General features: G+C 43.7%; 1 protein-coding gene across 1 annotated transcript; it reads right to left on the bottom strand.

The window, feature by feature from the left end:
- Positions 1–47,682: 47,682 nt before the first annotated feature.
- On the bottom strand, positions 47,683–63,556 carry psmb1 (proteasome 20S subunit beta 1). The gene is made up of 6 exons (XM_048535429.2): positions 63,380–63,556; positions 58,255–58,362; positions 56,676–56,757; positions 52,936–53,065; positions 48,317–48,423; positions 47,683–48,034 (listed from the first exon to the last, which is right to left on the bottom strand). The coding sequence occupies exons 1-6, from the start codon at positions 63,472–63,474 to the stop codon at positions 47,849–47,851; spliced, it is 708 nt and encodes a 235-aa protein (XP_048391386.1). The 5' UTR covers positions 63,475–63,556; the 3' UTR covers positions 47,683–47,848.
- Positions 63,557–72,089: the final 8,533 nt, after the last annotated feature.

Genomic DNA, 72,089 nt, shown 5'->3' with positions numbered 1-72,089 from the left:
AAGGACCACAGCAAGAGAGGGTCAACACACATAGCAACAGTCACCAGAGAAAATAACCTATCAGGAGCAAGACACATGCACACGGTATACCCTGCCTTTTGCAATGACAGGAAGACATTATCTTGAGATAAGAATTAAATAAGATTAAACAAAGTACTTGACATTTAAGACAGTCCATGTTAGCACAGTAAGACTGAGGAAAAATGTTCTAGAAAGATCCAAGGTCCATGATAGGCTGCACAACAATATGTATTCAGACTTGATTGGCTGAGTAACTGTATGTATCCAGCTGTGATTGGCTGAGCAACTGTGTGTCTCAAGCTGTGATTGGCCGGGTAACTGTTTGCATCTAGCTGTGATTGGCTGAGTAACTATGTGTATCCAGCTTTGTTACGCTGTTTAACTGTATTTATCAGGCCTGATTTGCTGAGTAACTGAAAGAATCCAACTGACTGGGCAGAGTAAAAGTATCCATCAATCTTCAGAAAGAGCGAGTGCACAGAATTCAGCAGGGGCTGAGTGGAGGCTCAATTCTGTGCACACATTAAATATTCTGCTTGAATTTGATATTCAGTGGAGAGTGTCATGGTCTTTATTTGATCTCCAGTACAGTTGTTGCTCAGATTTCATTGAGCTTAGAATTGTAATGTGCTTGGCTCCCCAGTTGTCTAATGAAATTGTGGGTTGTATCGTTTGAGGTGAAGAGCAGAGGGGTCAGGTATCCCAGTGTATGAGTCTCGATTTGTTAGTATGCAGGTGGAGCGAGTATTGAGGAAAACTCATAGAATGTTAGAGATAATGGGAACTGCAGATGCTGGAGAATTCCAAGATAATAAAATGTGAGGCTGGATGAACACAGCAGGCCAAGCAGCATCTCAGGAGCACAAAAGCTGACGTTTCGGGCCTAGGCCCTTCATCAGACCCTCTGATGAAGGGTCTAGGCCCGAAACGTCAGCTTTTGTGCTCCTGAGATGCTGCTTGGCCTGCTGTGTTCATCCAGCCTCACATTTTATTATCATAGAATGTTAGCATTTGATATGAGGGGAGGGGAATATCTAAATAGGAAGCGATAACGAGGTGTAGAGCTGGATGAACGCAGCAGGCCAGGCAGCATCAGAGGAGCAGGAAAGCTGATGCTCTGCGGTTACTTGAAAGGAATTTGCTTCAACTATGACTTTATTGACTTGACCTGTTTTCAGCAATTAGACAGTGACACATGCAATTTCTAATGGAAATTGCCAGCACACTTTGGCGCATGGAGCTCAAACCTCAAGCTAGCCAACGAGCATTGCCGGCATTCAAGAACAAGGAATTAAGGTTGATTTTGCCCCCTGTTTTACCCTTTCAGGAATACACAAAAACACAAACATGTCTTTCACCCAAAACTGCTTTTCCTTCAACTCGTATCATACCCAATCTGGGGCACAACCACAGGAGATAGTTTTCTGCTGAGAGGAGCTAATCTGTCTCCCATTATCTCTGGAGCCACACTTCAGGTTCCCTTGATCCTCTTCAGGTAAGATATTTAATAGTTCTTCTCAGAACACAGGAATGTTCCAGGCAGCCGCTGAAAACACATCCTCAGCTACTTTTTGACTTGAATGGCTTTGATATAGAAGGCACCACTTGGCCACCATAATTAAACATTAATTATAAGCACAAACGATTCAGAGTTACAATGCAAAGACATTATGCTGCCTGCTCCTGGTTGAAGGGGCATGGATCAAAGGGACAGATCAAACAGGCGCTGACAGATAGCGAAGTGTTCCTAACAGCTCAGGAGGCCTTTACCTGTTCTTTGTATTTACTCTTTTCATGGAGTGTGGGGGTCGCTGGCTCACAACACTTGTTGGATGCAAACCTGCCGAGAGTTTCCATGGATGGTGAAGTCACTACGCACATGGACCTGGGAGGTTGTTGCAGAGGATAAATAATAATTGGGGGAACATGGCCCTTCAATAGATGTGATGCCCATTTCTAATGCACTTGATCTGAGTGGCTTGCTCGGCCATTTCAGAGGAGCAGTTACACATCGACCACTTTGCAGTGGGTCTGGAGTCACGTATAGTCCAGACCAGGTGAGGATGGCAGGTCTCCTTTCCTAAAGGGCATTAGTGAAGCAAATGGACTTTTCTGGCAAAATGGTAGTTTCATGGTCACCATGACTGAGACTAGCTTTTAGTTCCAGGCTTCACTTTAAATGACCTTAAATTCCACCAGGTCATGCCAGAGAATTAGCCTAAGCCAAGTCAGTGTCTCCCCTGCATTTAGCACGAAGAGGTTGTATGTTGTGTGCGGGTTCCTGCCAAGTGTAACCAGAAATGTTTGAAGGGGCACATTTTTAAACGGGAACTGAAAGATCATCCCACGTTTACAGGAGTTCCAGATGAGAGAATAATCGCACATATCTGCCCAGTCTCTGTACAGTCCACAAAAGTTACCATTTCTCTGTCAAAACTTTTCTCTTTCATTCTCACAGTGAGCAGGTCACGTATCCAAGTTCTTGGATCAGTGCATAATAGAGACAGCACGTTGAGAGATAATGCTCATTTATATTCATAAGTTAATTTGTAACTGAGAAACTCAGACAATGGATGAAAAACACAGACTAATCTGATTTTGAGGTACAGAAACTGGCAAGCAGTTAATAGTTTGTTTTTGCGAAAAGATTCCAGCCCTTTTAAATAGCTTCAAGAGAATTTTAGCCTCTTTCCAATATGCTTTGTGAAACACACTTAGATCGGATAGTTAAGAAGAGATGCTATGGGGAAATGCTGCTTTAATCTAAAGCCAAATTCTACAGAAATATCAGAGGAATCAGCATTTTTGTGACTAGGTTGTTCTGAGCTGATCAGAGAATCATATTCAAAATAGTTTTTTTAACCTTAATAGATCTGCAAACACAAATGACAGGTTTCCCTAAATTGAGGCACAGTCATGAGGAGGACATTGTGGACAGCATTTGTGCATGATCACAGAATCTCTACAGTGTGGAAACTGGACCTTCGGCCCAACAAGTTCACACCGACTGTCAGAGCACCCACCCAAACCCATTCCCCTATAACCCACCCAACCTAACCATCCCTGAACACTATGGGTAATTTAGCACGGCCAATCCACATACCCTGCACATCTTTAGAAAGTGGAAGGAAACCCACGCAGACCCAGGGAGAATGTGCAAACTCCACAAAGACAGTCACCCGACGCTGGGGTTGAAAATGTGTCCCTGGCGCTGTGAGGTGGCGGTGCTAACCACTAGGCCACACTGTCATCCAAATGAGCAGATTCATTCAGTTAATAAAATGTGAGGCTGGATGAACACAGCAGGCCCAGCAGCATCTCAGGAGCACAAAAGCTGACGTTTCGGGCCTAGACCCTTCATCAGAGAGGGGGATGGGGGGAGGGAACTGGAATAAATAGGGAGAGAGGGGGAGGCGGACTGAAGATGGAGAGAAAAGAAGATAGGTGGAGAGCGTGTAGGTGGGGAGGTAGGGAGGGGATAGGTCAGTCCAGGGAAGACGGACAGGTCAAGGAGGCGGGATGAGGTTAGTAGGTAGGAGATGGAGGTGCGGCTTGGGGTGGGAGGAAGGGATGGGTGAGAGGAAGAACAGGTTAGGGAGGCAGAGACAGGCTGGACTGGTTTTGGGATGCAGTGGGTGGAGGGGAAGAGCTGGGCTGGTTGTGTGGTGCAGTGGGTGGGGGGGACGAACTGGGCTGGTTTTGGGATGCGGTGGGGGAAGGGGAGATTTTGAAGCTGGTGAAGTCCACATTGATACCATTGGGATGCAGGGTTCCCAGGCGGAATATGAGTTGCTGTTCCTGCAACCTTCGGGTGGCATCATTGTGGCAGTGCAGGAGGCCCATGATGGACATGTCATCTAGAGAATGGGAGGGGGAGTGGAAATGGTTCGTGACTGGGAGGTGCAGTTGTTTATTGCGAACCGAGCGGAGTTGTTCTGCAAAGCGGTCCCCAAGCCTCCGCTTGGTTTCCCCAATGTAGAGGCAGCCACACCGGGTACAGTGGATGCAGTATACCACATTGGCAGATGTGCAGGTGAACCTCTGCTTAATATGGAACGTCATCTTGGGGCCTGGGATAGGGGTGAGGGAGGAGGTGTGGGGGCAAGTGTAGCACTTCCTGCGGTTGCAGGGGAAAGTGCCGGGTGTGGTGGGGTTGGAGGGCAGTGTGGAGCGAACAAGGGAGTCACGGAGAGAGTGGTCTCTCCAGAAAGCAGACAGGGGTGGGGATGACTCCCTTGTTCGCTCCACACTGCCCTCCAACCCCGCCACACCCGGCATCTTCCCCTGCAATCACAGGAAATGCTACACTTGCCTCCACACCTCCTCCCTCACCCCTATCCCAGGCCCCAAGATGACTTTCCACATTAAGCAGAGGCTCACCTGCACATCTGCCAATGTGGTATACTGTATCCATTGTACCCGGTGTGGCTTCCTCTACATTGGGGAAACCAAGCAGAGGCTTGGGGACTGCTTTGCAGAACACCTCCGCTCGGTTTGCAATAAACAACTGCACCTCCCAGGAGGTGTGGGGGCAAGTGTAGCATTTCCTGTGTTTGCAGGGGAAGGTGCCGGGTGTGGTGGGGTTGGAGGGCAGTGTGGAGCGAACAAGGGAGTCATCCCCACCCCTGTCTGCTTTCCGGAGAGACCACTCTCTCCGTGACTCCCTTGTTCGCTCCACACTGCCCTCCAACCCCACCACACCCGGCACCTTCCCCTGCAACCGCAGGAAGTGCTACACTTGCCCCCACACCTCCTCCCTCACCCCTATCCTAGGCCCCAAGATGACGTTCCAGATTAAGCAGAGGTTCACCTGCACATCTGCCAATGTGGTATACTGCATCCACTGTACCCGGTGTGGCTTCCTCTACATTGGGGAAACCAAGCGGAGGCTTGGTGACCGCTTTGCAGAACAACTCCGCTCGGTTCGCAATAAACAACTGCACCTCCCAATCGCAAGCCATTTCAACTCCCCCTCCCATTCTTTAGACGACATGTCCATCATTGGCCTCCTGCAGTTCCACAATGATGCCACCTGAAGATTGCAGAAACAGCAACTCATATTCTGCTTGGGAACCCTGCAGCCCAATGGTATCAATGTGGACTTCACCAGCTTCAAAATCTCCCCTTCCCCCACCGCATCCCAAAACCAGCCCAGCTCGTCCCCTTCACCCACTGCATCACACAACCAGCCCAGCTCTTCCCCTCCACCCACTGCATCCCAAAACCAGTCCAGCCTGTCTCTGCCTCCCTAACCTGTTCTTCCTCTCACCCATCCCTTCCTCCCACCCCAAGCCGCACCTCCATCTCCTACCTACTAACATCATCCCACCTCCTTGACCTGTCCGTCTTCCCTGGACTGACCTATTCCTTCCCTACGTCCCCACCCATACTCTCCTCTCCACCTATCTTCTTTTCTCTCCATCTTCAGTCCGCCTCCCCCTCTCTCCCTATTTATTCCTGAACCCTCATCCCATCCCCCTCTCTGATGAAGGGTCTAGGCCCGAAACGTCAGCTTTTGTGCTCCTGAGATGCTGCTGGGCCTGCTGTGTTCATCCAGCCTCACATTTTATTATCTTGCATTCTCCAGCATCTGCAGTTCCCATTATCACTGAGACTCTTTCAGTTGTTGGCTATGCTTTGGAATAGAAATGGGTGCTGTCTCAACTCAATGATTTCCATTTGACATGCCTGTGCGCATTCTAATCCAATTCTGTGTCCCCAACTTCAAATGCCCCACAATTGGCAGCCATGCCTTTAGCTTTTTGGCCCAGAAGCTCTGGAATTTTTTCCCATTCCTTCTCTTACTCTATGTCTCTCTCGTCCTTAAAATACGCCGCTGTTCCCCGATGTCTAATGTTGCTTTGCACCAAATGTTTGTTATGGGATTTTTTATTATGTCAAAGGTATTTGATGGATATGAGTTGTTGTCATCGTCTCAATGTTATTTTACATAGATGGCATTTTCATCACGCTAATCTGTTTGTTTTTTTGGAATTTTGGTTACAGATCTGTGATGAACATAGATGGGTGAACGTATGGATCTCACATAGGTAGTCCTGAGTCCAGAGGTGCAAATGCTGTAACCGTTCTCTTCTCAGGGTCAGGAGATGGGGAGCTTGAGACCTGACGGCAGCATCCAACAGGAAGATTGAGAGGCTGGAGAATGTTCTACGGATAGTGAGGTCGGAATGGGTGGCGAGACCGCAGAGGGGTTTTGAAAGAGGGGTAGGAATTTTAAAATTGAGTCAGCGATGCAAAGGATTTGAGCATTATTGCATCTGTTTTCCTTCTGGATTTGTCAGCTTGTTTTATTTTTACACAAGTCACTGGTATAACTATGAAGGACCAAACTTTCTGTCCAGTGGGAATTTATCTTGACTATATATAGGCATGTCAGTCCAAAGCAATGTCAAATTTGGTCTGCAAAGTGAATTCCTCCTCAACTGTTAAAGTGATATTAAGGTTTTTTTTTGGGAGCAGAGTAAATCTTGCTTTCTGAACGTTAGGAATTTTAACCAAAGAGTGAGCAGGGCACATCGCTGCATCCAAGCCTATAGATTGATGTTAAATGGATGCTAACTCTTTTCATATTTGTTGTAATTTCTGCCTGACTTCATCTGATTTGATATCACAGAACCTGCAATCCCGTTCATCACTCTCTGCTGGACAGGACCATTGGAGGTTGATTGTGAATGCCTGTCGTAGGGGTAGAATTCTCTGCGTAGTGGCCTCCCAATGGATCGGGGGGGGGGGAAAGGGTGGCCATACAAGGGTTTTTTTTTTCCCAGACCCTTTCTTCTTTGCCATTTAGACCGTGACTTCCTCGCAGAGATCTGAAAGCCACATGGTGGGGAGAGCTGGCCAGAAGACTTTCAGTGAACTGACTGTCTACTGGCCCCCAAACTGACTGCACAACTAGAGCACATCCTGCTGCAAAGGAAAGTTGCAAGTTGCACGCCATCTTGTCTCCTAATTGGTCCCTTTAAGAGCTTTCTGCCCAGCAGATACAAATGCCCACACCTACCTCTAATTGGGAATTACAATGATAAATGGATCTCAATTTGGGGTTGCAAGGAGCGAGTCCCGCCTGAATGCTGCACAGTTCAGGTTTGAGGGGTTCAGAGCTTACTTACTGCTCACAGAAGCACAGAATTTCCATGACACCAAAGGAATCCATTAGCCCATATTGTCTGCACCGGCTCTTTGAATCAGCAACGTGACCTTGTGCCAATTGTCCGCTTTCCGCCATACCCCTGTTCATTATTTCTTACGTGGACAATCATCCCGTGTCCTCTTGAGTGCCTTAGTTTCTACTGTGTCATTTTCAACACCTACGTGCCTGGTCAATAAAACAACCTGCAATTGGAAAATCACCACCATGGTATTTCAGGCAGGCTGGAGCTGAGCTACATGCACCGCGTCCCACACACATTACAGAGAATTACACAGAACATACAAGCCACATATACGCCATTTGGCCCAATGGGTCCCTGCCATCTCCACACAGGTCTCCTCCTATCCCTTGGCCCCTTCTTCGTCCAGTACCATTTTGCCCTCAAATTTAATCAGCTTCATTATATAAATACATTTCAGTATAATTAATGTATACATATTAAATGCACATACAGCTCAACCACTCCCTATAACAGTGAGTTATATATTATCACCATGCTCTGGAGAAGGCTGTCTCTCCCTGGCTTCCCAATTGGATTTATCAGCGACCGTCTTATATTTATGACTTTAGATTTTAGAGAAGTAGAAACCTCACCACATCTACTCCATCAATGCTCTTCAGGATCTTCAGAACCTCTGTTATATCTCTGCCTCTCTCTTCTAAAGGGAATGGGATCCAAGGCTTGTTCAGTTCTGATCTTGACCTCAATGTATCTCCCAACTGAAACTAGTTAAGGATCCAATGTCTGCACAGCAACTGCAATTGAAAATCAGACTTCACCTCAAACCAGTGAAGGCTCCAAATCAATGTGACCAGAGCTGGAGAGTGATTAATAACTTTGGATTTTCTTGAAAGTCAGTCAAACTCCCATTAAGGTCAAACTGAGAGAAGGCACTTTATGTAAATAAATGTGAGAGTGAAGTTGCTGTCTGGAATTCAGACAAACACAATTTAAAAAAAAAACAAAGTCCTGAAGGGATTGCAAAATGTAATTCTTTACATGTGATGATTTCAGCCCTGACTGCAGAACAGAAATTGATGCCTTTCAATGTTAGAGGAAGCTGCTGGAACAGTAGACTTCACCAAATACCAGGTGTAATACTATGATGTAAACATTTGCTTTGTTCTATGGTTAACTCTGCAGCTTCTAACCACAGACTACAATTGCTGAGTTATTTTTGTTCTAAAATGCAGAGCAATTTTTGTGGTTTTAATCTGAAACAATCTACCATTTTGGTCAAACGATCTTCAAAACTGTGTACAAAGATCCTATCTCTACTCAAACAATTGCTTTGTCATTTATCCAGTTCTTAAGGATATTTGATATTAGCTATTTGGTTTAATTCTTTAGGTCTTTGCTATATTCCAGAGATTGTGTGAATAAGACATCACTCAGTGTTAATGTTCTGTACAGGTCATCCTGTCATTGAGCATCTAAAGCAATCTTCAGGTCTGTGGGCCTGGATACTGACCTGTATTTCTCTGTTGAGCTGCTTCCCACCAAATGGGGTGGCACAGTGGCTCAGCAGTTAGCACTGCTGCCTCACAGCACCAGGGACCAGTGTTTGATTCCAGGTTTGGGTGACTGTCTGTGTGGAGTTTGCGCGTTCTCCCTGTGTCTGCGTGGGGTTTCTTCTGGTTTCCTCTCACAATCCAAAGATGTGCAGGCTAGACGGATTGGCCATGCTAAATTGCCTGTAGTGTACAGTGATGTATAGATTAGGTGGGTGAGAGGGGGATGGGTCAAGATGGGATGTCTGAGGTCGGTTTGGACTTGTTGGGCTGAAGGGTCAGTTTCCACATTGTGAGGATTCTATGATGTCTGATCTCACTCTTGTGTCACATTCACATGGGAGTGCATTTCACAGGATATGGCCATGGGCAGGGCTTGATTCCCAGCCCAGGGCTGCAGATAGTGGCAGTGTTGGGCATGGTCATCCTGTTACCGGTGCTAACTCTCTGCATGCCAACAAGAGCTGGGTGTACAAATCCTTTGCTGAGACAAAGCTTGACAGGGTGTTTGCCCTTGCTGGGGAAAGTAAAACTAGGCAGCATGGTTTCAGAATAAAGGGTCTCACATTTAAGATGGAATTTGGGAAGAATGTGTCAATATAATTGGTTCATTGTTGTAAAATCCCATCTGGCTCACTAATGCCCTTTAAGGAAGGAAATATGCTCTCCTTACCCGGTCTGGCCTGCATGTGACTACAGACTCACAGCAGTATGGCTGACTCTTGACCACCCTCTGGCAATAAATACTGGCCTAGCCACCCAAGCCCAAAACAAATGCAGATAAAAGTCCTTTTCGTTCCAGAGATGGATAAACCTTTGAACGTCTTTACCCCAGGGAACAGTGGAGACATTGAGTATATTCAAGGCTGAGTGAGATGGAGTTTTGACTGATGAGGGAGCCAAGAGTTCTTGGGCTAGGGAGGAAAGTTGGGTTTGAGATCATAGTCAGATCTGCTTCGTCCCATTTCCCAATGCCTTATGCATCATAGAGAAGGTGTGGAGAATTACAGATAATCCAGGGTCCATGTGATCACTTTCACTGGTTTTAGTGGTCTGGGCTTGGGAGATGGGCTTTGCAGAGTATCTTTTATTTCTCTAGTAGCCATAGACTTTTCTCTGTTTCTTTTTTGTTTTGTTTCTCTCAAGATGCGACACCTCTGTTACCCCAAGGAAAGAGAATCCTATTTCTTTGGGCTACTCTTTCCACTAATCTCCTGGAAGAATACCTGCACAGGTCTTGAAGATGTCATTGAGTGACTGAGCAGGGTGGGGATCACACCTCACTGCTACTAGTTGTGTGTCTGGAGTCAGTCAGCCAATTGGAGAATACCCTGACTCTACCCCAACTATAATCTCACTTTTCAGGTCGAATAGAACTTAGAACAGTGCAGCACAGTACAGGCCCTTCAGCCCACAATGTTGTACTGAACTTTTACCCTAAACCTAAGGTTTATCTAACCCCCACTCCGTCTTATACTAACGTCTATGTGCCCATCTAATAGCCACTTAAATGCCCCTAATGAGGCCGACTCCACTACCCTCTCCGGCAATGCATTCCACGCCCCTACCCCTCTCTGAGTAAAGAACCTACCTCTGATGTCTCCCCTATATCTACCTCCACTCACTTTAAAACTATGCCCCCTTGTGATAGCTATCTCCACCCTAGGAAAAAGTCTCTGGCTGTCACCTCAGAAATTGTCCCATTTTGTGCCCTGTTGACTTCAAACAACTGCAAATTTGGAGACAGAGAGAAGGTGCTCAACGAGTCACCTCACCCAAACTACCACCCACAGCACCCCATCTGTAGATGCTGCAAAGATTAACATCAGGTCCTACTTTGGGATCACAGCACATTATCCAATATGATAACTGTAAAGCAATGAGAGAGTGTTGCATTATAGCAAGTGCTATTTCTATCTGTTAGGTTAAGCACAGGAAGGATGTTCCCAATGACTGAGGAGCCCAGAGCAATGTTCAGAGCTTCTGGGATCAAAACAACAGAGGTCACAGTCTAAGGATATTGGCCATTTAGGACTGGGATGGTGAAGAATTCTTTCAGAGGGTGGGGACCCTGTGGAATTCTCAGCCACGGAAATTGAGGCTAACACATTGAATATTTTGAAGAAGGATTAGATATTGTCCTTAGTGCTAAAGAAATCAAGGACTCTGGGAGAAAGTGGGAACAGGGGACTGTGCTGGATGAACCATGATCATATTGAATGGGAGAGCAGGCTCTATGACCCACTCCTGCTCCGATCTTCTATGTTTTCATGGAATGATAAACTAAGGCCCCATCTGTCCATCCATTTGGATGTAAAAGTTCCCATGGATCTATTCCATAAAAGGATGGCTGCATGATCCTGTCTACTGTTTATCCCTCAAGCATCCATCTGATTGCTGCAAGTGGGAGCTGGCTGTGCACAATTCAAGAACCAGAGAACGGGGATGCGATGGCCTAGTGATGTTGTCACCAGATTATTAAACAAGAGACCCAGGTAATGCTCTGGGATCTAGGTTGGAATCCTGCCACAGCAGATGGTGGAATTTGAAATCAATAAAAATCTGAAATTAAGAATCGAATGGTGGCTGTGAACCATTGTCAACCATCAGGGGAAAAGCCTGTCTGGTTCACTAATCCTTTTTTTGATGAAGGGTCTGGGCCCGAAACGTCAGCTTTTGTGCTCCCAAGGTGCTGCTTGGCCTGCTGTGTTCATCCAGCTCCATACCCTGCTATCTCGGATTCTCCAGCATCTGCAGTTCCCATTATCTCTGGTTCACTAATCCCCTTTAGGGGAGGTAACTGGCCTACACGTGACTCCAGACCCACAGCAACGTGCCTGACTCTCGCTTGCCCTGTGGGCTATTAGGGCTGGGTAATAAATGCTGGAGTAGCCAACAGCATTCACATCCCACGAATTGAAATATAAAGAAAAACCCACGATATGAGAGAGTGGCCACGCTCCATTGGCCGTGAAGGAGGATGTGACAGGTACGCTATAAGTTCCAGTTCTTTCCAAAGCTGTGTCCATATTTCTGAGTTTGGAGCTTGTGAAAGCAGCACCAGGATAGCTCAGGGTGAATGTCCACCCCCTCACCCCCCACCCCGTTAACCCCCCTCCTCCCCTCCTAACCATCTCAAAACAGAATCGCCTCAGAACTGATGGCATTCCCAATGCTGTTTGTCACACGGCGGAGTGGAGTTGGGACTTCTGACTGTGGGAAGCCATCGGGGAAAGTAATAAAAGTTCCACAACCTTTGTCACCTGCTGCTTTCCCTGATTAAGTTAAAACTTGACGATTGCCTTTGGCACAGTGTCAGAGGGCCTACCAACCAGCCACCCTCTGCTGGCATTTCCATTCAAGTCACTATCACCATGAAATACACTTAAGAGAATTACTCACAGGGAAAAAGTTTTCACTCATTCCTGCCCAGGCAGCTTATTAAATAAATCTCGCTGTGCCCTTTTATCTTTCCCTAGTGGGGGTCTAGTCAATGGAACCATTTTATATGCGACACCATTTTCCTCCTGAACGTGGAGATCTTAACACTGTCAGCTTGAATCCCCCCTAATTGATTTAGATGGATCTCCCTGAATGTTTCTCACAGTCCAAGCTCGTCCCCTCTGTTCCCCTCCAACCACTGAACCTGGGTGTCGGAGACAACGTAGTCAATACACCCAGCTTCCGACCCGTCAGAGCACGACAGCCAAGAGACCAAACCTTTTCAAACATAATTAGATTTCTTTTCTACAAGCTTTGAAAAAGAATGGAGCTCCACGCACACACGAATAAGGGATGATTTCACGCATTCCCAAACTTCAATGTGAGACAACCGGTGATAAAATATAAACTTTGTCTCCTCACTCCCCTCCCCTCTGCAGGCAATAAACAGAATTTCACTTGGAATGGTGCCTTCAGCGATGGTAATATAGATTAGCCCAGCCCCTCACTCTCATTGTAAGATTGGTTAGATTGGTAAATTCACAGTTAAAAAGAACTGCAGAAGATTTATTTGGGGGGAAAAAGAAGTCACCATTTCTCAGAGTTCTTGGCAAATCATCTTAATAAAGAAAAATCCGGGTTTAACCTCAAAAGAAATTCTAAGCAAAACAAATTTGGATTGCAATCTGGTGGATCCCCTGGATTCCCACATTATGATAATGATTGCACTTTTAAAATCCTTCATTTGTTGCAAAGCACCATTGAAATGTCTCGAAGTTGTGAACGGTGCTATACAAATGCAAATCTTTCTATCTTTTCCCTGAAAATGTGCAAGAACAACACTTACCACGTGATGACTGTGCAAACTATCTCTCCCTGGGTTTGTTCCAGGCAGACCTTACTTCCAACTGTACAAACGCCTATTATTACTAATACACCAAGCTATCTTTCCATCGAGCAAAAACCAAAGGAACTGCAGACGCTGTGAATCAGGAACAAAAGCAGAAGTTGCTGGAAAAGCTCAGCAGGTCTGGCAGCATCTGTGAAGAAAAAAAAATCAGCGTTAACGAAGGGTCACCAGACCTGAAACATTAAGTCTGATTTTTTTTCTTTCGCAGATGCTGCCAAGCCTGCTGAGCTTTTCCAGCAACTTCTGTTTTTCTACCTTTCCATAGCACCTCTAAGGCTGTAAAATCTCACGGATAAGACAGAATCTGACACTGAGCCACCAGCACAACTATTCCTGTTCTTGCCCCACCGAACTCATCTCCACCTATCTGGACTCCATTTTCTCCCCTTTGGTCCAGGAACTCCCTACCTATGTCCGTGACACCACCCACGCCATCCACCTCCTCCAGGACTTCCAATTCCCTGGCCCCCAACACCTCATTTTCACCATGGACGTCCAGTCCCTACACACCTGTATTCCGCATGCAGATGACCTCAGGGCCCTCCGCTTCTTCCTGTCCCGCAGGCCCGACCAGTCCCCCTCCACTGACACCCTCATCTGCCTAGCCGAACTCGTCCTCACCCTCAACAACTTCTCTTTCAATTCCTCCCACTTCCTACAGACAAAGGGGGTGGCCATGGACACCCGCATGGGACCCAGCTATGCCTGCTTCTTTGTAGGTTACGTGGAACAGTCCCTCTTCCGCACCTACACAGGCCCCAAACCCCACCTCTTCCTCCGTTACATTGATGACTGTATCGGCGCCGCCTCTTGCTCCCCAGAGGAGCTCGAACAGTTCATCCACTTCACCAACACCTTCCACCCCAACCTTCAGTTCACCTGGGCCATCTCCAGCACATCCCTCACCTTCCTGGATCTCTCAGTCTCCATCTCAGGCAACCAGCTTGTAACTGATGTCCATTTCAAGCCTACCGACTCCCACAGCTACCTAGAATACACCTCCTCCCACCCACCCTCCTGCAAAAATTCCATCCCCTATTCCCAATTCCTCCGCCTCCGCCGCATCTGCTCCCACGATGAGGCATTCCACTCCCGCACATCCCAGATGTCTTCTTCAAGAACCGCAACTTTCCCCCCACAGTGGTCGAGAACGCCCATGACCGCGTCTCCTGCATTTCCCGCAACACATCCCTCACACCCCGCCCCCACCACAACCGCCCAAAGAGGATCCCCCTCATTCTCACACACCACCCCACCAACCTCCGGATACAACACATCATCCTCCGACACTTCCGCCATCTACAATCCAACCCCACCACCCAAGACATTTTTCCATCCCCACCCTTGTCTGCTTTCCGGAGAGACCACTCTCTCCATGACTCCCTTGTTCGCTCCACACTGCCCTCCAAACCCACCACACCTGGCACCTTCCCCTGCAACCACAGGAAATGCTACACTTGCCCCCACACCTCCTCCCTCACCCCTATCCCAGGCCCCAAGATGACGTTCCATATTGAGCAGAGGTTCACCTGCACATCTGCCAATGTGGTATATTGTATCCATTGTACCCGGTGTGGCTTCCTCTACATTGGGAAACCAAGCGGAGGCTTGGGGACCGCTTTGCAGAGCACACCTCCGCTTGGTTCGCAATAAACAACTGCACCTCCCAGTCGCAAACCATTTCCACTCCCCCTCCCATTCTTTAGATGACATGTCCATCATGGGCCTCCTGCAGTGCCACAATGATGCCACCCGAAGGTTGCAGGAACAGCAACTCATATTCCGCTTGGGAACCCTGCATCCCATGGTATCAATGTGGACTTCACCAGCTTCAAAATCTCCCCTTCCCCCACCGCATCCCAAAACCAGCCCAGCTCGTCCCCTCCCCCCACTGCACCACACAACCAGCCCAGCTCTTCCCCTCCACCCACTGCATCCCAAAACCAGTCCAACCTGTCTCTGCCTCCCTAACCTGTTCTTCCTCTCACCCATCCCTTCCTCCCACCCCAAGCCACACCTCCATCTCCTACCTACTAACCTCATCCCACCTCCTTGACCTGTCCGTCTTCCCTGGTCTGACCTATCCCCTCCCTACGTCCCCACCTACACTCTCCTCTCCACCTATCTTCTTTTCTCTCCATCTTCGGTCCGCCTCCCCCTCTCTCCCTATTTATTCCAGAACCCTCACCCCATCCCCCTCTCTGATGAAGGGTCTAGGCCCGAAACGTCAGCTTTTGTGCTCCTGAGATGCTGCTTGGCCTGCTGTGTTCATCCAGCTTCACACTTTGTTATCTTGGATTCTCCAGCATCTGCAGTTCCCATTATCACTCACACAGCAAAACTATGAGGCTGGGTGACCTTTCCTTCTCCCCCCAGCCCCGCACCAAATTCGGCCATGAGGCAGATTTTCAGGTGCCTCTGTAAAGAGGAATGAGAGGCTGCCACAGACTTCCACAGAGCAGGCCTCAAGCAGCTGACAGGAAGGGCATCAACTGTCCAGAAATAGGTGCCAAGAACTTGCAAGTGCGCCATTTGGCACAATTATTATTGATACAAGAGCTTTTAGCATAATACTGTAAATGGCAGAGCATAAATTGACCTCCTCTTTCTTTATGAGGGATCTTTCAAAGCCTCAAAGGGTCAGGCTATAAGACAACGGGTGCAGTGGAATTCTCCAAGGCAGTCCACAGGCATATTATTAAACAGAGTTTGCTATTGATTCCTGCGAGGAGATATTGGGACAAGGGTAGGAGGGGGGCAGAGATCCTGGAGTGTTGTGGGACTGGAGGAGGTTACAGAAAATCATCCTCACTTTAAGGGCTGTCCTACTGTTTAATTCATTCCTAGACTTTCTATCATAATACAAGACTGTTATATTAAGTGACCTTGAGAATTTTCCACATAGTTTAAGCAAGTATTTATTGAACCCAAAAGTATTTGAATAATTTAACTCCAGCGAAACATGTTTTCTTCCACTGGCTGAGATCTCTCTCTCCTGTATCCTGTGCCATCAACACATTTCTTCATTGTATATCTATGTCGTTGGTTAGCCAACAGATATTGCCCATCCCTAACTGCCCTGGAGGAGGCAGCGATGAGCTGCTTTCTCAAAGCACTGCAGTCATTGGGACACAGGGACAGCAAGAGTGATGATGGGCTGGGAATTCCAGGATTTTGACCCAGTGACAGTGAAGGAACAGCAATATAACTTCAAAACACAAAAGACAAATTACAGCACAGGAACAGGCCCTTCGGCCCTCCAAGCCTGTGCCAATACAAATCCTCTATCTAAACCTGTCGCCTATTTTCCAAGGATCCATATCCCTCTGCTCAATGCCCTTTCATGTATCTCTAGATACATCTTAAATGACTATCGTGCCCGCCTCCGCTGGCAACGCATTCCAGGCACCCACCACCCTCTGCATAAAGAACATTCCACGCATATCTCCCTTAAACTTTCCTCCTCTCACTTTGAACTCATGATCCCTAGTAATTGAGGCCCCCACCATGGGAAAAAGCTTCTTGCTATCCACCCTGTCTGTACCCCTCTTGATTTTGTAGACCTCAATCAGGTCCCCCCCTCAACATCCGTCTTTCTAATGTAAATAATCCTAATCTACTCAAACTCTCTTCATAGCTAACACCCTCCATACCAGGCATCGTCCTGGTGAACCTCCTCTGCGCCCTCTCCAAAGCATCCACATCCTTTTGGTAATGTGGCGACCAGAACTGTACACAGTACTCCAAATGTGGCCAAACCAAAGTCCTATATAGCTGTAACATGACCTGCCAACTCTTGTACTCAGTACCCCATCCGATGAAGGAAAGCATGCCGTATGCCTTCTTGCCCACTCTACCCACCTGTGTTGCCACCTTCAGGGAACAATGGACCTGAACACCCAGATCTCTCTGTGCATCAATTTTTCACAGGGCTTTTCCATTTACTGTATAGTTCACTCTTGAATTGGATCTCCCAAAATGCATCACCTTGCATTTGCCTGGGTTGAACTCATCTGCCATTTCTCTGCCCAACTCTCCAATCTATCTATATTCTGCTGCATTCTCCGACAGGCCCCTTCACTATCTGCTACTCCACCAATCTTACTGTCATCTGCAAACTCGCTAATCAGACTATCTATACCTTCCTCCAGATCATTTACATATATCACAAACAACAGTGGTCCCAACACCACTAGACACAGGTCTCCATTTTGAGAAACTCCCTTCCACTATACCTCGCTGTCTCCTATTGCCCAGCCAGTTCTCTATCCATCTAGCCAGTACACCCTGGACCCCTGCAGCTTCACTTTCTTCATCAGCCTACTATGGGGAACCTTATCAAACGTCTTACTGAAGTCCATATATATGATATCTATAGCCCTTCCTTCATCTACCAACTTTGTCACTTTCCAGTCGGAATGACTTGTGACTTAGAGAGGAACCTTCAGGGGGTGGTGCTCCCTTCATAGAGTCATCCACCACACTCATCCTTCGCATCTGTGCAGGGAAAAATGTTTCATGTCCGGTGATCCTAAAGGTCACCAGACCCAAAGCGTTAACTCTGTTTTCTCCTCCACAGATGCTGCCAGACCTGCTGAGCTTTTCCAGCAACTTTGTTTTTGTTCCTGATTTACAGCATCCGCAGTTCATCCTTAGTATGCTTTTTGTAATCAATTGGCCAGCTCTATCAGGCTCCAAGTGAATCTTGACCATAGAGGCACAGAGTCATACAGTATGACAGCAGAACCTTTAACCCAACTCGTCCATGTTGACAAAGTTTCCCAAACTAAAGTAGTCCCATTTGCCTGTGTTTGGCCCTTTTCCCTCTAAACCTTTCCTATTCAAGTACCTTTCAAATGTTGCGATTGTACATGCATCTACCACTTCCTTTAAAGCGTTCAAAACTCAAAGTTAGAACCTTAATCTATAATTTTTAAATGGTCTTTCACCAGGTTACACTAGATCTAATGCCATTAAGTCCAGCTCTTTGCTGCCCCTGGTCCCCAAAGTGCCCCGGCTCTTTGCTCTGCCTCGGTGGCTAAGAGATCTGTTCAGACGATTCTGGATGTTTTCCAAAACTCTGGCCCTTCCAGCTTCAGGTCAAATGGCGAACCGGAGCAGCTGATTGAACCTGGCAGCTGAGATGTTCCCCTAATCCATGCCCATAGTCCGGGCCAGAAGGAAACACAAAAAGCAATGGTCTATCTGACTTCCCTAACTTTCACAGGGCGCAATGCAGGGGTCAGTGATGCCTCCTTTAAACAACATAGTGATTCAGATCACTTTGTACAGGCCAGGATTGAACCCAGCCAAGACTATCCCAACTGATGACAGCTGTTAAGAAGATGGTGAATACTGTTGTGACATGATATTGATATAAATTGGAGATGTTGTGGAAGACAGGAGCTTAAGGGGACTGTCACTGGGCTGGTAAACCAGAGGCCCTGGTTAATGTTTTTGGGAACAGAGTTCAAATTGTATTACAACTCAATTAAGAAATCTGTAGTTGAAAGCTCATGGTGACCAAATAAAAAACTGCATGAAATTTGTCTGGTTAATGTCTTCCAGGGAGGGAAATCTGCTGTCCTTGTCTGGCCTACATGTGACTCCAGACCCACAGCAATGTGGTTGACTCTTTCCTGCCCTCTGAAATGGCCCAAGCAAGCAACCCAGCTCAAAGACAATTAGGGACAGCAGACCAAGTTATAGGAAGGATATTATTAAACTGAAGTGAGGTTAAGAAAAGATTTACTATGATGTTATCAGGTTCAGTCCGCTCAGCCTCAGAGTGGGCTCAACTCTCAGCCTCGAGATGAAGCCTGGTGCAGTCTGGTTGGAAGAAATATTATTCTGAGCTTGTTTCTTTATTTTCCTAATTTATTGCTGAGCTGTCTATTTCTTTATTTTCTTTTCCCTAAGAATTTGTACTTAAAAATCTGTACCTAGGTACATAAGATGTTGCCACAAGTGGGGATCTGTAAAATATTTACTGTACTCATACAAGTATGTGTGACAATAAAGCTAATGCTAATTCCAGTTCTAATTCTTATAAAAGGACAGACTGGATCGGCTGGGACTTTCTTTTCCACTGGAGCAAAGCAGGCTGAGGAGTGACCTTGTAGAGGTTTATTAAATCATGGGGGATGCAGATAAGGTAAGTGACAAGAGTGTTTTTCTCAGGGCACGGGAGTTCAAATCAGGGGTCTTTTTTTTAAGGTGAGAGGAAAAAGATTTCAAAAGGGCATGCAGGGCAACTTTATTTTACACAGTTTGGTTAGTGTGTGGAATGAACGGCCAGAGGGAGTGGTGGATGCAGGTACAGCTACGACATGTAAAAGATTTTTGGATAAGTGCACGATTAGGAGAAGTTTAGAGGGATATGGACCAAATGCAGGCAGGTGGGAATAGTTTAATTTGGGAACATGGTCAGCATGGACTGGTTGGACTGAAGGGTCTGTTCCTATGTTATCTGATTCTACGACTGTAATTGCTGGTCTGGCTTGAAATGCCCACATGGCACGAAGCAACAAAAATGTAAAGACATGTCACACAGTCACCAAGAGCATGACAAGCTTCGAATGGGACATGTTTCTTTAAGAAATAAACTACAAACTGAACTTGTAATTTCTTGTGAGTATCTCAGACTGAACTCAATGAGTAAAATCAGACACAGTCTGGGAGAGCGACATTGACATTTCTCTCCTTTTATGGATACACAGACCCGAGGGTTAAAAGCAAGCTGATGGTACAAGAATTAAGTGACACAGAGTTAAGATTCTGGGCAAGAGATACACGGGATACCATAAGGGAGGATTTTATTTTAAATCACAGCAAGTGGTAAGGACCTTAACGTACTACCCATGAGTGTGATGGAAGCAGAAATTGATGCTTTCAGTTGGGAATTAGGGGGGATAGTTGAGGGATAGAAATTTTCAGGGCTGCGAGCTAGAATGAGGGAACAGGACTGATGGGATAGTGGTGAGATAGACTCACTGTGCCTGAATGGCCTCCTTCTGTGCAGCAATGACACTGTGGCCTGTGACCCTCGGTAACATCAGTAATGGAGAGAGGAGTTTGGTCTCACTTTTCTAACACTGGCTGGACAGATTCCTGAAGGTGATGTTACCTCATTCCCACCTGCAGCACTGCCATCACACAATCCCCAAAGATTTCCACACCAATCAGGATGCCTTCCTTACCTCATGGGGTGATTCTTCACAGTCAGTCAAATAGCCCAGCAATCATTTTTTTTGAGGTGTTGTAAGTTATAACATTCTTAACTAATGCTCCTGGGACTTTTCTCCTGGAATTTCTCACATCCATATCTCAGAGATTTGCCTTCAATAATCTGGAGACTCCCAGGGCGACCCTGGACGATTTGGAAACCCAAGTGGGAGCCATTCATAAATCTCCGTTGCTCCCAAATACATGGTCTTTTCCATGTTTTGGAGAATCCAGGTCGGGTTCCAGCTCGGCCTGGCTCCTGAAAGAACAGACCACATTCCCAGGTGCCTTCCAACAGCCCCCTCAGGCAGTCTCACCCCCTCAACCTAAAGATGCTGGGTTCAGGCCTCAGTACCAAACTGAGGCACTAACATCTTGGCTAGCACCCAGTGTAGACTGTGCAGCTGTGAGCTGGTGCACCGCAAGATCCCACAAACAGAAACTTGCTGACAATCAAATCAATGGTCCATATGATGTTGACTGAGGGATTAGCCAGGGCACCAAAGAGAATGCTCCCGACACTCTCTGAAATAGCACCACAGGATCCTTCTCATCCAGCCGAGAGGGGCAGGGGCTGGCACCTCCTACAGGAGATGGGCACCTTCGATATTACAGCACACCCCTTGGTGCTGCACTGGGGGTGGCCCCCCTTGGATTATATGTTCAAGTCTCAGAGTGGTCAGCAGTGGGAGGTGAACTGGTACATTTATTGAGTCAAGGCAGTTTTGTAGTTCTCTTCCTCCAAGGCATTGGAATTCCTGGAAGTAAATTCTTCTCATGTGGGAATGCCAAGCGGTAGTGTTGTGGTTCAGTTGGGGTCAATATGGCCAAGCTATGCAGCAATGTAGAGTCATAGAACATGGAAACAGACCCTTTGGTCCAAGTCATCCATGCTGATCATGCTCCCAAACTAAACTCGTTCCAAATACCTGCATTTGGTCCATATCTCTCTAAACCCTCCTATTTGTGAACCTGTCTGACTGTGTAACTGTACCTGCATTCACCACTTCCTCTTGCAGTTCATTCCACACACTCTGTGTGAAAATGTTGCCCCTCAGGTCCCTTTTAAATCTTTCCCCTCTCACCTTATGTATATGCCCCCTAGTTTTGAACTCACCCACCCTCAGGCAAAGACCTTTGCTATTCACCCTATCTGTGCCCATCATGATTTTATAAACCTCTAATAAGATCACCCCTTGGCTTCCAACGCTCCAGTGAAAAATGTTCCAGCTTATCCAGCCTCCGTTACAACTCAAACCCTCCAGTCTTGGCAACATGCTGTAAATGTTTTCTGAACACCCTCCAATTTAATAATATCCTTCCTATGCCTTTTTAATCACCCTGTCCACCTGTGACACAATTTTCAACTAACTATGTACCTACGCCCATGGTCTCCGTTCCCTGGCACTACCCAGAGCCCTGCCATTAACTGTATAGCCCTGTCCTTGTTAGCTTTACCAAAACGCAACACCTCACATTTATCTGAATTAAAATCCATCTGCACCTCCTCAGCCCGTTAGCACAATCGATCAAGATCCCTCTGTAAGCTTAGATAGCCTTTTGTTGTTTGTACCACCAACTTGTCATCCACAATACGTCCTGCATTCTCATCCAAATCATTTCTATAAATGGCAAACAAAAGTGGACCCAATACTAATCCCTGTGGACCTTCAGTGTGAAAACCAAAAACCTACCCCACCATCCTCCGTCTCCTACCATCACGCCAATTCTGTGTCCAATTGGCTCACCCTCCCTGAATCCCATATCTGATCTAACTTCACCAATTAGTCTGCTATGCAGAACTTTGTCAAAGACTTCACTAAATTCCATATAAACAATGTTTACTGCCCTGCCCTCAACCTTTTCGGTTGGGTCCCCAAAAAACTCAATCAAGCTTGTGAGACATGATTTCCCTTGCACAGAACCATGCTGACTATCAGTCCTTGCCTGTCCAAATGCATATAAATCCTATCTTTCAGAATCACTTCTGACAACTTACCCATCACTGATGTCAGTTTGTTACAGCCTTTCCTAACTAAAGACACAACATTAGCCACTGTCCAGTACTGCAGCATCTCACCCGTGGCTGTAAATGGTACAAATGACTCTGCTAGGGGCCATGCAATTTCTTCCCTACCTTTCAAGAATGTCTTGGGATACACGTGATCAGATCTTGGAGATTTATCCATCTTTATGTTTTGTAAGACCTCCAGCACCTTTTCTTCTGTAATGTGGAGTGTTTTCAAGACATCAAATATTTATTTCCCCAAGTTCCCAGCCTCCATTTTTTCGTCCACATAAAACCTGACATGAGATATTTGTTCAGTATCTATCCCATCTCCTGTCTTTCAACACATAGACAACCACATTGATCTTTAAGGGGTCCCATACTCTCCCTGGTTGCTCTTTTGCTCTTCATATATTTGTAGAATCTCTTCAGATTATTCTTAATCTTACCTAGCGAGGCTATCTCATACCCCCTTTTAACTGTCCTGATTTCCCTCTTAAGAATGTCCCTATACTCTTTATACTCTTCAAGAGACTCACTTGACTATACCTCATATATAACTCCTTCTTATTTCTTGACAGAGCCTCGATAATTTTATCCATCCATTGTTCCCTACTCTTACCAGCCTTGCCCTTCATTGTAACAGGAACACAATGCCTCTGAACTCTCATTATGTCACTTTTGAAGCCTCCCACTGGCCAGTCCTTTCTTTACCTATGAACAGTATACTCTTGAAAGCTCCTGTCTCATACCATCAAAATGTGCCTTACTTCAATTAAGAACTTTAACTTTTATATAAGGCCTCTCCCTTTCCATAACCATTATAAAACTTACAGAATTATGATCACTAATCCCAAAATGTGCTCCTCTGCTTTGTCTTATTTCCCCAAGAGTAGGTCAAGTGTTGCTCCTTCCCTAGTAGGCACATCTACGTATCGATGTAGAAAATTTTCTTGAACACATGAAAAATTCCTCACCATTCAAGCCCTGTGCATAGTGGCAGCCCCAGTTTGGATCTTTTTGCAGCGGAGTGCTATTTAAGTAGGTGTGTTCTCAGCCCCAGGTCCTACACGGTAGGGCCTCCCTGCCACTCTCCTCCTCTAACCTAATTAAGAGTCCACAGACTCACAGCAAACACACAAGGGCTGAGGGAAGTGCCTGGTGAGTAAAGTGCGAGTTTTCGGTGAAGAGGCTCAATGAGGAGATTACGCCACTGTTGAAGAGGGTGAAGACATGACTGCCAAGCTGATTCAGTGTGCTGCATGCATGATGTGGGAGGTCAGGGACACTGATGATGTTTCTGGCTCCTTTAGCTATGGTAAGTGTGTACACATTCAGCTTCTGAAGGAGGTTGTTGCAGCACTGAAGAAAGAACTAGAAGACCTCAGGCTCATCCGAGAGAATGAGAATTTTCTGGACAGGACCTTCAGCAAGGTCACTACACCGAGGATACCTGAAGAGAGAAGGGGGATGTCAATGACAAAGGAAGACATGAATGAAGTACAAGTGATCCCAGGGGAAGCACCTATTGTAAACAGGCTGACTGTCTTGGAAACTGCCGAGACAGACGACACCGCCAGTCTGAGAGGTGGACAGGTCTGCGCTTCAAAAATTTCTGTAGAGGCAGAGCTGAGAAGCCAGACATCACGGAGAGCTGTGGCAATAGGGGACTCCATTGTGAGAGGGACTGACAGGGGTTTTTGTGGCAACAGGCGAGATTTGAGGATGGTGTGTTGCCTTCCTGGTGCCAGGATCCAGGACGTCTCTGATAGAGTGCTGAGAATCCTCGAGGGTGAAGGTGAAGACCCAGAGGTGGTGGTGCGTGTCGGCACTAATGACGTCGGGAAGAAAAGGAGGAGCATTCTACAGCGGGACTTCAGAGAACTCGGAAGAAGGCTGAAGAGCAGGACTTCCAGGGTGGTTATCTCTGGTTTGCTTCCAGTTCCTCGGGCTGGAGAGGGCAGGAACAGAGAGATAATGGACCTGAATGTGTGGCTGAGGGACTGGTGTCGGAAGCAAGGATTTAAATTCTTGGATCACTGGGGTATGGTTTGGGGTAAGAATAAATTGTACAGGAGGGACGGTTTGCATCTTAATAATCGGGGCAGACAGGTTTGCTACTGCAACACAGGTGTATTTAAACTAAGTAATGGGGGGGAGGGGCCAAACTGGAAATTTAAGAATGAAGTTAAAGAGAAAGTGAGAATAAGAGAGGTTAAGAAGGACAACAGAATCAACGGAGCAGAACACTCAAGAAGGGATCGTACAGTATGGCCAAGTGAAATAGGGATTGATAGGAAGGGTGAGGGGAGAAACAAATTAAAAATATTATATATGAATGCACGAAGCATAAGAAATAAGGTGGATGAGCTTGAGGCTCAGTTGGAAGTTGGCAAGTATGATGTTGTGGGGATAACTGAGACGTGGCTTCAAGTGGACAGGGCCTGGGAAATGAATATTCAAGGCTATACGTGCTATTGAAAGGACAGACTGGTGGGCAGAGGGGGTGGGGTAGCCCTGTTGGTGAGGAATGATATTCAGTCCCTTGCGAGGGGGGACATAGAGTCAGGGGATGTAGAGTCAGTAAGGATAAAGCTGAGAAATTCTAAGGGTAGAAAGACCCTAAAGGGAGTTATCTACAGGTTCCCAAACAGTAGTCAGGATGTAGGGTGCAGGTTGAATCAAGAGTTGAAATTGGCCTGTCACAAAGGTATCACTACAGTTGTTATGGGAGATTTCAACATGCGGGTAGACTGGGAGAATCAGGATGGTACTGGACCCCAAGAAAGGGAGTTTGTGGAGTGCCTCCGAGATGGATTATTAGAACAGCTTGTACTGGAGCCTACCAGGGAGGAGGTAATTCTGGATCTGGTGTTGTGCAACGAACCGGATTTGATCAGGGACCTCAAAGTAAAGGAGCCATTAGGAGGTAGTGACCATAATATGATAAGTTTTAATCTGCAGTTTGAGAGGGAGAAGGGAGAATCGGAAGTGTCAGTATTGCAGTTGAATAAAGGGAACTATGGAGCTATGAGGGAGGAGCTGGCCAAAGTTCAGTGGTACAGTACCCTATCAGGGATGGCAGTGGAACAACAATGGCAGGTATTTCTGGATATAATGTAGAAGGTGCAGGATCAGTCCATTCCAAAGAGGAAGAAAGATCCCAAGGGGAGGCAGGGGCAGCCGTGGCTGACGAGGGAAGTTAAGGACTGTATAAAAATAAAAGAGGAGTATAACATAGCAAAGATGAGCGGGAAGCCGGAGGACTGGGAAGCTTTTAAAGAGCAACAGAAGATAACTAAAAAAGCAATACACAGAGAAAAAATGAGGTACGAAGGCAAACTGGCCAAAAATATAAAGGAGGATAGTAAAAGCTTTTTTAGGTATGTGAAAAGAAAAAGAATGGTTAAGACTAAAACTGGGCCTTTGAAGTCAGAAATGGGTGAATTTATTATGGGGAACAAGGAAATGGCAGAAGTGTTGAATAGGTACTTTGGATCTGTCTTCACTATGGAAGACACAAGCAATCTCCCAGATGCAGTAGTGGCTGAAGGACCTAGAGTAATGGACGAACTGAAGGGAATTTATATTAGGCAGGAAATAGTGTCGGATAGACTGTTAGGTCTGAAGGCTGATAAGTCCCCGGGACTGGATGGTCTGCATCCCAGGGTACTTAAGGAGGTGGCTCTAGAAATTGTGGACGCGTTGGTAATTATTTTCCAAGGTTCTATAGATTCAGGATCCGTTCCTGCGGATTAGAGGGTGGCTAATGTTGTCCCACTTTTCAAGAAAGGAGGGAGAGAGAAAACAGGAAATCACAGACCGGTTAGCCTGACGTCAGTGGTGGGAAAGATGCTGGAGTCAATTATAAAAGATGAAATTATGACTCATTTGGATAGCAGTAACAGAATAGGTCAGAATCAGCATGGATTTACGAAGGGGAAAACGTGCTTGACTGATCTTCTGGAATTTTTTGAGGATGTATCTATGAAGATGGATAGGGCTGAACCAGTGGATGTAGTGTATCTGGACTTCCAGAAAGCCTTTGATAAAGTCCCGCATAGGAGATTGGTGAGCGAAATTAGGGCACATGGTATTGGGGGCAAAATACTGACTTGGATTGAAAATTGGCTAGCTGACAGGAAGCAAAGAGCAGTGATAAACGGGTCCCTTTCGGAATGGCAGGCAGTGACCAGTGGGGTACCACAAGGTTCGGTGCTGGTACCGCAGCTGTTTACGATATATATTAATGATATAGACGAAGGCATTAAAAGTAATATTAGCAAATTTGCTGATGACACAAAGTTGGGTGTCAATGTGAAATGTGAGGAGGATGTTATGAGAATACAGGATGACTTGGACAGGCTAGGTGAGTGGACGGATACATGGCAGATGCAGTTTAATGTGGATAAATGTGCGGTTATACACTTTGGTGGCAAGAACAGGTAGGCAGATTACTATCTCAATGGAGTCAAGTTAGGTAAAGGGGAAGCACAACAAGATCTAGGTGTTCTTGTACATCAGTCAATGAAAGCAAGCATGCAGGTACAGCAGGTAGTGAAGAAAGCTAATAGCATGCTGGCCTTCATAACAAGAGGAATTGAGTACAGGAGCAAAGCGGTCCTTCTGCAGCTGTACAAGGCCCTGGTGAGACCACACCTGGAGTATTGTGTGCAGTTTTGGTCTCCAAATTTGAGGAAGGACATTCTTGCCATTGAGGGAGTGCAGCACAGGTTCACAAGGTCAATTCCCAGAATGGCGGGACTATCATATGTTGAAAGATTGGAGCGACTGGGCTTGTATACTCTTGAGTTTAGAAGAATGAGAGGGGATCTGATTGAAACGTATAAGATTATTAAAGGATTGGACACTGTGGAGGCAGGAAGCATGTATCCGCTGATGGGTGAGTCCAGGACCAGAGGACACAGTTTAAAAATAAGGGGTAGGCCATTTAGAACAGAGTTGAGAAAAAACTTCTTCACCCAGAGAGTGGTGGATATATGGAATGCTCTGCCCCAGAAGGCAGTGGAGGCCAACTCTCTGGATACTTTCAAGAAAGAAATAGACAGAGCTCTTAAAGATAGTGGAATCAAGGGTTATGGGGATAAGGCAGGAACAGGATACTGATTGTGGATGATCAGCCATGATCATAATGAATGGTGGTGCTGGCTCGAAGGGCTGAATGGCCTACTCCAGCACCTATTGTCTATTGAAAATTAAAATCCCCTACTGTTACAACCCTATTATTCTTACAAATATCTGAGATCTCTCTACATATTTGATCCTCAATTTCCCACTGACTATATAGTGTCATGTCAATGGTCTGTGCCCGTTTCTGCATCTTTCCATGTTTTTCTCTCTCCAACTATGATTTGCCAAGTCATTGTCCAGTGAAAATCCCTTGATCTGTTGCCACCAGCCAGTGACCTGTTGAAATGGATGACTTGATAAACAAGTTTCACAGAAGAGCATCGCATGGCTTTCAACTTTAAGCTGTCACTGGCTTGTGATTAGCACCAACCTTCAGTGAGCTGATCAACAACATTGTTCCACTTAGAAAAGGCTCAATGCAGTGTCACTAACAGTTTAACAATGACCTGGGTGAAACATTCACACTCTATGCTCCTGCTATTGTCACTTCTTTCAAACAATGTTCTGGCCTGGGCTATTGTTTCACTTTTCTCCGACTTCCTGCTGACCCCCTTGAGTACCTCTTCTGTCACCAGGGATGTTGCATGGACACTGTAGAGAGACAGGGATGGACTGCTGCTTGAGAACAGCGGGGTGGGGAGGGAGGATGCTCAGGCACTAGTGAGCTAGTGCTTGTTCTGAGCAAGGCAGTTGATGGGGTGGGTGGGGTGGTGTCCAGGGACACTCTCTCTCACTCACCCTCACACTCACTCTTACTCATGCACACCCTCTCACACACTCAGGCTCACCCACAGACACACTCATTTGTTGTCAGATTCACATACTCTCACTTGCACTCACACTTGTGCACAATCTAAGGCGCACAGTCAAGTACACAGGCTCACTCAGGCTTGTAGAGGCTCTCACTTACAGTCAGGCTCACACATCACTTGCACTCGCAGACCCTCACACACTCAGATTCTCACAGACAGAACATGGAAGGGCGACACAGTGGCTCAGTGGTTAACATTGCTGCCTCACAGCACCAAGGACCTGAGTTTGAGTCCACTCTCGGGCTACTACTTGGAGTTTGCACATTCTCCCCGTTTCCTCTGGCAGCCCAAAGATTTGCAGGCTGGGCAGATTGACCAGGGGAAATGCAGTATCCCAGGGATCGGGTGGGCCTGGGTAGAATGTTCTTCAGAGGGTCAGTGTGGGCTCAGCAGGCTGAATGGCCTACTCCCACCCTGTAGGAATACTATGATTGTCTCACACACTCAGACTTACACATTCATAAAACAGGGGACACTTGTTTTCTTTCTATTTAAGACACAAGGTGGTGTTTTGCTTTCGCCTGGGGGAAGCCTGACAGTGAGTTTGTGTAACTGAGAGGGACACCAGAAGAGAAAGAAACTGAATTTCTGATTTCATTTCGCTTTCCAGTGTTTTGAGCATTTGATCTTGCTTCTTTTTTTAGGTTCCAGGAAGCAGGACCGGCAGGAACGTCAATGTAAAATCTACAATTCAGCAGCATGGGGCTCAGAAATTCTTTTATTTAAAAAGCATGTTTCCACTTATCTGGATAAGTGGTGGATTCTGGAAAACTCCCACTGTACACAAAAGATCTGGCGTGCTCAAGCTATCAGAGCCCTCCTTGTCACTGTAACTGTAAGGTTGAACAAACGGGGGCAAAATCAAACCTCAACATTCCATCATTAGGAATTTAATCAGAAGATGACTTCTGGCCTTCATCTTTTGACTGAAAGTTCTCATTTCTCACCATTAGTTTTCATCAGAATCACATCAGCTGTCCAGGCTAATACCTAGCTAGGTCTTGCGTAGCCCGGAGAAGCTCTACATCTCCATGTCCCTCAAGAGTCAAACACAGGAGAGGTTCTGCAGGTAGTTCAAATGCTTAAAAGCTGCTTTTGCAGAGAGACAAAACAGGAAACGCACCCACAAATTGCTGAAGCTCCTCTTATGTCTGCAACTGTCTGTCCTTTTTTCAGTGCCTGAATTATTCCCACCAGCTGTGCAATTCCTTCCTATGGGGAAATGACCACAACAGTTCCATTCACAGATTCACACGTACCATTAATCTCCACTGCCCGCAGCTCCTCAGCGTGAACACATTTGGATCAATGGAAAATGGATCTGTGAATTAAAATATGAGCCATCGATCAAACTGATCACTATAGATCCAGATCTGCTTGGGAACAGGCTTGAGAAGGTGAAGTAATTGGTGTAATTTCTAAGGCTTTACAGCAGCCCAGGATGTGTTATAGAGTTAAAGAGTCATACAGCACAGAAATAGACCCTTTGGTGTAACCAGTCCATGCCGAATGTAATTCCAAACTAAACTAGTCCCATCTGCCTGCTCCTGGCCTATATCCGTCCAAACCTTTCCTACTCTTGTACTTATCTAAGTGTCTTTTAAATGTTGTTGAAGCATTTTACTGCGAAACAGTCACTCTTGGATGATAGGAAATTTGTGCACAGCAAGTTCCCACAAAAAAATGTGATAGTGGCCAGCTTACTGCCTTTTGGGATGTTGATTGAGAGAAAAAATATTGGCCAGAACATTTCAGTCATGGTCACAGTCAGTCATTGATTTCAGGAAGAAAGGAGGCGGACATGCCCCCATCTACATTAATGGAGCTGAGGTGGAGAAGGTCGGGGGCATCAAGTTTCTAGGAGGAATGATCACCAACGATCTGTCCTGGACTTCCCAAGAAGGCACAACAATGTCTCTTCTTCCTCCGGAAGCTTAGGAAATTCGGCATGGTCATAAGGACCCTTACCAACTTTTACAGAAAGAATTCTATCTGGGTGCATCACAGCATGACACAGCAACTGTTCTGCCCAGGACCGTGAGCACCTACAGAAAGTTGTGTGCATCACAGAAGCCAATCTCCCATCCATGGACTCCATTTACACTTCTCGTTGCCATGGCAAGGCACTAATAGCATCAAAGACCCCTCTAATCCTGCTAATGCTTCCTTCCAATCTCTTCCATTAGACAGAGGATACGGAAGCTTGAACACACACACAAACAGGCTCAAGGACAGCTTCTTCCCTGCCGTTATTAGACTGCGTAATAGACCTCTCTAACTCCATATAATGTTTATCTTGCTTTGCACACCTCCTGTGTAGCCATAAACTTGCATGCCTAGCTTTGTCTAAGCACCCTATCACCTGTATGTCTTTGCTTGCTATGATTTGCCTACACTGTGTGCAAAACAAAGCTTTTCACTGTACTTAGGTACATATGACTACCATAAATCAAATCAGATCATATCCGGGAGATCTCCATCCTTCTTTATAAAGATGTTTTTACATCTACCCGAGCAGGCAGATGGCTTAGCAATTTATATGAAAGATGGTGCCTCTGATGGTGCAGTATTTTAGTATCAGCTTTAGATTTTTTTGTGCTCAGGCCTTGGAGTGGGTCTTTGACCAGAGCACTGTGACTTGGAGACAATGTGCTGCTCGTGAAGTGATGTTGTGCTGATGTCCAATGCCTTCCTGACAATGTTTTCTATTTTGGACTGCGATGCCAAGTTGGCCTGCAGTCTGAAGCAGCACCAGCCCTTTTCAGTGGTGTGAGGCCCACCCACAATCGCCAGGGACAGTGTGATCCAGCACGGTGTCCAAAACCTAAACTTGGCTGCAACCAAAAATTCCAGGAGCATCCAAAACACGCTCGTGTATACAACACAAAGAAAGGCTTGAACCCCCTCACCATCTGGTTCAGGTATGACATTCCTCAGTCTGAAATAGTGACTATGGATGGTGGATTTCATTGTATGTCAATAAAACCCAAAACTGAGAACATTTGTACTGGGTCAGTTTTCTTTTGCAAGGACAATCTCAGACTTGGATTGAGCAACTTCTGGTAAATGTTGAGCCTGGTTTCTGAATGGAATATTCAGGCGACTGTAAAGTGCTAATTGGAAGCGTCTTTCCTGACTCACCAAAAGGAAGAGGTTAGGATGACATTGTCTTTAAACGGTAGGGTATCGACAGGATATTTATCAGAGAGTGATAGAAACAGAATCCCTGGCTGCTTTGATAATAAGTCAAGAGATATTTGAATAAGTACACAATGTTTGAAGGAGTGAACATGTAGAGGGATGTGTTGTTACATTGGAATGTACAAAAATACAGCTCAGGAACAGGAGTAGGCCCTCAAGTCCGTTTCACCCTGCAATAAGGTCTGATTACTCCACACTCGCACCTACCCCTGAGAACCTTTCCTCTCCTTCATCAATAAGAATGTAAGCACATTTGCCTTAACAATATACAAAGACTGTTCTTTCACTGAATTTGAGGATGTATGTTCCAAAGAGTTATGGCCCTCTGTGAGAAAACAAATCTGATCATCTTGCTATAAGTGGCTAATTTGTTATTTTTATACAATGACCCCTTGTTCTGGATTCTCCCATCCTCTCCACATCTACCCAATGAGTCTCCTCAGGATCTTGTTTTGATCAACTTCTCTCTTATTGTTCTGGGCTCCAACTGATACATACTTAGTCTGTCCAAACTTTTCTCATGAAGCAGCATTTCCATTCCAGTATTAGTTAGGTTATTCCCCGAACTGCCTGTAATGCACTTACATCCTTCCAACAATAAGGTGACTAATACTGAACAGTTCTCTAAATGCAATCTTACCAATACCCTGTCAAACTGCAATATAACCTCCAACTTCAGTGTGCAATTCCCCTCACTATAGGCAATAACATTCTATTAGCTTTCTCGATTACTTGCTGTTCGTACATTCCACCCTTTAGTGATTCATGTACTAGAACACTCAGATCCCTGCCACCTCTCGCCATTTAGATAACATGCTTCATAGAATCCATACAGTGTGGAAACGGGCCCTTTGGCCCAACAAGTCCACATGAGCCCTCTGAAGGACATCCTACACAGCCCTAGCCCCCTACCCTTTCCCTGTACCCCTACATTTCCCACAGCTAACACACCTAATCTACACAGCCCTGGACACTATGGGACAATTGAGCATGGCCAATCCACCAAACCTGCACATCTTTGGATGGTGGGAGGAAACTGGAGCATCCAGAAGAAACCCACACAGCCGTGGGGTGGGAGTATGCATCTCCACACAGACTGAGGCTGGAATAGAACACAAATGTCTGGTGCTGTGATGCAGCAGTGCTAACCAGTAAGCCACTGTGCCACCCTAAATCCTAGATCATTAGACTAGACTTTGGGATTAGTAATCAGTGACTTTACCAATATACCATTATGTACTCTCTGTGCCCTCTGCTGAAGCCCAACTATCAAAGTGACCGTGGCTGAGCCACATTCATCATGATATCATTCAGCCCTTCAATTCTGTTCATCTAGGCTGTCATTACCCATCTGCACCTCAACACCATTTCCCCCAACTTAGAAGTCATTGCCTGAAAACAAAAATATTAGACAGAAGACTAGAATAGCACTGTGAGGATTCTAATGATTCAAATGCTTTTTTAAAATTCTTTCTGCAAAAATGAACAACTTCATATTTTCCCACCTTACACTCAATTTATCAGATCTTTCTCCATTCACTTCATCTATCCATATCTATTTACAGCCTCCTTACGTTCTCCTCACATCTTACGTTATCGCCTTTTTTCCTGTCATGAGCAAATCTAGTCATCGTGCCTTCAGTCCCTTCATCCGAATCATATTAAAATGGTAAAGATTGAAGTGTCTCACACCAATCCCTGTGACGTAACACTCAGTCAGTACTTCTTGCCAATGAGAAAAAGGTGCATTTATGCTTTCAATCTAACCTGTCAGCTTTCCAATCCCCTACACTGCAAGCTTTGATTTCCCACAATACTCTTTGAGGTGGCACCTTACCAAGTGCCTCCTGAAAATCTAAGGACAGTGCCACCTCCTTTTTAACCACAACATATGTTACTTCTTCAAGGAACTCCAATAAATTAGCTAAACCCATCTCTCCTTCACAAACCATGTTGATTGTGCCTAATTACCTTGAATTTTTCTTAGCTCCTGACATCATCAGATGTTAAGTTAGCAGTTCTCCAGTTTCCTGCTTTCTGTCTCCCTTCTTTGAATAAAGGAATTACACTGGCAACCTTCAGGCCTAATGGAATCATCCCCAAATGTAGGGAATTTTTCAAATAATTAGAATTAACATATCAATGATCAAACAGCCACTTCCATTAAGGCCCGAAGGTGATATCTGTCAGGGTCCAAGGACTTTAACAACTGGATCCACGGAAATTTGCTCAGTACTACTTCCCTGGAGATTATAATTTTCCTGAATTCCCCCCTTCTTTCCACTTCCTGATTTACAGTTCTTTTTCCTGGAAATGTATTTGTGTTCTGCACAGTGATGACTGATACAAAATACTTGCTCATTTTGTCTGCCAGCTCTTTAGTTTCCACTTGTAATTCCCCAGGCTTATTTCCCACTGCATCTTTTTATCAAATATGTGGATATATGTCACAAATATGTCACTATCTGTTTTCTTTTTCGAGGAAACTTTCCCTCATTCTCCAATTTTCTCCTTATTAATCTTTTGTTTTTTTATATATTCTGTGCAATATTCTTGAGTATGTGTATCTATGCAGTTACGTGCTTTTCCTTGAAATTTGATACTATCTTCAACTTTTTTCGGTTAACAATTGGTGATGAGTCCTCCTCTTGGAACATGGCTTTCTCATTGAAATGAATGTATTCAGTGCATTCTGAAACATCTCCTCAAATGTCTGCCACTGCTTCTCTATTGGCCTGCCCTTTAACTTAAATTGCCAGTTGTTATCACCTACTTGTAAAGTGCATTGATCTGACCAGGTTCCTAAGCTTAATAAGAACTACTGATTGTTACAAATAATTAAATTCTAATCACAAGTAAACAGCTATGAACTGGTCAACATATGGGTCTATTTGTTAAAACTGTAGGATCCTTTTAAAGCCCTCACACACAAAGACAGAACCATTAACAAAAAAAAGTTGTCTGATGAATATAGGGAAAACAATATGTGGGAACTAAAGTTCGATAACCCTATCGCAGGTTCCTCTGAGATGATCCTTTTCGCTTCCCTGAACATGCTGTTCTTTAATCTCTTTTCTCCAGGTCCCAGGACAAAAATAGAAATTGCTAGAGAAACTCAGCAGGTCTGGCAGCCTCTGTGGGGAGAAAACAGTTAATGTTTCAAGTTTAGTGACCCTTCCTCAGAACCCTGAACCTTCCTGAAGAAGGGTCACTGGACTTGAAACATTAATTCCCTTTTCGCTCTTCAGATGCTGCCAAACCTGTTGAAAGGGTGCAGAGGAGATTTACCAGGATGTGGCCTGGTATGGAGGGAAGGCCCTATGAGGAAAGGCTGAGGGACTTGAGGCTGTTTTCATTAGAGAGAAGAAGATTGAGAGGTGACCTAATAGAGACATGCAAGATGATCAGAGGATTAGATAGGTTGGACAGTGAGAGCCTTTTTCCTTGGATGGAGACAGCAAGCACGAGTGGACATAGCTTTAAATTGAGGGGTGATAGATACAGGACAAATGTCAGAGGTAGGTTCTTTACTCAGAGAGTAGTAAGGGAGTAGAATGCACTGCCTGCAACGGTAGTAGACTTGCCAACTTTAAGGACATTTAAATGGTCATTGGATAAACATATAGATGATAATGGAATAGTGCAGGTTAGATGGGCTTCAGTTTGATTTCACAGGTCGGCGCAACATCGAGGGCCGAAGGGCCTGTACTGCGTTGTAGTGTTCTATATTCTCACCAGCAATTTCAGTTTTTGCTTGTTTCAAAGTTATCTGTCTCTGTTTCAGAGCTGCAGTCTTACTTAGCTTATGGTGTTGCCATTTCTCTATCTGTGTCACGAGATACATTTAGCTTCTGTTTCTGCATCAACCTGAAAGATGGGAGCTGGATGTCACTGATACTAATGGACAGTCTCATTGAAGCAGCAGCCATCATCCTTGGTTGTACTGTGTGATTCAGCTCCACCTGCTGGTCACCCCGTGGGACTGACATTACCAAAGATGGCAGTGAATGTTATAGCCTCCCTTCGCAAAATGACAAAACTTCCTTAATCTTATCTAACTGAAGAAACAACAAGCCATCACAACATCTGACCTTTCCATAAATGATTCCAATATTGTACTGCCTTCACAGCCTTAGCCAGAAATGTGTTCCACATATTGACCACACTTTGCATGCAGAAGTTCCCAACATCCCAGTCCCTTAAACCTTTCCTGCCATCCCCAATTGACTGGGAAGCTTGGGCAAGCAGGGTTTTTTTTCTTCTAGAAAGGAGAGACTGTGGGGAAGCATGGTAAAGGTCTTTATGTTTATGAGACGGTTTGATAGAATAGCTTTTGTGATGGGTCCCCAGTTCTGGTGGAGGGACCAAACCAGCCTCTCTGATGAAGGGTCTAGGCCCGAAACATCAGCTTTTGTGCTCCTGAGATGCTGCTTGGCCTGCTGTGTTCATCCAGCTCCACACTTTGTTATCTTGGATTCTCCAGCATCTGCAGTTCTCATTATCATCGATACATATGGGGCAGTGCTGAATAAATCCAACAGGGAATTCAGGAGGCAGTTCTTTATGCAGCTTGTGCTGAGAATGCGGAACCCATGACCACAGGATGTAGTAGAAACAAAAGAGCATAGATGCATGTAAGAGGAAGGTCCACAACACATGGGCAAATAAAGGATTGGAAGGATTTGTTGATCAGTTTGGATTAAGTAGGAATAGGAGAGAATTAATGTAGAACATAAACACCAGTATGGATCCATTGGGCCAAAGGGCCTGTAACTATGCTGTAAGTTTCTAGATGATGATCAGTAAGTCTTCTGGGATATTCATCCATTCCCAAATTTTCATAATTCAGTCCTGGCTTGTTGTTTTTAAACAGATAACGTGGCTTCAGTCCCAGGATTGTCATAATTCTGCACTGATTTACGCGCCTCAGATCATCAACCTGGAACACATATTTTCAATTTGAACCAATTTCTTTTTTCACCTTGAAGCACTATTCTGGATTGACTCTTCCAAAAAGTTTATTTATCTACTTAAGAATGTCCTTTGCTCAGCCCTGTCAAATGTGAGCTTTACAGTTGTGGGCTGGTGAAGCAAATTTGTTATCTGGGTCTTGATAGCAGTTCATTTAAAACTGAATAAATTGGATCATATGTATTTTTCGCCATACTACCGAGGCGTGTTAAAATGAGTTGATTATTTTCTAATTCTTTGCCACAGTGTTTAAAACTGTGGTTTGTCACCTGGTTATGCTTAAACACAGCCCCGTGCCAATGTGTGTGGAAATGTGCCCCTAACTCTGATATAATTGACAACAGCACCCTCCACAGGAGATGCTGACACATGAGCATGTTGTCCCCAGAGGAAACATTTTCTCTTTTGATAATGATTAGTGTTTACTTAACGCTTTTCAGTCCAAAGTATATCAAAGACATAATAAGGAGCAGGTGTTGGAATTCAGAGCAAGGGTTGGAAGAGATGATGGAACATTTGCTGACAATTAAATTCTTTTCGAGAGGCTTTTGAAAGTTTGAGGTGGAGGGAAGTCCAGGGAGAATGGTCAAGATCACAAACACTTGGCCCAGCGAAAGTGGAGTGGAAAGAATCAAGACGTATGCAAAAAAACATTGAGAATAATATGAAGGAAATGAAATGGTGGAGAGATACAGAAGGAGAGAGCGTGAAAGCTACAGAGACAGAGAGAGACAAGATTGAGAGCAATAGAGAGACAGAAACAAAGAGACAGGAGCCAAGCAATACCTTTTCTCATGCAGTATATATTATTGCTCACTTTGAAACTTGACATTCTTGCAAGTATCCTGATGAGTTTGAAAGCTTTGGTAGTGGGTTTCTTTTCTCAACAATGTAGAAAATAGAGGCAGATCAGAGGAAGAAAAAGAGAGAAAACAACAGAGATCGAATGCACTCCTTGGTGTGATGCTAGATTATTTAGGTCAGTGGGGATCTGAACTTTGACCTTTGGCTGAATTGAATCAGCTGATCACAGCTGGGCCACAGTTGACCTCAATGTCATTCATACAGGAAAGATGAATCAGCTAAAGTTCACCAGTGCTGCCTGCTGTTCATTGGCCTTTGCTGGAAATATAGGCGTGTTTGCACCTTTGGATGAACATACAGCTGAGTTCCACTGTGATGGCACTCATTATCAAGTATCAATCATTGCTTGTGAAGAAATGTGCCTGACAGGTATCCGAACAACAGGAAAAGAGAAATAAATTATCGGGAGAATAGAGAAGTTTTTACATTTATAAATTTCTAAATGTAAATTCATAATTATTAGGAAATAGGCCAGGGGAAGAAGTCACACCAACATCTGATGTGAGAACACTACCCTGGTGTAATTCATTGAAATCACATTTAGGACTACAATTTTGCTTTATGAACAAAAGGCATGTGAGTAGCACTCACTGTTACTATTTTATAAATTATGCAGCAGAAAGGTCTATTCCGTGACTGTGAATTGCCACAAACTCCAGGAAAATTTGTACGGGTCTACCATTAATTTCACAAAAATAGCACTTGGCCTTCAACCTGCCTGCGAGCTTCCTGAAGACGATGAGAACTTACACGTTAATGACCCATTAAGATAGATATACTGATTGATAGTGTGTTCTTTTCAACTAATTCTCTCAAATCACATTTCCCTCAACGTCAGCCCACTCCCACCTCTGCAAAAACCCTGCAACTACTAACATGTTGCTCTTTGATTATTGCTGAAATAAAAAGCAGCATGTCATATCTTGTACTCATCTGGATGGGGCCACAAGAATATATCAAATCGCAAAGGGAATAACAATTTATGCTGCATGCAATGTTGAGTGCAGGACAAAAGTCTTCCACATCGTGCCCTTTATCAACAATACTCAAGTTCTATGCCATCAAGTGAATACATTGTCCTTTCTTTGTGCTTGAAGACCACTTGGTTGACTGACCACTCTCCAATGATGGCTATCACAGCCCCGTGTGATTGTATTCTGCGCCTGGCATTCGCAGCCTGCATACATTCCACTGGGAAGGGGCCGATACCACACAGGAGTGTATCTGAGTGCTGGCCTAAAGAAACCTGTCTGAGCTCAGCCAGCGGCTGTGGGCCAAACCTTAATCCCCTGAGCATTTGCCAATTGAGCTCCCAATCTCAATATGAACATTTATGGCATTCGTAAATTGTGAACATCAAACAGATTTGCACAATAACCTATTTTTATCCCAGTGCTGGGATTTAGCAATCCACAATGGAAGAACAGGTGGAGAAATTAAAACAACATTAAACCAGGCTGCCAGCAGCAATCTATCATTTCTGTAAAACTAAACCTCAGTGAAGAGGCTTTGGCCCATTTACAGGAAAACAACGTTGGTTAAAAAAAAGTGATAGCATGTCCTGAGATGTTATTTTGCCACAACATTGTTTTAACATGTAACTCTCCTCGTTATATTTCATCTAAACTGCCAGAGCAATGGCCTGCGTTATTGCTTTATAACAACACTTTTCTCCAGCTGTAGAGATGATAACACAGCAATATGCTGGATGCAGCTAAAAATGCTATCATTTGCCAGTGTTGCATTACTGGTAGATCCTGATCTCCATCATTTTCTTTGCTTCTATTCTCACCTCAATCAAATTCCACAAGGTTCTCATCCAGAATTTTGTTACTGCCATAATTCCAGCCTTCCCTTCTCTGTGACCCTCAACTTGGTCAAAACCCTAGGACCCATCAGCGCACGCCAGTTGTTGCTTTTCCATCATTCCTGTCCTTGCTGACTTACAGGGGAATCCTGTATCCAATTTAAAAAGCTCATCCATTTGTTCAAAGTTATGCATTGCCTTGCCTCTCCCTGTCTCTATAACTTCCTCAACGCACACAAGCCAAACTTTTCAATCCTTTCACTCTGACTCCCTAGAGCACCTAACTAGTTCTTTGCTACAACATTGACTGTGGACTTCTATCACCTGGGCTACATTGTATGGAATGCTCCCCCTTAACTTATCCACCTACCATTCAGAGCTTAAGAGTGTCAGCAAAATCCTACACTTTGACCAACTTCCACTAAAATAGTGCTAGTGAGAGCACAGCTGGGTTATTGTGTACTGTATTGGTCATTTTACTGTAAATGCATTGGAAGCAATTCAAAGAAAATTTACTAGACTAATATCTGGAACAGGTATGTTGTCTTATGAATTGAGTTGAATTAATCCTTATTGTCACGTGAACTTGAATGAGCCGCAAAAAATTTCTAATATGATGCCAGCTTGGGTACAGGCTATCGAGGTACAGAATACTTAAGTATTTGTTGCAGATTTGAGAGAATCATAAGAATTCAGCATAAGAATAAAGAAGTTTCCTTTTCAAAAATTACTCAAATTTTAGTCTTTTCATCAAATCCATGCCAGCACTGAGGCTTCCGACCGACTGGGCCAAGTCTCTAGACCATACTGGGCTTCAAACTTTGAGGCCTCATTTCGAGTCCCCAGGATCCTCACCTCCGCCCCGGGACTTGTTGCCTCTGCACCAGCCTGGCCTGGGACTTGTCTGGACTTATCATCTTCCCCGACTCTCCCGACAGCTGGCCTGGCCTGGGATCTGCCTCTGGGACTCACCATTGACAACCTTCAGTCTCCTCCACTCGCCTCCAGGTAAGTTTAAGTTAAACGTTTGAAAAAAAAGAGAGAAAATAAGAAAAAGAACAGAGGACATGGAGGGGAAGAGTCAGCTAAAACTTGCAAGTTCAGTCAAATCCAGTAGAGTGCCAATGACAACTCTGGACGTTAATTTTTTTTACATTATTAATTCGTGGGATATGGGTGTCGCTGGACAGGCAGCATTTATTACCCATCCCTAATTGCCTAGAGGGCTGTTAAGAGTTATCCATCTTACAGTGGGTCTGGAGTCACATGTAGGCCAGACCTAATGTTCTGGGGACCTAGGTTCAAATCCTGCCTTGGCAGATGGTGGAATTTGAAGTCAATAAATGTCTGGAATTAAGAATCCAATGATGACTGTGAAACAAGTGTCAGGAAAAACCCATCTGGTTCACTAATACCCTTTAGGGAAGGAAACTGCCATCCTTAGGTAAGAACATCTTATTCAGCCACCATCTTGAATTAAGGCATTGTTGCTCTTACGACGTAAGATGGGATAGGCCAGGTTTGCACCAGCTGAAATCAAGAACAGTTAAGAGGCTTAATTGAAATATATAGGATTCTGAGGGGCTTTGACAGGTTAGGTGTGGGGAGGATGTTTCTCTTCGTGGGAGTTTCTAAAACTAGGGGTGACTGTTTAAAAATAAGGGGTAGCTTATTTCATACAGAAATCACGTTTCTTTTCTCGCTCAGTTCTGATTCTCTGGAATTTTCCCTGAAATGGTGATGGAAGCAGAATCTTTGTTTTTCAAAGCTAACCTCCATTTGTAAATAGATCACATTTCACTTGATACATCCGTGCATCACCCTTACTTATTGAGACTAGCTTGGTCAGAGAATGAAATACTGGTATCTCATCATTGTATAATTACAGTGGAGTGAGAGACATTTCCTTTCTCCTTGATGAAACAGTTTTGTTTTGGCATTCACCCAACCTAATATTGAAAGGGGAGGCAACGGCCGAGTGGTATTATCGCTGGATTGTTAATCCAAAGACCTAACGTTCTGGGGACTCGGTTCAAATCCTGCCTTGGCAGATGGTGGAATTTGAAGTCAATAAATGTCTGGAATTAAGAATCCACTGATGACTGTGAAACAAGTGTCAGGGAAAACCCATCTGGTTCACTAATGCCTTTTAGCGAAGGAAACTGCCATCCTTATCTGGTCTGACCTACATGTAACTCCAGACCCACCGTAAGATGGATAACTCTTAACTGCCCTCTAGGCAATTAGGGATGGGTAATAAATGCTGCCTGTCCAGCAACACCCTCATTCCATGAATTAATAATGTAAAAAAAATTAACGTCCAGTGTTGTCATTGGCACTCTACTGGATTTGACTGAACTTGCAAGTTTTAGCTGACTCTTCCCCTCCATGTCTTGTAAAGGACATTGTCCAAGACCACCCTCAGTGGGGTATATGAAATGTTGCAGCCTTTGTCAGGACTCTGCAAACTGACACTTTGAGATGGGCTTACATTTGGACAGCACTGAAATTGTCCTTCAGGCACCCACATTCTCTGTCCATGACTGACTGTCCCCAGAATCACACTCCCACCACATCAGGCCCTTCCCCAATTTACATCTCGACAGCCTGGACCCAACTTCACAATCTCCTTCCAACTGACTCACCTTTGTGGAACTGAGCCTCCACGAAAGAGCACGTTCACCTGCTGCCCTCCATTGAGCTGTGCAATTAAACAAACATGCTGGCATTATCGTAACAGTAGGACTTTAATGAAAACTGTTTCGAGTGAATGAATATTTATAGATTTATATATATTCCAAGACTAAGCGGCCACAAGACACCATAATGTTTGAATTGCCACTGGCCTTATCTCTACTCCTCACCCAGAAAATCGGAAAATCAAAATTTAATTGAAATCCTGTTTCAGTAAGTCGCTCTGCATGCCACAAATCCCCACAGTGAATGCCGTAAGAATGGAAATGGATGATGTTATGAAATTACCCCTTCTCACTAGATACTGCTTTTTATTGTCTAGATGATGAAGTTTATGTGAGGGCCCTTGTAGTAGCCTCCCTATCTCTAAGCCAGGAGGACAGGGTTCAAGTCCCACCTGCTCCAGAGGTGTGTCATATCATCACTGAACCAGCTGATTAGGAAATATCTCTAATGTGATCGACCTTACTAAAATTTGAGTTTGGCAATTATTAGTTGCTCCTAGTCTGATCAAAGCAAATGAGAAATCCTGAATTTTTTAACCTCAATTGTACACAGGACTTTTCAAAAATTATATGTGTATAAATATACGTGGCTTTATACCTTAGATTTGAGACTCAAAACCAGAGTTTAAATTTCAATTGATATATGCAAGATGCCTTCATTTCCATATTTCTGACTTTGATGGATTTTTATTTATTATCTGCTGCACATTTATATAATGCTGTTCATGACCTTGAGATGTCTTAAAGTGTTTTACAACCAAAGAACCACTTTCAAAGTTATGCCATTGTTCACATGTAGGAAATTCAGCAGCTATTCTGTGCACAGCTAGCTCCCACGATGTGATCGTGAAGTATGCAAAGGTCAGGATTTGACTTAAATGTGTTTCAAGCACATTGTGAAACACTGACATTTCAACCCTTCATCTCCTCTACTAATAATCAAATCAGCAATGAAATATAAGACAATATTTCCCTGAATTTTCAAAATACAGCAGAGAAGATAGTTTGTTTTATTGTGTTAATATTTGGCACTGCTCATGAGATAACACTTTCCCCATTATTGACAGAGTGACTTTCCAGTCAATTAATGCTGCAGAGTGTGACACAGATCCAGCATCAAAATCTTTAGTTACTAGTTTGGATTTGTGTCTCGTGCATAGTTTCAGTTCTTCCTTTAAGCAACCTTTTTAATTAGAAAACAGAAGGTTCAACAGTGACCTTCACAAGCTCCTTAAAATTAAGAAAAAAAAATCGAGAGGGTAGGCCTGGAGAAGTTGGCTCCACTCGAGAGGGATGTCAGAATTAGGAGTCACTAATGAATCCAACAGGAGAATCGGGAGAAACTCTGTTCAATTTTCATTCCCACGAAGAGTATTTGAAGTAAGGTTTAAAGTAAAGCTAGGCACGCACAGGATGGAACTAGTAATAGAAGGCTGTATTGGAAGAGGGTGAGAAAGATGATCATCTGGCATATAAACATACTCAAGTTGGGTAGATTGCAAGAATGTTTCGTGTTTCAAGTGGAAGTAGGGGGCCCAGTTTAAAAATAAGGAGTTTCCCATTTAGGAAGATGAGGAGGAATTTGTTCTCTGAGCAAGTTCTTAGCCATTGGAAGTCTACGCCTCAGACAATGTCAGTTACTGAATATATTCAAGGCTGAGTTTAGATTTTTGAGCTACAACTGTTAAGGGTTATGGGGAATACGCAGCAAAGTGGGATTAAGTCAGTACTCAGATCAAGCATGATCTTATTGAAAGGTGGAGCAGACTCGAGGTGAATGGTCTACTCCTGCATCCAATTTGTTTGTTTGATATTGTCACCAAGACTGAGCTCAACAGCCTTCAGTGTTTATCCACCAATAGCAGTCAGCAACAGGGAGCCTGAGAAATGTTCTATACCCCTGTCCAATTGCATTTCTCCCTGGTAAATAATTTCATTTTAAGCCCTTTTGGTAAAATTCTAAATGAAAGCTCTTCCAATTGTTCGTATATGATAGATTTGCACCATTTTTTAAAAATCATTTCATGGAGCAATTTTGTTTTCAATAGCTTGAGTATTCATCGCTTCACCCTGCTGTATTTGTAACACTGTCCATATATTGTGGCACACAGGCAAGACCCACTCTTTTATGTTAAGCTTAGTAAGTTTGTCTCCTCTACAGTTGCCATTCTGATACAACAGGCCTTTTCAGAGGGCAGTTAAGAGTCAAACACATTGTCATTGGATCTGGACACACACATATATCAGTCTGGGAAGGCCAAGCAGCAAGATTTCTGAAGAAGGATCCTGACCCTGAATGTCAGCTTTCCTGCTCCTCTGATGCTGCCTGGCCTGCCCGATGCCTCCAGCTCCACACTGTGTTATCTCTGACTCCAGCAGCAGCAGTTCTTACCCTCTCTCAGTCTGGGCAGGTTACCTTCCTTAAAGGACGCAAATGCATCAGAGTTTTGTTTACAGCAGATAGTGGAGAGAGTTGCTTTCTTGAATTGTTGCAGTGCATGTGCTATAGATACACGGTCACCTTTATTGATTTCAGGTTTCTTTTTAAATAAACTGAACTCTGATTCTTAACATGCTACGATGGAATCTGAATTCTCATTCTCTGGTTGTAAACATTGTAACTAATCTTGGGAACATTACTATTCAGAAGGGTATGTGTAGAGACAATTCACCCACAATTTAGGACTGTGCAGACTCAGGCTCAGTAACATTGCAATCAAATTTCAGTACAACAGTTCTGTGAGTGATTTGTCATAGTTGTAGTTAAACATTTACATTTTAGGGCACTGTCTCAAAGGAACTTAATGTACAAAATAAACTAAGAGAAGGATCAAAGGAAAAAAGAAACAGCTGGATCAGTATTTCTCTGTTGAAGAACTTTGTTAGGATCCCATGGAAATAGGCTTTGAAATGCAACGTACCTCTTAGGATCCATCTGATAAAATTAGAGAAAGAGAACGAAAGCCATCAGGCTGGGCTAAAATGTTTCTAAATTAATCCCCTACCTGCTCTTTCTTCAATTGCATAAAATCCCTACAATGTTGAAGTTGGCTGTCTCACTGAGCTGGTTTGTTCTTCCGCAGGCGTTTCGTTACCGTGCTTGGTAACATCCTCAGTGCAGCCTCTGATAAAGCATCGGTGTGTATTCCTGCTTGGTTTTTAAACTCTGGGGTCAGTTGCGAAGGATTGCCATGCTTCCAGGAATTCTTGTGCTTGTCACTGCCTAGCCTGTCCCGGGATCTTGGTGTTGTCCCAGTCAAAATCATGGTTCTCCTTTGTCCACGTCCATACTCAGTCATCTCAATCCACATGGAAGGATGCTATTAATAAATAATAGCATCAACTACGGAAGAAACCTGGAAATGAGGCAATCCATCACAACGGACCCCAGAGTTTTAAAAACCAGGCAGGAAAACACACCAACGCTTCAGAGGCTGCACTGAGGATGTTACCAAGCACGGTAAGGAAACACCTGCGGAACGACAAACCAGCTCAGCAAGACAACCAACCTCAACACCCAACACCTGAGCTACAGATCTACTCCAAAATCTTAAATCCCTACAACGTGGATGCAGGCCTTTTGGCAGATTGAGTGCACACTGACTCTCTGAACAGCATCAAACCCCAACCCACACCATCCTGTAGCTCCACATTTCCCTTGGCTAACCCAAACAGCCTGCACAGCTTTGACGGCTAGACAATTTAGCATGGCCAATCCACCGAACCTGCATATCTTTGGAATGTGGGAGGTAACTGGAGCACGCAGATACTGGGAGAATGTGCAAACTCCACACAGTTACCCAAGGGCACAAATGAACCTGAGTCCCTGGTTCTGTGAAGCAGCTGTGCTGCACACTGAACTATCGAATTTTGTCTACTAGATACAGACAGCGCTGGCTGGGTCAATGTTTATTGCCTACTCCTCGTCGTAGAAGTGAGCTGCTTTCTTGAATTGTTGCAATCCACGTGCTGTAGATATACCGACAATGCTGTTAGGGAAGGAGTTCCAGGAATTTGACACCACATCATTGAAGGGAAGACAACATATTTCTAGGTCAGGGCAATGTGTGGCTTAGAGGAGAACGTGCAGGAGGTGGTATAGCTATGTACCTCGTGCCATGTCTTTCTGGATGGTAGTAGTTGTGGATTTCACAGATGGTATCTAAGAAGCCTTGGTGAGTCAGTGTAGTCCATTGTGGAGATGGTACAAGTCGGGTACCACAGAAATACTGGTAGGTGCCTTACAGCTGACCCTCGCATCGTTCAGTGAAGTTCCGACTCATGATTGCTATTAGTAATGTTGCTTGTACAGTTGCATAAAAATGGTTTTATTTCCTCGCTTAGAAGGTTGAGGGATAATTTAACTAATGTTTATAATGCTAAAAGGGCTCAAGAAAAAGTGATCCCCTCTTGTGGTAAAATCAAGAACAAAAAGGGACATATTCTTGCAATTAGATTTGTTCTAGGCACCAGAGGTCACGCGCTTGAATCATCCTGCAAAAACTGCAATGACAACGGCTGTGCATCGTTCTGACAGAACAGGATGCAACAATGCTCTGTTGGTTGAGTGAGCGAATGCTGAAGGTAATGACTGGGATGCTAATTAAGCAGGCTGCCTTGTCCTAGCTGGTGTTAAGTTTTTTCAGCAGTTCTTGAAGTTGCACCCATCCAAACGAGTAGAGAATCTTCTATGATACTTTCAACATACAGCTTTTTGATAGCAAGATTTCAGGAGTGTGGTGATTTACTGTCTGCAGAATACCCTGACTCCAATTTGATCTTGTAGTCACTATAGCCTACTGCAGTGTTTCGGAGAGCCTAATTGCAAGCTTGCAGAACAGCATTGTATTTTCTACTCAGGGACCATGCAGTTTCTAGGGCTCAACATCGAGTTCAATAACTTTAGAGCCTGATTCCATCTTTCCATGTTTTTCACTCACCCCCCACACCTGGTCCTGCCATGACTTGGGCTGCTTTTAGCACAATCTCAGGACTATTAAGACACTACATAGGCTGCTTTCCTTTCCTATTAACTGGTCTATACGTTAGAGGGCAACATCCAAATCATGTTTGCACTATAACTGTATGCAATATAAAATCACAGCTATGTTTTACATTCACACCCAGACATTCACGAAGGGCAGCAACTTGCTGAGCACCAACTTCGACAGCACTTTCCAAATCCTCTTCCTGCACCACCACCTTTGTTTACCACCGTGACTTGGAATGATATCCGCACTTCCTTACGGGCATTGGCTCAAAAACCTGGAACAGCTTCCCCACACAGCCCTGAACTTAGGCCACAAGCCAGCAGTCTGTTTTCTCAAGACCAATTAAAAATTGCCAGCAAATACTAGTCTTACCAGTAGCTCTCATACATTTGGATTGAATTTACAAGTCCACAGAAAAGGCACTGCAGAAGCTCTCAGTACTGTCAGCCCATGGGACTGTTCATACTCCAATTAAACTCCCTCCAGCTCTCCGTTAACTCAACCTAAACTAGTCCTTTCACCCTCTCATGGTGAAAGGACTAGTTTAGGTTGAGTTAAGGAGAGCTGGAGGGAGTTTAATTGGAGTATGAACAGTCCCATGATTATTCAATTTTCAATCAACCACATCTATTATCTTCCCCGAGATACTCATGGAAGACACTTACACATTCTCACCATTTCCTGGGTAAAGGAGTTCAATTGCAAGTCACCAGTTGACCTTGGATAGCTATCAGAGATTAATTTATACAAGTAAAATGCACACATCACCTAAGAGGAAATGCCCCCAAGACAGGAGTATGGTAAGAACAAACTTTTCTGTGGGGAAAAAACAGCATTTCACAATCAAATGCAGCGCATTGTTACAACCAGCCTTTGAGTACAGTTTTGCCTAGAAATTGAAAACAGAAACATGTTTAGTTTATTGACATGAAAGTTTAGTTCAGTATCTTACAACAAAACATACAAGAAGCATTTTCCGACAGGTTCATTATTAGCATGGAAGGAAAAATAACTACTTTAAGTTGACACCAAAGATGGTTCTGAATGGGAAGGTTTTTAGACTTAATCTTTCCGCAGAGGCACAGTTTCCTCAGTGATTCCATCTTTTGTAACAATGCAAATCTTCAGAGCGTCACCGGTGTAAACATCTCTCTCAGCTGCAGAGATGAAAACATCTTTTACCAACTGTAGTGCTTTCTCCAGTGTGAGAGGGACGTGTTCTACATTCTCCATGTTCTTGAATCCAATCTAGCAAAGAAAACGCAGCCAAATCAAGATCTTTATCTACAATGTTTCACTGCATTTAGCTGATAATTTATACATCTTTTGTTAATTAAATAGAAAGTAACACAAATCATGCCTTAAGTTTGAGTTGCTTCATTAGTGACTGGTAAAATGAGAATGTTACAATTCATATTCCCATCAAATAAATCTCCATACTAAGGTAAGAATCTGGCTCTGACAAAGCCCTGCATAATTCTACTTGCTGTGTAAATTGTTAATGAGTGTTGTTGGATCAACAAAAATTACCTGGTTGTCTAGAAGTGGTTGAAGCATAGCACTGGCTGATCCACCAGCTTTGTAAGCATCTCTCTGATAGGATCCTACAGGGTCAAAGCTATACACTGCACCCTTACCTGCATTTAAAGTGAGAAAACACATTCAAATATATACATAAAGAATTAATATAATTACAATTTATTTGCCCACGTATTTCAAAACTAGCAGAAATTCCACTGTATTTGTAGTCAAAAATAACTTATTTGTATAAATTTTTGTTACTGATTCCATTGTGAATCCATATCAACAGAAACTTATATTAGGCATTCTATATACAGAGAAATACAAATTAATACAATATTAGTTTCCTTCACATCCTCAAGATAGATCAAAACTTGAAAGCCAAGGAAGCACCTCCAAAGTATATTAATTGTTATAATGCGGGGAAACACAGTGGGCAGCTTATATACAAGTGCCTCATAATAAGCTGAAAATTGCACAACCTATTAAACTATAGTTTTTGTGAGGAACAAACTGATGCTTACTTGTGGAGAGGAGACAAAAGCACATTTAAAACATTACTTGAAGAACAATACCTCCAATAGCACTCCCTCAGTACTACACTGACCTATCACTCCCAGATTGCAAAGTTGAATCACTAGTGTTCAGCCAGTATTCATGACTTTCTGACTTAAAAGACAAGTCTGACATCTATAAAACCATAAAATATAAGAGCAGAATTAGACCATTTGGCCAATCAAGTCTGTTCCATCATTTGAACATTGCAGAGATGCTTCACACCCATGATCCCTTTATCAATTAATTATCTTTATCGTAAATACAATCATTGACATGATGCCCACAGCCTTTTGCAGCAATAAATTCCACAGATTAGTTACCCTTTCACTGAAGAAATTCCTCATCTCAGTTCTGGCTGGGCCCTCTGGTCCTAATCTGACCTATGAGTGGAAACAGCTTCATGTCCATTTTATCCAAGCTTCTCACTATTTGTAAGTAACCTATTCATCACTGACTACAACAGTTTAAGGCAGCAGCTCAACACAGTCCAAATGGCAATGAGCATAAATAAATGCTGGCCTAATCAGAGATTCCCATATCCCACGAATGAATTAAAATATTTCCAGCAATTTGTGACCCCTCTGGTTTTAATCGTCAACTTCAATCCAGCTTACTTGACAACAGCAATTATTAATAATCTTATTCTGCTTACTACCACAAGTCTTTAACCAGAGCTCTCCAGGAACTGATTCAATTACATTAGGGCTGACGTCACATTTATAACAAAACCAATCTGCTCACTTCCTGTGGTTTAGATGGTAACACTCTTCCCTGAATTCGAAGACTAAAGAACAAGATTAAATCAAAACAAAACACTTGAGCACAAGATCTAGGCTGACACTCCAGTGCAGTATTGAGGGAGTGCTGCACTGTTGGAGATGCAGCCTTTCAGAAGAAATGCCAAAACTGAGGCCTCTTGATGCTTCTCAGGTGGACAAACAGTTCTCAAGACATTATTTCAAAAAGAAGCACAGGAGTTATACTCCGTGGCCACAGATACCCATTCTTCAAATCAACATCACAAAAGAACCTGACACAATGATGCTTATGGGAGCTTGCTGTGTACAAATTAGCTGCCACATTTCCTATTTTATAATAGCTGACTACAGCTATTACAGTAGCCGGAAGGCAATGATCTATTAGTATATTTCCTGTCTCACCTGCAGGACAGACCCAGCAAAGGTGACAGCACAGTGGTATACTGTCAGTGGAGAGCTATCCTGGGAGTCCTCAACATTGACTCCAGATCCCATGAAGACTCGTGGCTTCAAGTTAAACATGGACAAGGAAACCGCCTGGTTACCACATACCGTCCTCCGTCAGCTGATGAATCAGTACTTCTCCATGTTGAACACTTGGAGGAAGTACAGAGGATGGCAAGGGCATAAAATGTACTCTGAATGGGGAATTTCAATGTTCACCACCAAGAGTGGCTCAACAAGGAATACTACTGATTGAGACGGTCCGGTCCTAAAGGACGACACTGGGTCTGCAGCAGGAGTTTAGGGAGCCAACAAAAAGGAAAATATACTTGACCTCATTCCTACCAATCTGCCAGCTGCATCTGTCCATGACAGTATCGGTGACAGCAACCATCACACAGTCCTTGTGGAGATAAAGTCCTGCCTTCACAATTAGAATAACTTCCATCATGTTATGAGGCACTATCACTGTGCTAAATAGAGCAGACTTCACACAGATCTAGCAACATAAGACTGAGCATTCACGAAGCTGCGTGGGCCATCAACTGCAGCACTGTACTCCAGACACTCCCAACATATACTCCAGGATTACAATCAAGCCAGGGTATCAACCCTGGCTCAATGAAGAGTGCAGGAGAGTATTCCAGGAGCAATACCAGGCATACCTGAAGAGGTGGTGTCAACCTGGTGAAGCCACTAAACAAGGCCATTTGCATGTCAAACAGCATAAGCAGCAAGTGATAGACAGAGCTAAGTGACCCCACAACCAACGGATTAGATCTAAGCTCTGCAGTCCTGCCACATTCAATGGTGGACGACGATTAAACAATTCAGTGGAGAAGGCTCCATAAATATCCCCGTCCTCAATGACCAAAGAGCCCCAGCACATCAGTGCAAAAGATAAGGCTGAAGTATTCGCAGATACCTTCAGCCAGAAGTGCTGAACAAATAATCCATCTCTGCCTCCTCCAGTAGTCCCAAGAATTACAGATACCAGTTTTCAGCCAATTCAATTCATTCCATGATATCAAGGAGCAGTTGGAGGCATCGGATATGGCAAAAGCTACAAACCCTGACAACATTACAGCAAAAGCACTGAAGACTTGTGCTCCAGAACATGCTGCTCGTCTAGCCAAGCTGTTCCTGTACAGTTGGAACACTGTCATCCACCCGACAATGTGGAAAATTGCCTAACTACATTCTGTACGTAAACAGCAGGACAAATCCAAGCTGGTCGATTATCGCCCAAGTCTACACTCAATCATCAGTAAAGTGATGGAAGGTGTCATCAGTGCTGTTCAGCAGCATCTGCTCAGTGACAGGTTTGGGATCTGCCAGGGCCACTCAGCACCTGACCTAATTACAGCCTTGGTTCAAACATGGACTGAACAGCTGAATTCCAGAGGTGAGGTGAGAATAATAGCCTTTGACATCAAGGCTGCTTTTGACCGAGTGTGGCATTAAGGAACCCTGGCAAAACTGGATTCAATGGGTATCAGGGGGCAAATTCTTTGGTGGTTGGTATCATACCTGACACTGAGGAAGATGGTTGTGGTTGTTGGAGGTCAGTCATCTCAGCTCCAGGACATCTCTGCAGGGCTTCCTCAGGGTAGTGCCCTAGGCCCAACCAACTTCAGCTGCTTTATCAACAACCCTTGCTCCATCATAAGGTCAGAAGTGGGGAAATTCAATTATTGCACAATGTTCAGCACCATTCACACCACCTCATACACTGAAGCAGTCCGTGTCTAAATGCAATAAGATCTGGACAATATCCAGACTTGGACATACAAGTGGAAAGTAACATTCGCACCACACAAATGCCAGGCTATGACCATTGTGAATAAGAGACAATTTAACCATTGCTCCAAGACATTCAACACCTTTACCATCACTAAACCCCCCATTACAAACATCCTGGGAGTTGTCAATCAGAAACTCAACTGGACTCACCACATAAATGCTGTGGCTACAAGAGTAGGTCAGAAGCTAGGAATACTGCAACTCACCCTCTGACTCCTCAAAGCCTGTTGGCCATCTACAAGGCACAAGTCAGGAGTGTGATGGAACACTCCCCACTTGCCCTGATGGGTTCAGAACCAACAACACTCAAGAAGCTTGAAACAATCTAGGACAAAGCAGCCTGCTTGATTGGCACTGCATCCACTCCCTCAGCCACTGACGCTCAGTAGCAGCAGTGTGTACTATGTACAAGACACGCTGCAGAAATTCACCAAAGATCCTCAGGCAGCACCTTCCAAATTCATGACTATTTCCATCTAGAAGGAAAAGGGCAGCAAATATATGGGAAGACCATCACCTGCAAGCTCCCTTCCAAGTCACTCAGCATCCTGATTTGGAAATATAATTGCCATTTCTTAACTGTCGCTGGGTCAAAATCCTGGAATTTCCTCCCTAATGATATTGTGGGTCAAGGCACAGCAGGTGGACTGCAGCAGTTCAAGGCAGCAGCTCAGGAGCACTCTCTCAAGGGCAACTAGGGATGGGCAAGAAATGATGGGCAGGCAGCAACAAACACATCCCACAAATGAGAGATAAAAAAAAGTCTGTTTAGCAATATCCTGAGATTGTGAAAGATACTTTATAAACAAGTATTTCGTTAATTCAGCAATAAGGAGACAGTGAATAGGCAAACTGTTCCAAAATCTTGGTGAATGCTATACTGTAAAACAGCCTGAACTATTTCACAATTACTGTACTTAGAGGCAAAACAAAGAAGAAACACAAACATAGCAACTCAATCTATCTTTCTCAGGCACAATAGTACATAGACCGACGCAAATAAAAGGTATGACTTGTAAGAAAATACAACAGATGATACGGCCACAACTAAACATTCAATCTCACCTTCCTCATCAAGGCCCCCAATGATATTGTAAACATAGTAAGGGAAAAAACGTCGTGAATACAGAATTGTAGACAGCATTGCTGCTATCGCCCCACTTGTCATTGACTTATTGTTCAAATGTTTGTACATCTGAAATACACAATTACAAATGGATCAGTTAAATACATTTTTAAAATGCAGTTTTAAGCAGCCTGGATATTACAGATATTCTGTAATTCCATATTGATGTATGATATGAATAGCTGCCAATGATCTAGATGAAGGAACCGTGGGCATTGTTGCTACGTTTGCCTTCCACCAGTCTTTGTAGTCTGCAATGTAATGTTGAGGAAGAAGAGAGGCTGCAGAAGAACCTTGTCAGGTTGGGAGAGTGAGCAAAGAAATGGCAGATGAATACAACACGAGAAAGTGTCAGGTTATGCACGTTCGTAGGAAGAACAGAGACGTAGACAATTTTCTACAAGGTGAAATATTTCTGCCAAAGGGACTTGGGCATCCTAATTCAGGATTCTCTTAACATGTAGGTTCATATGGCAGTTAGGAAAGGGAATGCAGTACTAGCATTCATTTCGAGAGAGCTGGAAAAAAGAAACAGCAACCCAGGGCAGTGCAGTGACTCAGTAGCTTGCACAGCTGCCTGACAGCACTGAGGCCCGAGTTCAACGCACATCTGAGTATGGACACTGTCCCCACATCTGCGTGCCCCGGTTTCCTCCCATAGTCCAAAAACGTGCACGTTTGGTGGATTGGTCATGCTAAATCGTCCATAGTGTCCAGTGTAGGTGGATTAGCCGTTGGATATACAGGGTTACAAGGATAGGGTAAGACTGCCTGGGAGGGATACGCTTCGGAGGGTTGGTGTGGAACCAATGGTCCGAATGGCCTGTTTTCACACCGTAGGGATTCTATGTTGCTACGTACTACTGAGGTTGTACAAGTCTCTGGTCAGACCGCATTTCTAACATCATGAGCAGTTTTGGGCCCTATTTAAGGAAGAAGGGGGTCCAGAGGAGGTTTACAAGAATAATCTAGGGGATCAACAGCTTATCAATGAAGAGTAGTCAAGGATACTCGATCTATGCTACATGGAGATCATAAGGATAATGGGGGAGGATCTGACTGAAACTTACAAATACTGACAGGCCTGAGCATGGACACAATATTTCCACCAGCAGGAGAGACAGGGACCCAAGGGCACAGCCTCAAGAGTAAAGGGGCAACCCTTTAGAACTGAGATGAGGAAGAATTTCTTCCACCAAAGGATAGTTAATCAGTGGAATTTATTGCCAAGACATTGAGCAAAAGTAAGTCAGAGAGAAATATTCTTGATTGGTAAGAAGATTATGAAGAGAAGGCAGGAGAATGGTGTCAAGAAACATATTAGCCATGATTAAATGGCAGAGCAGACTCGATCAGCCAAACAGCCTAATTCAATGCTTGTGCCTTAAGGTGTAAAACAATGGAACTAATTTTTAGCCACACAGTCACAAAGAACCATGAATCTACTTCTAATTTGACAACTACAGAGAGGTCACAGTCTGTTGAAGGTTCGGTTTGTTCCCCCCACAAGAAATTCTTCAGAATCTTGGGCAAAGGCGGCGTGTTCAGACAAAGGAAATAAATAGATGTTTTACTGTGCCTGACCATAATTGACATGACCATGCCATACATGAAGCTGCCACCTGGTGGCTAAAGTGAGAGATGCTCCATTGTTCAGATTTCTAATGGAGATAATGAAGATGAACATAAACAGATCATAGAATACCTATAGCATGGAAACAGGCCTTTTGGCCCAATGAGTCTCCACTTCCCCTCTGAAGAGCATCCCACCCAAACCTATTTCCCTAACCCTGATTTCCCATGCCTAACCCAACTAACCTAAAGATCCCTGTGCACTACAGACAATTTAGCATGGCCAATCCACCTAGCATGCACATCTTTGGATTGCGGGAGGAAACTGGAGCACCTGGAGGAAATCCATGCAGGCATGGGGAGAAGGTGCAAATTCCATACAGTCACCTGAGGGTGGACTCAAACCTGGGTTCCTGACACTGAGGCAGCAGTGCTAACCACTGAGCCATCATGCTATATACAAGGAAGAGGTATTAGAAATCCTACAGAGTGTGAAGATAGATAAGTCCCCTGGGCTGGACGGGATTTATCCTAGGATCCTCTGGGAAGCCAGGGAGGAGATTGCCAAGCCTTTAGCATTGATCTTTAACTCATCATTGTCTACAGGAATAGTGTCAGATGACTGGAGGATAGAAAAATGTGGTTCCCCTGTTCAAGAAGGGGAGTAGAGATAACCCTGGTAATTATAGACCAGTGAGCCTTACCTCAGTTGTTGGTAAAGTGTTGGAAAAGGTTATAAGCTAGGATTTATAATCATCTAGAAAAGAATAAATTGATTAGGGATAGTCAGTATGGTTTTGTGAAGGGTAGGTCATGCCTCACAAACCTTATCGAGTTCTTTCAGAAGGTGACCAAACAGGTAGATGAGAGTAAACCGGTTGATGTGGTGTATATGGATTTCAGCAAGGCATTCGATAAGGTTCCCCACAATAGGCTATTGTACAAAATGCGGAGGAATGGAATTGTGGGAGATATAGCAGTTTGGATCGGAAATTGGCTTGCTGAAAGAAGACAGAGGGTGGTAGTTGATGGGAAATGTTCATCCTGGAGACCAGTTACTAGTGGTGTACCACAAGGGTCGGTGTTGGGTCCACTGCTGTTTGTCATTTTTATAAATGACCTGGATGAGGGCATAGAAGGATGGGTTAGTAAATTTGCAGACGACACTAAGGTCGGTGGAGTTGTGGATAGTGACGAAGGATGCTGTAGGTTGCAGAGAGACATAGATAAGCTGCAGACTGGGCTGAGAGGTGGCAAATGGAGTTTAACGCAGACAAGCGCGAGGTGATGCACTTTGGTAGGAGTAACCGGAAGGCAAAGTACAGGGCTAATGGTAAGATTCTTGGTAGTGTAGATGAGCAGAGAGATCTCGGTGTCCACATACACAGACCCTTGAAAGTTGCCACCCAGGTTGACAGGACTGTTAAGAAGGCATACAGTGTTTTAACTTTTATTAATAGAGGGATCGAGTTCCGGAACCAAGAGGTTATGGTGAAGCTGTACAAAACTCTGGTGCAGCCGCACTTGGAGGATTGCGTACAGTTCTGGTCACCGCATTATAAGAAGGATGTGGAAGCTTTGGAAAGGGTGCAGGATGTTGCCTGGTATGGAGGGAAGGTCTTACGAGGAAAGGCTGAGGGACTTGAGGCTGTTTTCATTAGAGAGGAGGTGGTTGAGGGGTGCCTTAATTGCGACATATAAAATAATCAGAGGGTTAGATAGGGTGGACAGGGAGAGCCTTTTTCCTAGGATGGCGACAGCGAGCACGAGGGGGCATAGCTTTAAATTGAGGGGTGAAAGATATAGGACAGATGTCAGAGGTAGTTTCTTTACTCAGAGAGTAGTAAGGGAATAGAACGCTTTGCCTGCAACGGTAGTAGATTTTCCTACTTTAAGTACATTTAAGTCATCATTGGACAAGCATACGGATGCACATGGAATAGTGTAGGTTAGATGGGCTTCAGATTGCTATGACAGGTCGGCACAACATCGAGGGCCGAAGGGCTTGTACTGTGCTGTAATGTTCTATGTTCTATTCAACAATACTCTACTTTCAACAGCCTGTGTAGTTGAATATCTTATGCTGTGTTTTACAAACCATAAATACCTTTAACCTTGTATCAATAATTTTTGTTAGCGTAAGACAGTCACCGTGGAATCCAGTGCATCCAATCACTGTTTGGTCTGTCCTAAAAGGGCATCAAAACAGAAAGGATATAATGTGAAATCTGAATGGCTGGAACATCCTAAAGTAATTTACTGAATAATACTAAAGAGCACAGTCACATCCACTCGTAGTTTAACATCTCATCTGAGAGACAGCACCTCCTACACTGCTGCATGCTTTCAGTACTGAACCACAGATAGTTCTGCTATAACATGTGTTTCATTAACGCAAGATAATAAAATCTTCTTTTCTCTCCATCTTCGGTCCTCCTCCCCCTCTCTCCCTATTTATTCCAGTTCCCTCTCCCCATCCCCCTCTCTGATGAAGGGTCGAGGCCCGAAACGTCAGCTTTTGTGCTCCTGAGATGCTGCTTGGCCTGCTGTGTTCATCCAGCCTCACATTTTATTATCTTGGAATTCTCCAGCATCTGCAGTTCCCAATATCTTTCATTAACGCAAATTGGCTGTAATGTGACAGACAAATACAGGACACTGCTTGGATAACAAACTTTCTGCTGTACAGGTGAAGTGATTCCCTTGTAACGTGATTTTCTCTAGTGCAAGGTCACACATGAACACAGCTATCGCATTATAGGAGGTCCCTGTACAGTGCAAGCCTTGTCTTTTAAGATGAAGTCCTGGAGCAAAATGTGAAATACAAGCCTTGGCTCAGAGACCAGAATACTACCAACTGAACCTTGGTGACTTACAAATTGGAGAAATAAAATTTCCATCATTTCCATCACTGCAACAGTTTAAATCCTGGACTTGATTCAGCAGTAGAGGAAGTGGGGAAGAAAAAAAAAATCTAAACAAGCGGATAAGAGTGCATGGGCCCAAAAGCAGATTTAAATAAAACTGAGACACAAGCAACAATTTACAGACAGTCTGTGTACGAATATCAAGGTACAACTGTCCACTTGCACACACCCCCCATATCTGGTGGTCCGAAAGCAGTGAGTGTTGGGTTAATCTGTGATGGTCAGAGGCTTCCACAAGCAAGGTGGGGAAAGAGGGGAAATTAAGGGACTAAATGGACACAGAACAATGATAAAAGGATAAATAATTGGAATGATCTGGCTATGAGAATCAAACACAAAGCACACTTGAAGTTCCTATACTTCATGAATTTTATCCCAAAGGTTGCCTTCCTGTTCTGCATGGAAGATAAAAATCTATAAATGTAAGATGAAAAGGAAAATGAATTAGAAAGCATACAGTCCTAAAGAGCAAAAGGGATGATTTTTCTTGCATACCATCAATTTGAATCCTTCCCCCACAGAATAATTACCAAAAATGGAAATCTTGACAGTTATTCCTTCAGACTTGGAATGGGAACAAACCAATTCTGCCGTGTCAGAACAAATCACACGAATGAACCTAAGCCCAGGTTGCCCTCTCTTTCACAGGTTGTGCACTTAAAGTTAATGATATAAGAATAATAAACCTCAAAACACGCAGGTCTGCATAACATTGCTCAAAATTCTTTGCATGAATAAAATTATGCTTTTTGCACTTACAGTCTGTAGCATTTTGGAGAGTCCCGACTGTGAATGGAATAACCTTCACTCAGTCGTGTATCTGAAGCAACAATGGAAAAGTCCCCACCAGCTAAGGCCAACACAGTTCTTTTAATAATAACAGCAGGGGAGAAAAAGAAAACAAAAACATCAGAAATACATTCCAAAAAACACAAAAAGAACAATCCAAGGTTGATTTTAATTTTGCACTTTACATGTGCTGGAATTACTGTCAAAATAATCTCAATATGGTTTACACAGATGTTGCTCCAGTCACTCAGTGCAACTGAACATGTACTAAAGTCAGCAACTTCCCATACCCTACTGATTCACTAACTTATTCATAATTGCATGTGTACGTCTCACAGCTGACTCATTCATTTTTCATTCTCGCAGTGAATGCTCTGTTCTTCAGAGTCAGAAGCCACGCACTAGCAGGTTATAGTCCAATAGATTTATTTGGAGAGAGATACTGGGAACTGCAGATGCTGGAGAATCCAAGATAACAAAGTGTGGAGGTGGATGAACACAGCAGGCCAAGCAGCATCTCAGGAGCACAAAAGCTGACGTTTCGGGCGTAGACCCTTCATCAGAGAGGGGGATGGGGAGAGGGAACTGGAATAAATAGGGAGAGAGGGGGAGGAGGACCGAAGATGGAAAGAAAAGAAGATAGGTTTATTTGAAATCAAGTTTTCGAAGCGCTGCCCCTTCATCAGGTGAAGTGTCAGCAAAGGTCAGCACTCTAAAAGCGTGTGATTTCAAATAAGCCTGTTGGGCTATAACCTGCTGTTTTGTGGCTTCTGACTTCATCCACCTCAGTCCAACACTGGCATCTCCACATCATGGCTACCTGCTCTTCAGAGTACAGATGCTCAGGGGAAGTATAACTCTGGTTTTCAAGACAAACATATATTTACAAAATTGCTGATTAGGCCTGAATGTGTCAAAATGCTTTACAGCTAATTAAGTACTTTTGACATGCATTTCTGACATTACAGCAGTGAAACAAGAGCCAATTGTTCATTTGTAAATTGAGATCTGTGTCTCAGCTCCTGCCTCTGTAATTGGATCCTTAACTTTCTGACTCTTAGACTGCAATCAGTAAGAATAGGTGACAATGCCTCCTCTACCATTATCCTCAACATTGGTGCCCTGCAAAGTTGCTTGAGCCCCTACTATACTCCTTGTACACTCATGGCTGTGTGGCCAAATTCCACCCTAACTCCATTTACAAGTTTGCTGATGACATCACAATTATAAGTCGGATCTCAAACAACAAGACAACAGAGTACAGGAAAGAGATCAAGTGCTTAAGTGGCATGGTTAAAGGCAATAATCTCTCTAGTGTCAACAAAATGAAGGAGTTGGTCATTGACTTCAGCAAGCGGAGTGCAGGACATGACCCTATCTGCATCGATGTTGCAGAGGTGGAGATGGTCGAGAGCGTCATGTCCTGGGAGTGATGATCACCAACAATCTGTCTTGGTCGACCCATGGTGATGCAATGGTCAATAAAGTGCAACAACGTCTCTACTTCAAGGGGCTAAGGAAATTTGGTATGTCCACAAGGACTCTTACAAATTTTTATAGATATACCATACAAAGCATTCAATCTCAATGCACCACAGCATGGTATGGCAACCGTTCTTTCCAAGAACACAAGAAACTAGAGTCATGGCCACAGCACAGTCCATCACACAAACCAACTACTGACTCCATCTATAATCAATAATCTATATTAACTCCAACATAATCAAAGACCCCTCCCATCCAGGTTATACCCTTTTCCACCAGGCAGATATAAAAGCTTGTATATATGTATGAATAGATTCAAGAACAGCTTCTTCCCCAATGTTATCAGGCTTTTGATTGGACCTCGAACGTTAATTCAGATCTCTCTATCTGCACCTTCCCAGTGGCTCTAACACTACTGTACATGCTATTCTGCTGCCCTGATGTACTTGTATGGTGCAATCTACCTATATGGCATGCAAAACAACACTTTTCACTATATTAGTTATAACAAGATGCTGCTGCTTGGCCTGTGTTCATCCAGCTTTTTGTTATCTCTTTTCATTATATTCCAGTACGTGACAGTAATAAATTAAACTAAACTAAAACAAATTTTGAAACATGCCAAACACACAGCATCAGCTGTTTCTATCAAACATCTAAAAGTGTATGTACTGTTATGCCCCAAGCTGTTCACCTTGACTTTCATATAAAAGGAAGTAATGTACTACCTTGAACTCATAGCCATTTACTTGCACTCTAAGTTATGTATTGATGCGTTACAAATTCAGGTCTGCCGTAGACACTTTGCTGCTGTGGCACATACACAGCGGTTGCAGCTAAGCATTACATTTTTCTGTGGGCTAGCATCATTTCAGCAAAAGATCTCAGTTTTCCTCTCTAGTTACCCATGTCCTCATCCTTTACAGCCATGATCCGTCTGCAAAAATGAAGACAAAAATCTTTCCAACACAATGGACAGAAGATCCTTTTTGCGTTACATTGAGAAGCTAACAAATTGCCTATTGGGGTGGAGTGGGAAGAAAGCAGTAGTAGGCATTGTCCAAATTGGGAGATGACGGACTATACCCAGGGTGTCCGCCACATCTGCATGAAGCATTAAATTCTGTGCTTGTGGAGACCAATAAGTGAGTGGCAGCCCCTTCCACAGCGCTCTCCCTTCTATCAACTGATAATTTTATTGTCCTCCATTTCTCTCAGACCTTTCCTGATTGTCAGTTCTAGACACCCATGGTCAGCAGAAAAGCCTTCCTATGCATCGATTGATTTCAGCCAACTTTAGGTCTCATTTGAAGGTGGCCTTGTATTACAGATATGAGCAATTTGTTGGATGTGTGGATTTAGCAAAGTTCTTGTTGAGATATCTGTTGCTTTTGATTTGAATATCTGCTGTGTTCCTGTAGCCCTGCAAGATCAAGTATGCATTTAATTGCCTTCTGAAATCATTCTCAATTTCACTTGCACAATCTTCATAGTAGCAAACTCCAGGTCAGGCTGCGCACAGAAGTTCTTCCTCAAAAACCCCTGCATTTCCAGCCCAAACTTCTAAGTGTGCCCTCTGTGAACTGGAATATTCCTCTAACTTAACTAAACCTGATACAATCTTGTACAGAGATAATGGGAACTGCAGATGCTGGAGAATCCGAGATAACAAAGCGTGGAGCTGGATGAACACAGCAGGCCAAGCAGCATCTCAGGAGCACAAGGTGCTGCTTGGCCTACTGTGGTCATCCAGCTCCACACTTTGTTATCTCACAATCGTGCACACATCCATTAAATCTCCCTTTAAATGACTGTATTCCAAATCAAACAACCATTGCTTTCCATTCTAACCTTATAACTAAAATACCTCTTCCACAGAACCACTCTGGTAAACCTCTGCACTCTTACATCCTTCCTAAAGTGTGGTGACCAGAACTGGATGCAATTTTCTAGGTGTGCCCCAAATACAGCTTTATAAGAGTTCAGCATAACATCCTTGCTTTTGTACTCAATGCCTTCAGTTTAAAAATTTCAATAACCCATTTGCTTTGCCAACCACTCTTGCCGTGTCTTTCAAAGACTTGTACAATTATTTCCAGATCCCTGCACTCTGTGAAATTCCCTACAGCAGACGCGTCTAATACCAGAGGGCACAAGCTTAAGGTGACAAGTAAGTAGTTTAGAGGAGATCTGAGGAAAGGTTTCTTCAACACAGAATAGCAGGAAAATAGAACGGGCTGCCTGAGAGGGTGGTGGGGGAAAATACTTTTGAACATTCCGGAAACATCTAGATGAACATTTAAAAGCCAGGGCACAGTAGGCTATGGACCAAGTGCAGGTAAAAGGGATTACAGCAGTTTGACATTTGGCAGCTGACATAAACATGGTGGGCCGAAAGGCCTGTTTCTACGCTGTATGATAATGACTCCGTTTACATTGCCTCTTCCATTCTTTCAACCAAAATGAATTTGCTCATACCTCTTAAGTTCTGTCTGCCCATTCTGTTACTCTATGTTGCGGCAATCAATTGGTTTCAACTCCCTGCTATCACTGGCAAATTTCAAAATTATTCTGAGCTATTAATGGATAAGATCATAAAAACTGATTCAAGTTTTCAAACAAAACAAAAACAATTTTATTTCATCCCTTCAGGAAACTAATCCTCACTGGATCTGCTGCTAGTGTGCAATGTTGATTGGGCTTGCACCATTCTCTCACATTCACTGGAGCTAAAACAAAAACAAATACAAATTTGCTGGAAAAGCTCAGCAGGTCTGGCAGCATCTGTGGAGGAGAAAACAGAGTTAACGTGTCAGGTCTGGTGACCATTCCGCAGAACTGAGGAAGGGTCACCGGACCCAAAACATTAACACTGTTTTCTGCTCCGTAGATGCTGCCTAACCTGCTGAGCTTTTCCAGCAACTTTGTTTTTGTTCCTGATTTATAGTATCCACAGTTCTTCTGGTATTTATTCACTGGAGCGGTTTATCAATGGTATTTAACAGCAGATGAAAGAGAAAGAGAAAGTTGGCATCAGGTCCCCACACACCTTGTCAAACACACTGCCCAGGTTCAGTAGGTCTAGGCCCGAAACGTCAGCTTTTGTGCTCCCGACATGCTGCTTGGCCTGCTGTGTTCATCCAGCCTCACATTTTATTATCTTGGAATTCTCCAGCATCTGCAGTTCCCATTATCTCTCACAGGCCTTTTATTGTCGGCTCCAAAGTGATCATGCTTCACCTCTCTCCAACGGACCCATTTCTGTAGTCGTTATCTAGTTAACTTCTATTCTCTTCCATCCATTCCATGGACCTGTTCACTGCCCATTCCGAACCTGTTCTGAATTCCCAATAGGTTCCTAAGCCTCACTTGCTTAACACCCTCACTCCCCACCACATTTCCCTCCCAGACTTATTAAGTTCTTCCCCTCCAAATCCTGTTTGCCTACTTTCCCCAGTCACATGCCCCTGCCCCATCGACAACACACACTAATCCCAGAACCTTCTTCCTCTGTCTGTCCTCTTCCGAGGCCCGTTTGATCCCAACCACCTCCCATCTCCTCTCTTCCTCTGCCATGGCCCGACTTGGTCTGAAGGCACCTCACACTCACCCTCCATTAAAAGTGTAAGGCGAGAAGCGGTACTGTGTGGGTCTTGCTTGCTGATATCCTTCCATAATGCTCGAAGACTCATACAAATACGACATTTCCTTCCCGAACTGAAGCAGATGCTGTCTCACTGCCAAGATGGCGATTGCTGTGCAACAGTCAAACCCTTCCCAAGCATAGTATCGATAAGCGCATGCGCGAAAAGTACCACTACTAATTGTTTCCCCACCGGAGTGGTACCACATGCGCCTGCGCACGCGTGCCCGCTCCATATTTGGGAGTTCGAGATTGGGCCTGAAATATTCCACGAAATTTGCTTTCTTCTCAGGAGATTTGTACAGATGAAACCTTTACTGCCTCATATAGTCCCAAAACACATGATGGGATCTCGATTGCTGTTGAACATATAATATGTGTAACAAATTTTAAGTTGACTACCTGCCTCGTTGTAGGACTGAAAGTATGAGGGCTCCAGATGGTTGAGAATGAATACAAACAAAATACAATCTTTCACTGCTGTATTAATGAATGACAATAGAAAATTTATTCATGGCAAGATTCCATACACAAAGTGACAGACAATAAAATTCTGAGATAGTAAGAAGTGCAGATGTAGGAGTCAGAGTTAACAGTGTAGAGCTGGATGAACACAGCAGGTCAAGCAGCATCAGAGGAGCAGGAAAGCTGACATTTTGGGTCTGGATCCTTCTTCAGAAATGGAGCAAGGGAACTCTGAAATAAGTAGAGCGGAGGAGTGGATAGGTGGGAGAGAGGACGGAGAGGTCAAGGAGGCGGGGATGAGAGGGAGGGTTGGTCATGGGATTAGGCTGGGGGTGAGGAGATTTCAACACTAGTAAAGTCCACATTGAGAGAATTGGGTTGGAGGTTTCTAAGGCGGAATATGGGGTGCTGCTTCTCCAGTTTCCGAGTGGTGTTGTGACACTGTAGGAGGCCCAGGATGGACATGTCATCCTGAGATTGGGAGGGGGAATTGAAGGACCAAGTGGAGGCTCGGAGACCGCTTTGTCGAGCAGTTGTGCTCTGTTTGTGACAAACAACACCTTACAGTGACGAAGAGGAGGCCCAGCGACTTCTTTGTAGAGCACCTGCGCTCCGTTCAACTTGAACCACTTCAACTCCCCCTCCCACTCCCTGGACGATATGTCCACCCTGGGCTTCCTCCAGTGTCACAATGACAACACCCAGACACTGGAGGAGCAGCACCTCATATTCTGCCAAGGGAGCCTACAACCCAATGGTCTCAGTGTGGACTTTTGCTACGTTCAAAATCTCCCCACCCCTGACCTCATCCCATGACCAACCCGCCTCTCATCCCCACCTCCTTAACCTGTTGTGCTCCTGAGATGCTGCTTGGCCTGCTGTGTTCATCCAGCCTCACATTTTATTATCTTGGAATCTCCAGCATCTGCAGTTCCCATTATCTCTCTCTCCTTAACCTGTCCGTCTTCTCTCCGACCTACCCATCCCTCCCACCTCACTGACCTATCACCATTCCACTTGCCTATCACCATCCCACCCACCTTCCCCAGCCCCACTCCTCTACTCTCTACTTTTTTCAGAGCTCCATTGCCCCATTTCTGAAGAAGGGTCCAGACCCAAAACATCAGCTTTCCTGCTCCTCTGATGCTGTTGGCCTGCTGTGTTCCTCCAGCTCCACAATGTGTTAACAATAAAATTCTGCTTGCTTTGTCTTTTCAGCTGAAAGTGTAGATACTGACAACCTTAATACCTCATGGAAATTGGCACCTTCAATAGCATTGCATCTCCAGTGGCTATAAAACAGGTCAAAGATGGGGAATTCTATAATAAGGAGCTCACCCCTATATACCCAATGCCAGCATCTACCAAACACAAGGAGATGGAATACTGTACACTTGCCTGGATGTGAACAACTCCAATAAGGCTCAAGGAGCTTGAAACCATCACTGTTAAAATAGCCAACTTCATTGGATCTCCATCCATCGGCTAAAAGTGACATCCTCAACAGCAACACATAGCTTCAACAGAATCAAACAAATTTAAGATTCATTGTAGAAAATTATCAAGCCTCCTTCAACGGCACCTTTGAAACCAAAGGCCTCTGCCACCTGGAAGGATGTAGACAGCAAAGTCATAGAATGGAACCTGTAAGTTCTCTTCCCAAAGACATGCAGTCCCAAATTGGAACAATAAGATTGTTTATACGCAGTTGTTTGGTCGTAAACCTGGAACTCTTTTCCTAATAAAACTTTGTACGTATCTCCACAACTGCGGTTCAAGGTATCAACCATCACTGTTTCAAGGTAAATTAGGGTTGAGCAAAAAATGGCAACCTTTCCACTGTTACTCACATGCTATTAAATAATACAAAAAAACTTCAAGTATCACCACCACCATGAGTTTGGAGTCTAGCAGCTTTCAAGGCAGCCTTATGTCGGCAGAACTAGAACCAAAATAGCTGAAATTTTCAACTGGTGTGCCATGATACTGTCCACGTATGTTGGGAATTTTTCCATTGGTAATGAAAATCAATTTAACACAAAGATTTTGTCACCTAAAACAACATTTAACCAAAATTACAACTCATAAAACACATTTTAATAATCAAAGATAATGGGAACTGCAGACTCTGGAGAATCCGAGATAACAAAGTGTGAAGCTGGATGAACACAGCAGGCCAAGCAGCATCTCAGGAGCACAAAAGCTGACGTTTCGGGCCTAGACCCTTCATCATCAAAAGCAAGTTATCAGTCTTTTGATCTGTTCAGTAAGTCTGTAACCACAGTAAATGCAAGTAGTTGTGACATTATAAGCAAGCAATTTAGTTGGAAAAACTGGGTGTGCTGTGGAATTGTTTGAATCATTGAAGCATACCATGATACTGAAAAGGAACTGTCAGACTGGAGGACCACAATAGTCAGAGTCTTCACAAAGGCAACAGATAGAATCAATCCTGTGAAGAGGATCTTCCTCAACATTGATGGCTCCATCAGCTAAGGGCCTCTTTATTCTCATATGAAAAAATACTTGCATTTATATAGTGCTTTTTACAACCACTGGACACCTCAAAGCACTTTGCTTGGTGTGTAGTCACTGTTTTAATATGGCCAATTAAGGGCCTATCCACACCATTTGGGAACTCTGCCATTTGGATAGACCACCACAATTTGTTTCCTGGCAGGCTATAATTGAGGGTCTTTTTTTTGTGCATTCTGCAGCCCATGCTGTGACATCCAGGCAGCAAAGACCCCTATCTGGTAATTGCACCACATAGCATATGACCATTTCCATCCCATCTCTACTTGTGCCTGGATGATCCCACTTGCCTCACTTTTAGGGTGCATTGCTACTGATACTTCCTAATTCCCAGGAAGAGCTCCTTCAACAATCACGGCTCCCTGTACCACTGCTGACTCTTGATTAGCCAGCATACTCTCGGGATCAGTTCCTTCAGGGGGCAGTGGCCATTTAATTGAAAGTCAGATTGTGACTCCTGACCTTGCAAGGCGCACTCTGGGCTTTGATAGTTGGACTCCTGCAATTGCTGTAAAATCCAGCTTGTTTACATTTCTCTTTGCAGATTCTACTTGACTTATTGGGTATTGACATAAATTTTTGTTTTTATTTCAGATCTCCACAGAAATTCAAATTACGTAGGGGTAGATTGGGCATAAGGGATTGAACTACTTTCATGTAGAGATTAAACAGCAACACAGATTACCTAGGCTAGACAATCTATTTTCAATTTATAAATTTGTGTAAATCTATACAACTACCCCCAAAAGAAACCATTGAAAGACAGTACATGAAAGTTAGTCCTCACTTTATTGTAAAAGTTCATTGACAATCTGTTATTTAACATGTTGGAATGAATAACATTGAAATTCTCACAAGCATTTTGAGCATTTGATAATTGGATAAGGATATTAAATTTATTTATAGTAAATTAAACAGAACTATGGAATCCATAATGATGACTCTGTTCTGTAGATTGCACAACTATATTATCGAATGTATTTAATTTGTTTGTAGTACAGCATCTCTCCAAAGATCTTCATATACTTATAGTAACTGTAGGCAAAACTGCAGAGTAGAATAAATATAAAGGACCACACCAAAGAGACAATTATAATGCCGTCTTCTCTGTAATTACAGAAAACCTTTGATTATTTAGAGATACACTAAGAATGCTTTATAGATTGCAGGTAATATATGTTTATATTCATTCAACTAATTTCTAGGATGAGGATTTCTGGAGTATTGTGAAGTAATGTTCAACAGGTTGGGTCTGCACACATTGTAGATTAGAATCAAGTTAATCTTATTGAAACATATAAGATCCTGAGGGAACTTGACAGGATGGATGTTGAAACATGTTTTTCTTTGTAGGAGAAACTTGAACCAGGCAGGTTTCACATCTTCACCAAAGTTTAAAGAGAGTAATAAGAGAATAGCATCTTTTGATGTAGTCACTGACTGGAATTTTTTTAATATAAAAAATTGAACATGAGGAGTTAACAGTTTCTAATGTGTTCTGGAGTTTTGCTTTTCAGTATGAAGTATGTTTGGGTGACAGTTCCATGATATTGCTAAAAGCATTTTTATCAGACCATAAGTTGGAGGAGCAGAATTAAGCTATTGGCCCATCGATCATGACTGATAAGTTTTCTTCATCTCATTCTGCTGCCTTCACCTTGTAACCCTTGATCCCATTATCAATTAAGAACCTACCTATCTCAGTCTTATATGCACTCAATTACTTGGTTTGCACAGCCCTCTGCGGCAGTGAATTCCACAGATTAACGACCCTCTGACTGAAGTAATTCCTCATCTCAGTTCCAAAGGGGCGTCTCTTCACTCTGAATCTGTGCCCTTGGTTCTTAGCCTGTCCTGCTGGTTGAAACATTTTCTCCATGTCCATTCTATCCAGGTCTGTCCATATTTTATAAGTTTCAATCAGATCCATCTCATCCTTCTCAACTCTATTGAGTACAGACTCAGAGTCCTCAACTGCTCCTCATTTAACAAGACTGACATCCCCAGGATCATTCTTGAAAACTGAAATAACTCCATGAATGTTGGTATCCCATCACCAAGTCACCCTTTATTTACATGTGCATTGTACAGGACACTGACCCAGCTAGCACAGAGCTGGCTCCTAGAATGAGAAGAACCCCTAACACACCTGATAATATCTGTCAGCCAGGTCTCTCTGATTGGACAGGTTACAGCCCAATCCGGAAACTCGTATTCTATGAGATCCATCTTGCTGACATTGTTCCAATCACTATACATACCTTCTCTGTGCCCCTTCAAATGCCAGCACATCCATTCTTAGTTATGAGGCCTAAAACTGCCCACAATATTCTAAATGCAGTCTGACTGGAGCCTTAACAGCCTGAGCAGTACATTTTTGCTCATGAATTCCAAAACCTTTCTCAATTTATAAAATAGTTTATGGTTCTATTCTTCCTACCAAAGTGCATAACTTCACACATTCCCACATTGCATTCATCTGCCACTTCTTTATCCACTCTTCTAGCCTGACAGTCCTTCTGAATGCCTCCCTGATTTCTCAACACTACCTGTTCTCCACATTTCTTTGTATCATCTGCAAAGTTAGCAACAATGCTCTCAGTTCCATCATCTAGATAGTTCATGTACAATGTGAATAATTGGCCCAACACAATCCCTGCAGAACTCCATTTGACACTGACTGCTACCCTGAAAAAGACCGCTTCATCCCTACCCTCTGCCTACTTCCAGTCAGCCAAACCTCTATCCATGTGAATACCTTGGCTGTTATACCATGGTTCTTATTTGGCAGCCTCCTTGCGGCACCTGGTCAAAGGTCTTCTGGAAATCCAAATGAATCACGTTCACTGGCACTCCTTTGTCTAACTTGCTTGTTACCTCCTCAAATAATTCTAACAGATTTGTCAGGCATGATGTCCCTTGAAGTCATTCTGACTCAGCCCTATTTTACCATGAAGTTCCAAGAACTCCACAGACTCATCCTTAATAACGGACTCTAAAAAGTGGACTCAAAATGTTAACTTTACTTCTTCCCGCAGATGCTGCCAGACCTTCTAAGGTTTGCCAGCAATTTCTGTTTTGTAACGTTAACTCTTGATATCCACCCATAGCGGATACTGGGTCAGTAGCCATGGAGGTGGCTTGGGGTATGAAGGGATGTGGAGGCTGTGGCTGTGATATGAATGTGGGCTGGGAGTGTATGAGGACAGAGGGCAAATCCCAGAGAACCAAGGCAGGCCTACTAGGAAACCTGCTTGTCGCATGATCTACCACCAGTTGTTGGTTGAGTTGCTGAGCTGACTGGTTTTCATGCAAATATTTTGTCTCCCTTCTAGGTGACATTATCAGTGCGGTATAGCATCTGTTGAAATGCTGTTGTTCTGTCCCTCTCTGAATTTATAATGGTCTGGTCTGTCACGTGGGCAGTTTTGTTTCCGATTTTGGACCGCAGTGGTATGATATTTCAACATGTTTGTTAATTGCATCGGTGATTGAAAACCAGGCCTCCAGGAATTCTCGTGCTTGTCTCTCAAAGACAAAAGAGACCCACAATGAGAAGGACAAATGTAACATATAAAAAGCAAGCAGCAACTGTGAGACACATTACATTGGACAGACAGGCAGGAAACTCATCACCAGGAAACATGAACACCAACACGCAGCAAAACGTCACAACCAACTCTCCCTCATTTCAATACACTTAACATAGAAGGATAGCAATTTGACTGGGACAAAGTTACAGTACCAGGTCAAGCGAGACAAAGACAAGCATGAGAATTCCTGCAGGCCTGGTTTTCAACCATCGATGCAATTAACAAACATATTGAAATAAAGCCCATCACCACGACAGGCTGGATCATATAAATTCAGGGCAGGTCAGAAGAACAGTGCTTAAACAGAAACTACACAGCACTGATGATGTCACCTGGAACAGAGATGCAACATTTGCATGAAAACCAGTTAGGTTGGTGAACCAACCAACAACTCCAATTACAATCTGAGCTACAGATCTTTGTTAAAACATTAAAGATCTACCACCAAGTTTGGAAGGTCTCTCTTCCACCCCTCTTCCTATGAAAATATGAACAGTGCCCTTTGAGCTGAATGAGTCTGCCACGTTGGGAAATGTCCTGACTCATACTGCCCACCTTGGTAGTGAAGATCAAGCTTCAGGCATTTTCCAAGATTTTGGTTATTTTCAGTTCCGTATTATGCAATTCAGTGTTAGTACAGATGCATACCGTCCAGTCTAGAACATTTCTTTTTTGCAAACACTATACCTGATTTTGACGCCATAGGTTTCTACGGCAAATTCAGCTGTCAATTCACAGAAACTGCAGACATAAAAATATAAAATTATTAAATTCAAAATATATTCACACTCTCTCACACAAACACACTCAAATACACACAGATATTCACACAGATTCGTTATGGTCTGCAGACGGGAAGAAGGGGAAGCTTAATGTGATTCCCCCTATTTAATTGTTTTCTGCTTAAAAAATCCCAAACAGCACAAAAACACAGCATCCTAGCAAATACCAGTTACACCTTCAATTGATCTTTATTATCCAACTTGATACAAAAACACCAAGATTGTCTTGCCAATCATGACACACAGTGAATATAATATCTTATGTTCAACACATTCCTGGAAGGATCAACAGAATATATTTTAAGACAAGTGGCAATACAAATAATGAGCTAATGCATAGCTTTGCAAAAGTGTATTATTAACCTGAATTTATTTATTTATGAGTTATACTTACACCACAAAGGGTGACACTGAATAAATTTCAGAGGTGATGAAAAGGCTAACAAAAAGTGGAAAACTGTTGATTTATCCATTGGTGCAGGTTTATTATTATGTAGGGAATCACTCTGCTTGTTGAACTTCAGCTAGCGAGATGACAAGTTAAGTTATACTATGTTTGGCAGCGTACATTCTGTGATCTTGATATTTCTGAGTTTACCTATTTTGTTGCTCCTTTCACAATATGCCATGCCACAAGATTCAATTAAGAAAATATTACATATCTACAACTCTGTTCACTCTGACTATCATAACCAAAAAGAAAATCTTGTATCCCAGGCTATGTATTAAAATGTCCAACAATTGTACACACACACACACACACACACACACACACACACACACACACACACACACACACACACACACACACACACGAGATTTCACTTACCAGTTTCAGTTGGTCTGAACCTAGGACTTACTGTGTGGCAAGTTGATTAGCCCTACCTAGAAACCAGTGGTAAAAATGTCAGCAATGACACCATAAATTAGTCATTGTTAACATTCACTTAGAACATGCTCCACCTGTAAACCAGAGGGCAAGTAATCCCCAGTTGTGTAATAAGGCATGGGATTCTGTTTTTAAAATTATCTTATTCAGAGACGGAAGAAAGAGAAAATTCTTTACATTAAAGTTTGCGAAATATGGTTCAGAGTTCCAACATATAAATAATGGTTTCTATTATTTAAGTGCATATCAAGCTACCTGAAATTGGGGTCCACTATTTTCACCATGAAAACATAAACTCCAGTATGATCAGTTGGCCACGTCAGGTACATCGAGCCTGTTGAGTTCAAGATTTCGTAAGGTCTATCCATGTTTTTAACCAATCCATGAGATTCAAAACAAGACCTGTAATTCTT

The sequence above is a fragment of the Stegostoma tigrinum genome, chromosome 9 (genome assembly GCF_030684315.1).
Source record: "Stegostoma tigrinum isolate sSteTig4 chromosome 9, sSteTig4.hap1, whole genome shotgun sequence".
NCBI lineage: Eukaryota > Metazoa > Chordata > Chondrichthyes > Orectolobiformes > Stegostomatidae > Stegostoma > Stegostoma tigrinum.
Note: the sequence above shows the minus strand (reverse complement) of the source record. Positions and strands in the feature narration are given on the sequence as shown.

Bases quoted from the DNA above. Each gene is read 5' to 3' on its own strand.
- psmb1 (XM_048535429.2), bottom strand. From the start codon at position 63,474: ATGTCGTATTTGTATGAGTCTTCGAGCATTATGGAAGGATATCAGCAA. The intron at 58,363-63,379 runs GTGAGTGTGAGG...TATTATTAAAAG, and splicing joins CCTTACACTTTTAATGGAGG to AACTGTGTTGGCCTTAGCTG. The intron at 56,758-58,254 runs GTAAGTGCAAAA...ATGCCCTTTTAG, and splicing joins TCTCCAAAATGCTACAGACT to GACAGACCAAACAGTGATTG.